The sequence below is a fragment of the Coffea eugenioides genome, chromosome 4, assembly GCF_003713205.1.
Source record: "Coffea eugenioides isolate CCC68of chromosome 4, Ceug_1.0, whole genome shotgun sequence".
Taxonomy (NCBI): domain Eukaryota; kingdom Viridiplantae; phylum Streptophyta; class Magnoliopsida; order Gentianales; family Rubiaceae; genus Coffea; species Coffea eugenioides.
In genome coordinates, this window is record NC_040038.1 from 37,127,604 (window position 1) to 37,199,692 (window position 72,089).

General features: G+C 37.4%; 3 protein-coding genes and 1 non-coding gene across 4 annotated transcripts; 2 read left to right on the plus strand and 2 right to left on the minus strand.

The window, feature by feature from the left end:
• Nucleotides 1-12,948: 12,948 nt before the first annotated feature.
• On the plus strand, nt 12,949-13,055 carry LOC113769688. Its single transcript, XR_003468236.1, has one exon. It is a non-coding gene; the product is annotated as a small nucleolar RNA R71 (small nucleolar RNA).
• Nucleotides 13,056-25,064: 12,009 nt separating this feature from the next.
• On the minus strand, nt 25,065-26,996 carry LOC113769297. Its single transcript, XM_027313759.1, has 2 exons — nt 25,449-26,996; nt 25,065-25,340 (listed from the first exon to the last, which is right to left on the minus strand). Exons 1-2 carry the CDS (start codon nt 26,994-26,996, stop codon nt 25,065-25,067), a joined length of 1,824 nt encoding a protein of 607 aa, XP_027169560.1.
• Nucleotides 26,997-27,050: 54 nt separating this feature from the next.
• Nucleotides 27,051-28,232, minus strand: LOC113769298. Its single transcript, XM_027313760.1, has 2 exons — nt 27,793-28,232; nt 27,051-27,699 (listed from the first exon to the last, which is right to left on the minus strand). The coding sequence occupies exons 1-2, from the start codon at nt 28,230-28,232 to the stop codon at nt 27,051-27,053; spliced, it is 1,089 nt and encodes a 362-aa protein (XP_027169561.1).
• A 10,332-nt stretch (nt 28,233-38,564) lies between these two features.
• On the plus strand, nt 38,565-39,881 carry LOC113769299. Its single transcript, XM_027313761.1, has one exon. It carries the CDS (start codon nt 38,565-38,567, stop codon nt 39,879-39,881), a length of 1,317 nt encoding a protein of 438 aa, XP_027169562.1.
• The last annotated feature ends 32,208 nt before the right edge of the window (nt 39,882-72,089 follow it).

The following is a 72,089-nucleotide window of genomic DNA, read 5'->3' on the forward strand; positions in this document are numbered from 1 at the left end:
ATAGCTCTTTATTGAGAATATAGATTCTTTTAAAGATAGAGAAGAATGTGTTACCTTGTGTTTTTTAAGTTTATGGACTATTTGTTTTAATAAAAGTTTAAGACAGGTGCCGAACCTGTGCAATAATAAATACCTGCTCAAACAAAATACAACTTCTGTAGACAGTGATAAACAGGGTCGAATCCACAGGGACTGGGGATATTTGTTTCTTTTAAAATTCCAATTGGAATAAGGGGGATTTTATCGGAGTTAAACTAAAAAAACAATTAAATAATTCACTGGAACAAATAATTAACTAGCACGAATATAAAAAAAAAGGGAATTAAATCAAGAATATATAAATTCTAGCCAAGGATACAACTACTCAGGCACAGTCCAATTATCCGATCATTGATGCAAGGGAGGTTCACTTAATGTATTAATAGGCTAGTTATAGTCGTTGACGAAGTCTGACGACCAATTTTTCCTTAATTTATTGATAACCAAGGTACGACTGTTGATTACCCCTAATCAGAAAATACTCCTAGGTACGACCATAGGAATTAATTTCCCAATTGCATTAACAACTAGAAAAACCTAGCCCTAATCAATATCACGCTACGAGGGTTATTTAAATTAGATTGCACGCTCCCCTGATGTGTAAACACACCAGTTGCCACTAATATTAATCAATCAAACAATTACGGATTTAATTGACTAAATTGGCACGAGATTAATAAATCACATTGAACATCGGGCCCTTGACATCCAATTAATAAATAAATCCCATGAGAATTCAAGCAGACAGCATACAAATATTAATAAATTGAGGAACGCGTGAAAACTAATTAGATCACACAGAATTTCGGGACTGCGCCGTCGAGTTGACCCTTGACTAGATTGAAGGTTTAGCCACGCCGCATAATTAAATCACCACACGAATTAAATGATTGCAACGACATTGCCTTTACTAGAAAGCAAGGAATAAAAGATGTTTCCTCGTTGGGGAATATTGTCAAACACCTGGCGTGTGTCAGAGGCCAGTCAGAAAAAGAAAGAAAACTAAAAACTGAACTAAAAACTAAAACTGGCCGCTTGCTTCTGTCCGTTCTCTACTTATAGAGAAACAAAAGGAAGTTGACTAAAGCTATCTAGTCTCTGGTCCCACCGCAATTGGGAAGCAAGCAAAAGATTACAAGGAAAAAGCTTCTCCTCGTGTGTTTCTCTCAAAAGCCCAATTGAAGAAAAGCCTTTGCTTCTTCGTGGTCCCCGCTGATGTCCCTCTTAAAAGCCAAAGGAAATTACTAATGCTCTCTCCCGTAGGACTTGAGCCAATGAAGTACACAAGGTGGGCCCTTAGCCCAATTGTCTCTTGTTCCCTTTCTTTTTGGTAGTTTTCTGCTCCATTCCTGGAATTAGACCCAAATACCAAATGTAAGTAGATATCGGCAATTAACACAATATTTGATAGGTATAACAGGGGAAATGAGTAATAAAATTACTATCAAATAATGCCCTATCAATTCCCCCCACACCTGAATCATGCTTGCCCTCAAGCATGAGAACCAGAATTGGACACCAAAATTGGACAATGGCTATTCTCCACTTACCGTATTGCCAAAATACTCAAAGAAATATATATCAAGCATCACAGGTCAAGATCACAGAAAAATCGCCCCAGTTAGCTTCCTAACCACCGACTCTTCCAATTTAAAGCAAACCAATCTAGGGAGAAAGATGATTACTCACATTCATCAGCGACCGGTCCAATTATTAACTAAAATCTCAACATTAGCCCATAAATTGGTAGCTGACTCCTTTCACATTTGACACACTTTTTATTTATTTCTTTCTCTCTCCCTATTTTTTTTTTGTTTTTATTCAAAAGGCTTAGTCTCTAGCCATTAGAGCCTTTTGACGCGAACTCCAACATTTGTCAGATGAAGGAGCCCGGTTACTCAACTCCTCTTGCTAGGTGACCAAGTACTCATAGCCATCACCACCTTTTGACGCGAGGATCAACACTTTAGGTGAAGATCTCCGGTTACTCGGTGGCGATAACTAGCGGAGCACAGCCAACGCTAACCATATAGCACAATTGACGGGTTTTTACTTTAAGTGCAAGTTTAATTCCGATTTTACACCCGTTGGACTGCAAGTATACAGGTTGCAATTTTAGTACAAGATGCGTATCGGGTCGATCCCACGAGGAGCAATTTAAACAATTACTAAGCCCCTGTTCTCTCTATTATTTAGACTTACAATTAATTTGAGCAGAGAAAGTCTAATGCTATAAACTACAAATTTGATATACAAATCTAGTTTAACAAATGCTGAATGCAAATAAAGAAATTTCACTTAAGTAAGATTCTAGGGATGTAGATTCCACTTATGGCATAAACTACACAAATGAATGGATTTACTTCCTGCTATTATTCTTGCTTAACCAGAGATTTATTTCCAAGATTACCAAGTCTCATTTCCATGATGAAATGGCTTAGAGCAATATAGATTTCCCTATTTCCATGGTGAAATACTACTACAACTCTGTTTTAATTCATGAAATACTAAGTAATCCTCTTAAGTGTATTTCTATTTTCATGAACATACAACTCAAGCTCTACTCATGTGTTTCCATTGTTATTACCAATTCTCATTGAACAATAACAACTGTAAACAAGTTATTGGTGATTAATCAATAACAAGAAATCACAGCTACACCAGTAGACAAGTTAACTCAAGATATAACAAGTGTAAATCACATTCAATTAGTATTATTTAGCCATAAGTTTCATCTACTCCCTAGATGAAGGAGTTTAGCTACTCATGAATGATTTAACAATCAAATTCACAAGTTTATTAATGCAAAACATCATAAAGTACAAGTATAAGAAAGATAAAAGAAAGCTTAGCCAATTGAAGGTGAAGCTCTCCAATTCCTGCTATGTTCTTGCACAATATAATTACAAGTGAAAACCAAATGCTTCTCTAAGAACTCTTAACTAGAGAGAAAACTTGTTGCAAGAAGGAAAACTAGCTACGTATGGTAATGCCAGGCTTCTCCCTTGTGTTTCTGCATAAAAGGTGGTAGAAATTCCATTCCTCTCACTTCATAATTTCCTCCACTTAGATTTTGTAAAAAGAAGTCAAAGATATGATGTTCCTTTTGTCCACACTCATTTGGTCTTCTCTTTTATTGCAGAAGCATGTGCCACCGATTTCTGTCCCTCAAAATAACTGTAAAAGTTGTGAGAAAGGTAAAGAAAAACGGCTGTGCCACTTGCTGAGGAGAGAGACAGATCCGAGCCTCGGATCCGAGGAGTGATAATGGATCCGAGCTCGGATTATAGGATCCGAGGCATTCCCATCATGGATCCGAGGTCGGATCGTCCTGATCTCGGATACACTCCGCCAGAAGTACAGACGAGGGGTCGGATCCCTCTTGTACACACGGATCCGAGCTCGGATCCGTGTTAAGCAATTTTTCCAGTTTTTCACTTCTTCCCTTTTTCTACATTTTTGCTCCCAATTTCTTGTGTACTTTGTCCTCTGGATGACCCTGACATTTCTTTCAACTTGTGCATGAATTTCATACATCAATTACCTTCACAATTTCACAAAATTACGTATTAATCCACTCATTTATCAATTTCTTAACTCTTAAACAATATTTAAGCAATTATCACCAAAAGAGTTCAAATATGGCTTTAATCTTCTCAAAACATACCAAAAATTCATGCCAAATTCGTACAAAATGTACGTTAAATATTCACTTATCAAATTCCCCCACACTTGAATCATTGCTTGTCCTCAAGCACTTTTACACAAAACTTACTTCAATGATTCAATAGATAAAGCAATATACGTACTTTTGTCAAATTTAATTCCTAAAAAACCTAGAAACCAATCATTATGCCATTTCTCAAATTACACTAAATACTCATAATATTTAATTAAAGAAAAATAATTATGCCCTAATTTTAACAAATTCAACTCAATCTCTCATTCTATCCTAATTCTACAAATAAGTAAATCACATAGTCAATTCTATGGCCTTCCTCATTCCAACACTCAACAATTTAGAGGGATTTATTCTCAATTCATTTTATTTAAATAGTGAAAACGTCTTTTTACGCGAAAATCAACACTTTTAGGTGAAAATTTCCGGTTACTCGACATTTCACTTATTTAAATAGCTAAGCCTACTCTTAATTCCAATACCTTTTTACGCGAATGTCGACATTTGTAAATGCCAACCCCCGGTTACTCAGTATGTGAATCATTGGAGTAAAATAATTTTTTTTTTTAACAGAATCCGTTTCTTTTTCCCTCTAAATATAAATAAAGGAAGAATTTGGCCTTTTCTTTGACTATATCAATCACTTACTTATAAAATTAAGTAAAAATGATAAATATCATTAATCTTGCAAAAATCTAAGCATAATTTTTCTTATTTAACCAAATATACTTTCTAAAACGTAAAAATCTTACTTGCATAATAATTCATTCCAAGCCAAATAAGAATTAAACTTTTCCAAAATACACATAGCATTTTATCCAATGGAAGAATTAAACACTTAAAATTTTAACATTTTGGCCATTTAATTGGAAGAATTGCAATGAAATATTGGAAATTATTTTAGAAAAATTTTGGCAGAGTTTCCCCATAAAAATAGATGAAACTCCCTGCCAACAACCTCAATTTCACAAAAATTATCCTCATGACAATATCTCCAAATATAATTCCAACATTTTTGAGCTATAAACAACTAAAATCATGCATTTCAAGACACAATCGCCCATAAGATAGAGTAATCCCTCCCCCACACTTAAAGTCTACAATGTCCTCATTGTAGAGGAAGGTAAAAGAACTGAAACTTCCCTCAAATAGGTGGTGATGCCATTTTGAAGCCCTTAATCATCACGATCATCCATTTTCTGTCCAAAATGAGACAACAAGGGTACCAAATACCATAAGTAGCACAAGATGATTCAACTAAAAAATCTACAAGTGTCTTAACAAAGGAAAAGAAAAATAAATAAAGACATAAAAGATCAAATCCGCTAAGTAGCGTCATGGCTGCTCGAAACGAGGGTCTACTGCCTCCTCGGCTCCATGAGGACCCTGTGAGGTACCAATATGGCCCTCCTCCTGATGAGGTGTCGGAGTAGGAGACCGTCGGATATGGAAATGATCCTCGATCGCACGAAGACGGCGATCATGGCGGTCGAGGCGCTCAGTCATCATCTGCTCCGTCTGGTCAATGCGCTCGACGACTCGCGTCTCCATACAGCAAATAGCATTGAGAAGCTCTTGCCACTTGGAGCGCGGTTGAGGAGGTGGTCGCGGAATCGGAGGAGGAAGAGTCTGCTGTGCCTCCGTCTCTTGAGTTTCCGCTTGTGGTTCAGTGTGAGGCGGAGGCTGAGTGGAAGTCGATGCTTCTCCTGTGTCCCGGACCAAGGCAGCTCGAAGATCCGTAGAAATACCCAAGGATTTGAGTATAGAAGTGTTTACCTCCTCGGCCGACCTAGTTACCACCGCTCTCTCGGTTCCACGAGGAACCTTGAGCTTCTCAAACACGAGGGATAGCAGTCGAGGGAATCCGAAGCAAGTCTCGCCGGCCCTCATGCGAGCTGTGGTCCGCATATAGATGATGATAATGCTGGGTAGAGGAATACCGGTCAACTGCGCACCCACACCATGCATCATCTTGTCCAAGAAGTAGAGATCACTGTTGCGGAGCTCCCGTTTTCCACTTCTTTTTGGTACCACATTGAAGGCAAAGAGGTAGAAAATCAAGTGGTACCTATGCTCGAAGGAATCGGCGTAAACTGTAAGTTTCTTTGCAGTTCCTCTCTCTCGATACTGGCCCTTTAGGCGTCCAACCGCCTCTCCCACCTGCCAAGGGTCTCGAGCCGTGAACTCCTTGGTCAATTTGACATCTTCGCCTGCATCTTTGAGTTGGACGAAGCTTCTCAGTGTATCTCGATTGAGAGTCACTCTCCTGCCTCGAACCCATGAGACGATGAGGTTGCCACTGTGGCTCTGCTTGTTCTCCACATTGGCGTAGAACTCCCGCACCAAGTTGGGGTAGTAGTACTTGGGCAACTGAAGGATGTTCTCCCATCCAAGTCGCTTGAATGCTGTCGAAATGTGATAATGCGCATCCACCTCCGGTGCCAAATGTTTTTCGATTATGATCTCCTTGTCCAGTCCGGCTTCATACCACTGTTGGTTTTCAAGCGAGGTGAATCGTGTGGTATCGTAGTCCGGCGGTGGCTCGGCACGGCTAGTAGACGCGGTCTTCCGGCGAGAGCGAGGTGGCGGCTCCGGCGAAGGAGATTCTTCCTCAGGTGACTTCTCATGCAAAGAGGGTGTGTGTTCCTCACTTGAGGAAGGAGTAGGAGTACGAATGCGAGCCCTCCTTGTGCGAGTCATAGTTCCCCTTCAAAAATAAGATGAACATTCATTAGAAATCATAGAAACTTGCTCACATATGTGAAATGAGAATTTAAGAAAATTTCGGCAGAGTTTCCCCTTAAAAAAAAAGGTTAAACTCCCTGCCAAAATGTACCCAAAATTAAACAAATAACTTCCTAACAATTCTCAAATCCAATTCCCACATTTAGAAAGGATATTCCCAATAAAGGAATCATTTCATGCATATTAAGTGCTAACAATTGAAAAGTGTATCCGTTTGCAAGAATGACACTCAAACACTTGAGAATATCTCCAATCCAATTCATAACACTCAATTTACATTCACATGAGTTCCAATTCATCCAAACAAATGCTACTTATCTCAAGTAAAAGTGGTTCAATGTGCTTAACTTGATCGGAAACACACTCTTTTACCCCATGAGCTATTGTTTGAATGATGATATATCATTTTCAATTGATATGACAGTGATTTATGCTCCTCAGAACAAGTTCATATATTTAATGAAAGCAAAATTCAAGAGTATAAATCACTAAAATGCTCAAGCCCAAAAATTGAGAAAAATTCTTAAAAAATATCACCAAATCCATAGTTTTCTCAAAAATAAGCATGAAGATATTAGTAACAATCTATTTAAGCACAATGTAGTACAATTGTATCAAGAAATTCCAACAAATATGCATTTATCATAATATTCCCAAAAACTAGAAATATGCAAAATAAGAATTATAAAATGTCAAAGAAATTCGCAAATTGTTACCTCAAATGTGTAGATTGATGGTGGAGGATGAAAATGATGCAAAAACTGACACAGAAACGAGCCAAAATACCCCCCAAATTGAAGAATTTCCGTTCGGCCAAAATCCCCTTTTCGAAGATCAAAACCCACAAAATTGATGTTTTTGCTACAAAATTGTTAAGGGTTTATATTCACAAGAGTGTTTGGGATGTTTTTGTGTTAAAAGATTAGAGGTTAAACGGATGAAATGGAAGAATAGAAAGGGGAACTAGGGTTTCGGGGAGAGAGAATGAGAGGAAAGCTGGAAAATGAGGAACCGAACCCTCGGTTCCACACATATCGCAAACCGATCCGAGGTCGGATCCGTTCTGGAAGGCCTCGGATCCGACAGAGCTCGGATCAGTCTCAACAGAAACACAGACGAGCCCTCGGATCTATCTGGGTTGGCAAAGATCCGTGCTCGGATCTATTGATCCGAGGTCGTATCTGTCTGGGTTTTTTAGGATCCGAGCTCGGATCCATATTTCTCTGCACTTTACTGCAGAAACTGCAATTTTTTTTCCTTTTCCGGCCAATTCCAAAATACACATTGGACAAACCTGTTATCAATTCTAACCTCCCACGCACATGCAATATACCTTAAACACAATATCCATCCTTTCAAAACACAACAAACACATTTACATTGAAAATCAAGGGGTGAGGTTCTTTGATCATTTTTGCATTTTTATATCAAAATGGCATTTTTGAGCATTAAATACACATCAAATGAATCCATGAACCTTTATAACCATGGTATCACCAAAACTCACTTGAATTGCACAATGTATGTATAGGCATAGAAATTTTAAGCACTTAAAACGCGATTTGGTAAGAAAAACTCCCTGCCAACATGTTCTTCAAGTGCACCTCCAAGATGGATGATAAAACTCCCTTATCTCCTACAAACAAGTGAAATACATCTAATTAATCCAATAAATCACACCAAAATGTAAGAAACACAAAAAAAAACAAATACACTATTATTATTGGGTTGCCTCCCAACAAGCGCTTTTGTTTATAGTCGTTGGCTCGACTCTCCTATAATTTCTTCAACTCTCCATTGCATTTTCTAAGGAGTAAATTACTCCTTTAGGAACCTGTTCTCCGGCCAAATACAACTTCAATCTTTGGTCATTTACTTTGAATGGGGCACCATTTTCACCCTTTATTTCCACTGCTCCATATGGGAACATGCTAACCACCTCAAATGGCCCGGACCATCGAGATTTAAGCTTTCCAGGGAATAATTTTAGCCTTGAGTTAAATAGTAACACCTTTTGCCCTTCTTCAAAGTGTTTAGGAAGAATGTGCTTATCATGCCAAAATTTCACCCTTTCTTTATAAATCTTGGCATTCTCATATGAGATTAGCCGCGATTCCTCCAATTCACTTAACTCAAGCATTCTCTTCTCACCTGCAGATTTAAAATCAAAATTAATAGCCTTAACAGCCCAATAAGCTTTATGTTCTATTTCTACAGGTAAATGACATGCTTTCCCATAAACCAGCTTATATGGAGACATTCCCAATGGAGTTTTAAATGCCGTTCTATATGCCCATAAAGCGTCTTCAAGCTTATTTGACCAATCTTTCCTCGAGCGGTTAACCGTTTTCTCTAAAATGAGCTTAATTTCCCGGTTGGCCAACTCCGCTTGGCCATTGGCTTGAGGATGATAAGGGAGTGACTTTTTATGCCTGCATCCATATTTAAGCAACAAAGTGTCAATGATTTTATTGCAAAAATGCTTACCTTCATCGCTTATTATTGCCTTTGGGACTCCGAATCTGTAAAATATGTTCCGCTTAAGGAACTTAAATACAACTTTAGCATCATTAGTTTGTGAAGGAATGGCCTCCACCCATTTGGAAACATAATCGACTGCTAAGAGAATGTACTTATTATTATATGAACTCGGAAATGGTCCCATAAAATCAATACCCCATACATCAAATAACTCAACTTCCAAGAACGTAGTCAGGGGCATTTCATTTTTTCGAGATATATTTCCAGTTCTTTGGCATGCATCACAATTTTTAACATATTCCCTAGCATCTCGGTACATAGTTGGCCAATAAAATCCTGATTGCCATACCTTTGCCACAGTTTTTGAAGTACTGAAATGACCACCTGTTTCAAGGTTATGACAATGATATAAAACATTATGTACCTCATCTTCAGGAATACATCTACGTATCATACCATCAGCACAATGTCTGTATAGCAATGGTTCCTCCCAAAAGTAACTTTTGACGTCATGTAAGAATTTCTTCTTTTGATGATAATTAAACCCCTTTTTAATCTCTCCACTGACCAAGTAGTTAGCAAAATCTGCATACCATGGAGAATTTCTAAGTGCTAGGACAAACTTATCCGGAAAATTCTCTTGAATTGGAACCTGATCTTTGATTGGGATATATTCCAAACGTGATAAATGATCTGCAACTAGATTCTCCGATCCCTTTTTGTCTTTTATCTCCACATCAAATTCCTGCAATAAAAGAATCCACCGAATTAGTCTAGGTTTTGCATCCTTCTTATGCAGCAAATATTTAAGAGCTGAATGGTCCGTATATATAATAACTTTAGATCCTACTAAATAGGATCTAAATTTGTCCAAAGCAAATATCACTGCCAATAGCTCTTTTTCTGTGGTTGCATAATTGAGTTGTGCTTCATTTAGCAACTTGCTAGCATAGTAAATGACGTGCAACCGTCCTTCTTTCTTTTGTCCCAAAACTGCTCCAACCGCATAATCACTTGCATCACACATCAATTCAAATGGTAGTGACCAATCAGGCGAAGTTATAATTGGGGCCGAAATCAATTCCTTCTTCAACCTTTCAAATGCAACCAAACAATTGTCATTAAATTGAAAAGGAGTATCTTTACATAATAAATCACATAATGGCTTTACTATTTTAGAAAAATCTTTAATAAAACGTCTATAAAAGCCAGCATGTCCTAAAAAACTCCTTATCCCCTTGACATTGCTTGGGGGTGGCAATTTTTCGATGACTTCTATTTTGGCTTTATCCACCTCAATTCCCTTGGAGGAAATCTTGTGCCCTAAGACAATTCCTTCTTTTACCATAAAATGGCATTTCTCCCAATTCAATACAAGATTTGTTTCCTCGCATCTCTGCAAAATCAATTCCAAATTATGAAGACAATGGTCAAAAGATGAACCATACACAGAAAAATCATCCATAAATATCTCCATAATTTTCTCAATATAATCAGAAAAAATAGCCATCATGCATCGTTGAAAAGTTGCAGGAGCATTGCATAAACCAAATGGCATTCTTCTAAAGGCAAAAGTGCCATAAGGACATGTAAATGTGGTCTTTTCTTGATCCTCTGGAGCTATAGCTATTTGATTATATCCTGAAAAACCATCAAGAAAACAGTAAAATTCATATCCTGCTATTCGCTCCAATAATTGATCAAGAAATGGTAGGGGAAAATGATCTTTTCTTGTTACCGTATTTAACTTACGATAATCAATACACACTCTCCACCCTACCACAAGTCTAGATGGAATCAATTCATCATTTTTACCCATGATTGTAGTTATTCCACCTTTCTTTGGTACCACATGAATTGGACTAATCCAAACACTATCGGAGATAGGAAAGACTATACCTGCATCAAGCCACTTAAGAATTTCATTTCTTACCACCTCTTTCATGTTTGGATTGAGTCTTCTTTGTGTTTCCACCACTGGTTTGCAATTGTCCTCCAATAAAATGCGATGCATGCATATAGAAGGACTTATACCTTTAATATCTGAAATTGTCCATCCAATTGCCTTCTTACGCTTCCTTAGAACTCTTAGCAACTTTGTACACTGCTCATCATCAAGATCAGCACTAACAATTACAGGCAAAGTACTATTTTCTCCAAGAAATTCATACCTTAGATGAGTTGGAAGTGGCTTAAGCTCTAACCTTGGAGGTTCAATTTCTGAAGGTTATGAAAACCCTTTTCCTTGGCCAAGACTTTCATACAATTTACCCCTTTTATAAGGTGCTTGAAAATCCAAGTACTTGGCCAATTCTTCAATTTCTTCACAAACATCTTCTTGCTTACCTAAACTCATTAAACAATGCTCAAGAGGATCTAAGTCAAGGTAGACTTGACTCATCTCTTGGGTTAGTTTATCAATTGTGCCAATAGAATAAGCATGATCGGTAAAAGAAGGGTATTTTTCCATTTCATTCGAATTAAATTCTACCTCTTCTTCACCTACTTGAAACTTAAGCTTGCCATTTTTGACATCAATAATAGTACCTGCAGTAGCTAGAAATGGTCTACCTAGAATAATTGGCATAGATATATCTTCTTCCATATCTAATACCACAAAATCCACTGGAATGATAAATTTTTGAACTTTTATCAATACATTCTCCAACACTCCCAATGGATATCTAATAGACCGATCCGCTAGTTGCAAAGTAATATTAGTGCGTTTAAGCTCATGCAAACCCAATTGTCTAGCCACCGTTAAAGGTATTAATGATACACTAGCACCAAGATCACACAATGCCTTAGAAAAATCAACGTTACCTATGGTGCAAGGTATAGAAAAACTCCCCGGATCCTTCAACTTCGGTGGTAGCTTATTTTGAATAATTGCACTACATTCCTCCGTTAATGCTATTGTTTCGCAGTCTTCCAACTTTCTTTTTCTAGTCATGATTTCCTTGAGAAATTTCGCATAAGATGGAATCTGCAAAATAGCATCGGCAAAAGGAATGTTAATGTGCAATTGTTTGAAAAGTTTAACAAATTTTTCAAAATCTTTATCAAACTTATTTTGCTTTAATCTTTGTGGAAATGGAACCGCAGGGGGTATTGGAATGGTAGTGGAAGATGATGGTTGCTTTTCTCTTGGATTCTCCCGACTATTTTCCTCCACAATCGCCTCTTGGTTCCTCTGCTTTTCTTCTTGTTTTTCATTCTCATCTTTTTCAACTTCCATCACTGGAGGATCTTCTAATTGCTTACCACTACGAAGAGTAATGGCTTTCACATGCTCCTTAGGATTGACCTCTGTTTTGCTAGGTAATTCGCCTTGATTTCGGTTATTCAACGAACTAGCAATTTGACCAATTTGGACATCTACATTCCTGTACATTGTAGTGAGTTGGTCCAACCTTTCTTCTACTCGCTCAAATCTGTCTGAAGTAACTTTTGCGAGCTTTTCCACTGCCATCTCCCAACCAGGTTTAGTTTCAGCTTGTTGTTGCCTTGATTGAAATCCCGGTGGATTGGTTGGCCTTGGTTGATTTCCTTGATCCTTCCATCCGAAGTTTGGATGATTTCTCCATCCCGGATTGTAAGTATTCGAGTAGGGGTTATTTTGAGCATTACGATTGTAATTATTGACGAATTGTACCTGTTCAGAATCGACACACTCATTAGTGTCATGTTCACCTCCACATACAGAACAGCATGCTACATGTGCATTAGATGAACTTGGACCTTGTCTACTTAGCAATTTCATCACATTATTCATTTGAGCACTCAGCATATTGAGAGTGTCCATTTCTATCATACCTGCGTGACGTCTTGTATTACCTCTCTCATTGGCCCATTGGTAGTTATTTGCTGCCATTTCTTCTATCAAATTATGAGCTTCTTGGGGTGTTTTACCCATTAAAGCTCCACCTGCAGCTGCATCGATCATAGTTTTAGTAGAAAAAACTAAACCATTATAGAAGGTTTGTATGATTAACCACTCCGGCAGTCCATGATGTGGACATTTCCGAAGCAAATCTCTAAACCTTTCCCATGCCTCATATAATGATTCACCTTCCAATTGGCTAAAACTAGTGATATCCATTCTAAGCTTAGCAGTCTTACCTGGTGAAAAATACTTATTTAAGAATGCTCTTGATAATTCATCCCATCCAGTGAAAGTATTGGGAGCATGAGAGTGTAGCCAAAGTTTGGCCTTATCTCTCAATGAAAATGGGAACAATCTTAGCCTTATAGCATCATCACTAACTCCATTCATTTTAATTGTATCACAAATTTCCAAGAATGTAGCTAAGTGTGTATTAGGATCTTCTACTGCATTACCTCCAAATTGAGATTGTTGAACCATTTGGATAAGTGATGGTTTAATCTCAAAGTTGTTAGCATTTACCGCAGGCCTTGCTATGCTCGTTTGTGAACCTTGTGTTCCCGGTATAGTAAAATCTCGCAGAACTCGCCTATTTAAGTCATTTTCCGCCATTTCTTCTTCAAATGGTAATTCTATCAAGATATCTTCTATTGGCTGCCAAACCTCTTGTTCCTCTTGATGCAGTGTATTCCTCCTTTGTCTCCGCAATGTTCTTTCAATTTCAGGATCAAAATGTGCAACTTCTCTATTTGATCGGTGCATGCACTACAAATAAAAATAAGAGAAATTTTTGCAGTTTTAATTCAACAACTTGGATAAAAACAATGAAAATGTCTAAATTAATAGAGATGACTAGGCCCTAATATTGCCGCTCCCCGGCAACGGCGCCAAAAACTTGACGGGTTTTTACTTTAAGTGCAAGTTTAATTCCGATTTTACACCCGTTGGACTGCAAGTATACAGGTCACAATTTTAGTACAAGATGCGTATCGGGTCGATCCCACGAGGAGCAATTTAAACAATTACTAAGCCCCTGTTCTCTCTATTATTTAGACTTACAATTAATTTGAGCAGAGAAAGTCTAATGCTATAAACTACAAATTTGATATACAAATCTAGTTTAACAAATGCTGAATGCAAATAAAGAAATTTCACTTAAGTAAGATTCTAGGGATGTAGATTCCACTTATGACATAAACTACACAAATGAATGGATTTACTTCCTGCTATTATTCTTGCTTAACCAGAGATTTATTTCCAAGATTACCAAGTCTCATTTCCATGATGAAATGGCTTAGAGCAATATAGATTTCCCTATTTCCATGGTGAAATACTACTACAACTCTGTTTTAATTCATGAAATACTAAGTAATCCTCTTAAGTGTATTTCTATTTTCATGAACATACAACTCAAGCTCTACTCATGTGTTTCCATTGTTATTACCAATTCTCATTGAACAATAACAACTGTAAACAAGTTATTGGTGATCAATCAATAACAAGAAATCACAGCTACACCAGTAGACAAGTTAACTCAAGATATAACAAGTGTAAATCACATTCAATTAGTATTATTTAGCCATAAGTTTCATCTACTCCCTAGATGAAGGAGTTTAGCTACTCATGAATGATTTAACAATCAAATTCACAAGTTTATTAATGCAAAACATCATAAAGTACAAGTATAAGAAAGATAAAAGAAAGCTTAGCCAATTGAAGGTGAAGCTCTCCAATTCCTGCTATGTTCTTGCACAATATAATTACAAGTGAAAACCAAATGCTTCTCTAAGAACTCTTAACTAGAGAGAAAACTTGTTGCAAGAAGGAAAACTAGCTACGTATGGTAATGCCAGGCTTCTCCCTTGTGTTTCTGCATAAAAGGCGGTAGAAATTCCATTCCTCTCACTTCATAATTTCCTCCACTTAGATTTTGTAAAAAGAAGTCAAAGATATGATGTTCCTTTTGTCCACACTCATTTGGTCTTCTCTTTTATTGCAGAAGCATGTGCCACCGATTTCTGTCCCTCAAAATAACTGTAAAAGTTATGAGAAAGGTAAAGAAAAATGGCTGTGCCACTTGCTGAGGAGAGAGACAGATCCGAGCCTCGGATCCGAGGAGTGATAATGGATCCGAGCTCGGATTATAGGATCCGAGCTCGGATTATAGGATCCGAGGCATTCCCATCATGGATCCGAGGTCGGATCCGAGGAGTGATAATGGATCCGAGCTCGGATTATAGGATCCGAGGCATTCCCATCATGGATCCGAGGTCGGATCGTCCTGACCTCGGATACACTCCGCCAGAAGTACAGACGAGGGGTCGGATCCCTCTTGTACACACGGATCCGAGCTCGGATCCGTGTTAAGCAATTTTTCCAGTTTTTCACTTCTTCCCTTTTTCTACATTTTTGCTCCCAATTTCTTGTGTACTTTGTCCTCTGGATAACCCTGACATTTCTTTCAACTTGTGCATGAATTTCATACATCAATTACCTTCACAATTTCACAAAATTACGCATTAATCCACTCATTTATCAATTTCTTAACTCTTAAACAATATTTAAGCAATTATCACCAAAAGAGTTCAAATATGGCTTTAATCTTCTCAAAACATACCAAAAATTCATGCCAAATTCGTACAAAATATACGTTAAATATTCACTTATCAACAATAACTAAAACAACGCAAAAATAACAACAGCCAGCCCCAAACTTCCAAACATGGAGAACTAAAATTAATAGCCGGACCAAATCACATGAAAAATGCCAACAGTCATTCCATATGCCTAGAAAAGTTAACTAAAAATTAGAAAAGTCAAGCACTTGCTGATATTCACCAGAGAGATATTCCTGACTTAACCCCCTTAGCTTGATACCATGTTTTTACTAAAACTCGGCAATATCAGAATTAGAGACAAAAACCAACATCCGACTTGGTATTCAAATTAGAACTGACCACTAGAGAAAGGAAGAGAAGATAAACGAAAATGAGATAACCATCAAACTAAGAGCAAAGGAAAAACACCAATCAGGGAATACTAGCACTCAAACAGAGACCCCCCCACACCTAAATGACACATTGCCCTTAATGTGATAAACCAGCAACAAAAGTAAAGAGAAGGGCAACGGTACTTCCCCAGAGTCGTCAAAACATGGGAGGGTTAGGCAGAAACTGAGGAGGGAACCCGGCTTGCTGCATAAATGCCGCTAGATTCTGCGCCATATTGTGCACGTTAACGTCAATGTGTTTCTGCCGCGTCACAAGCCTCTCGACCGTGTTTCGGAGATGGTGCCATTCCTCGGCCGTTGGGACAGGAGGGGGGGAGCGGAAGAAGAAGGACCGGGGTCACCGCCTGCCGTGGAGGCTCTGGCAAAGGATAAACGAGGAGGAGGTCTAATCGGCCCCGGGGGAACAATCTCTCACCCGTTGTCACCCTCCCGTACCAAACCCATTCGCTCCAAGTACGGGATGTCAAGGCCTCCATTTGACAAGCAACATGTAAATCATGGTTAGAGAGATCAAGCAACTGTAAGTTAACAGCCAAATGGGTGATATACGACCCAAGAATCAAGGGGCGCTTCTTCTTTGTCAAAACAGACTTGAATTGAGAAGCGAGCCAACACCCCAAGTTAATTTTAATATTATTATGCATACACCATATGAAAAAGAACTCTGGCTTAGACAATATACCCGAGCATTTCGCCTACCCGAGAAACTATACGCTAGGAAGCGCTGGATGTAGCGAGAAGCCGGGTTCTTGATGTAAGAGCTCTTGGACTGGCGAGGATCATAAGGGGCAGGGTCGACGGACAGCGCCTCCCACATACTTCGATAACGAGAGAATAAAGGCTCTATGTAGTCGCAGGCACTCTCGGCATACTCCCGAGAGGCGGCATAGGCCGTATCAATAAAGCCAAAAGCTAAATTAAAATCAGTAATCGACTGGTGGAACTCCTGACCCATCAATCGAAAGCGAATGACATCGGGGGTAGACACAGTATAACCAGTAGTAATGGTGAACTCAAAAGTGGCATAAAACTCCCTAACCAACTCAACAAAGGCCGGGAGGTCAACAATACGAGAATATGGGCGCCACCCAATGCCATTGATCAAATGGTGGACGGGGACGCTAATATCTAGAAGGCCCAAGCTGGCGGCGTCCAGATATCGGCAGGGAGTGATCTGCCGCTCACAACAAACAGCATATCGCTGCTTGTCGGCGGCCCTAGTGAAGTGCAGATTTCCCCCAAAATGTGCAGGGTCAGAGATATGGACGTCCCTCTGTCTCCCAAGGCGAGCTCTCCTCCCAGAGGAGGAAGGTTCGTGCGAGGGGTCAGAGTCGGGAATAGTGGGTTTGGGTGGTGGAGGCTGTGATTGTCTAGGTGCCCAAGACTTAGAAGAAGATCGAGGCCTCACCATGGTGACCAACAGGCAAACCAAAACAATAGAAAGCACAAAATAGGAATCCAAGAGCTAGAAAAAGACCCCAAACAAGTCCAGTATACCCAACCGACTCGCCTATTTAAGTCATTTTCCGCCATTTCTTCTTCAAATGGTAATTCTATCAAGATATCTTCTATTGGCTGCCAAACCTCTTGTTCCTCTTGATGCAGTGTATTCCTCCTTTGTCTCCGTAATGTTCTTTCAATTTCAGGATCAAAATGTGCAACTTCTCTATTTGATCGGTGCATGCACTACAAATAAAAATAAGAGAAATTTTTGCAGTTTTAATTTAACAACTTGGATAAAAACAATGAAAATGTCTAAATTAATAGAGATGACTAGGCCCTAATATTGCCGCTCCCCGGCAACGGCGCCAAAAACTTGACGGGTTTTTACTTTAAGTGCAAGTTTAATTCCGATTTTACACCCGTTGGACTGCAAGTATACAGGTCGCAATTTTAGTACAAGATGCATATCGGGTCGATCCCACGAGGAGCAATTTAAACAATTACTAAGCCCCTGTTCTCTCTATTATTTAGACTTACAATTAATTTGAGCAGAGAAAGTCTAATGCTATAAACTACAAATTTGATATACAAATCTAGTTTAACAAATGCTGAATGCAAATAAAGAAATTTCACTTAAGTAAGATTCTAGGGATGTAGATTCCACTTATGGCATAAACTACACAAATGAATGGATTTACTTCCTGCTATTATTCTTGCTTAACCAGAGATTTATTTCCAAGATTACCAAGTCTCATTTCCATGATGAAATGGCTTAGAGCAATATAGATTTCCCTATTTCCATGGTGAAATACTACTACAACTCTGTTTTAATTCATGAAATACTAAGTAATCCTCTTAAGTGTATTTCTATTTTCATGAACATACAACTCAAGCTCTACTCATGTGTTTCCATTGTTATTACCAATTCTCATTGAACAATAACAACTGTAAACAAGTTATTGGTGATCAATCAATAACAAGAAATCACAGCTACACCAGTAGACAAGTTAACTCAAGATATAACAAGTGTAAATCACATTCAATTAGTATTATTTAGCTATAAGTTTCATCTACTCCCTAGATGAAGGAGTTTAGCTACTCATGAATGATTTAACAATCAAATTCACAAGTTTATTAATGCAAAACATCATAAAGTACAAGTATAAGAAAGATAAAAGAAAGCTTAGCCAATTGAAGGTGAAGCTCTCCAATTCCTGCTATGTTCTTGCACAATATAATTACAAGTGAAAACCAAATGCTTCTCTAAGAACTCTTAACTAGAGAGAAAACTTGTTGCAAGAAGGAAAACTAGCTACGTATGGTAATGCCAGGCTTCTCCCTTGTGTTTCTGCATAAAAGGTGGTAGAAATTCCATTCCTCTCACTTCATAATTTCCTCCACTTAGATTTTGTAAAAAGAAGTCAAAGATATGATGTTCCTTTTGTCCACACTCATTTGGTCTTCTCTTTTATTGCAGAAGCATGTGCCACCGATTTCTGTCCCTCAAAATAACTGTAAAAGTTATGAGAAAGGTAAAGAAAAATGGCTGTGCCACTTGCTGAGGAGAGAGACAGATCCGAGCCTCGGATCCGAGGAGTGATAATGGATCCGAGCTCGGATTATAGGATCCGAGGCATTCCCATCATGGATCCGAGGTCGGATCCGAGGAGTGATAATGGATCCGAGCTCGGATTATAGGATCCGAGCTCAGATTATAGGATCCGAGGCATTCCCATCATGGATCCGAGGTCGGATCGTCCTGACCTCGGATACAATCCGCCAGAAGTACAGACGAGGGGTCGGATCCCTCTTGTACACACGGATCCGAGCTCGGATCCGTGTTAAGCAATTTTTCCAGTTTTTCACTTCTTCCCTTTTTCTACATTTTTGCTCCCAATTTCTTGTGTACTTTGTCCTCTGGATGACCCTGACATTTCTTTCAACTTGTGCATGAATTTCATACATCAATTACCTTCACAATTTCACAAAATTACGCATTAATCCACTCATTTATCAATTTCTTAACTCTTAAATAATATTTAAGCAATTATCACCAAAAGAGTTCAAATATGGCTTTAATCTTCTCAAAACATACCAAAAATTCATGCCAAATTCGTACAAAATGTACGTTAAATATTCACTTATCAACAATAACTAAAACAACGCAAAAATAACAACAGCCAGCCCCAAACTTCCAAACATGGAGAACTAAAATTAATAGCCGGACCAAATCACATGAAAAATGCCAACAGTCATCCCATATGCCTAGAAAAGTTAACTAAAAATTAGAAAAGTCAAGCACTTGCTGATATTCACCAGAGAGATATTCCTGACTTAACCCCCTTAGCTTGATACCATGTTTTTACTAAAACTCGGCAATATCAGAATTAGAGACAAAAACCAACATCCGACTTGGTATTCAAATTAGAACTGACCACTAGAGAAAGGAAGAGAAGATAAACGAAAATGAGATAACCATCAAACTAAGAGCAAAGGAAAAACACCAATCAGGGAATACTAGCACTCAAACAGAGACCCCCCCACACCTAAATGACACATTGCCCTTAATGTGATAAACCAGCAACAAAAGTAAAGAGAAGGGCAACGGTACTTCCCCAGAGTCGTCAAAACATGGGAGGGTTAGGCAGAAACTGAGGAGGGAACCCGGCTTGCTGCATAAATGCCGCTAGATTCTGCGCCATATTGTGCACGTTAACGTCAATGTGTTTCTGCCGCGTCACAAGCCTCTCGACCGTGTTTCGGAGATGGTGCCATTCCTCGGCCGTTGGGACAGGAGGGGGGGAGCGGAAGAAGAAGGACCGGGGTCACCGCCTGCCGTGGAGGCTCTGGCAAAGGATAAACGAGGAGGAGGTCTAATCGGCCCCGGGGGAACAATCTCTCACCCGTTGTCACCCTCCCGTACCAAACCCATTCGCTCCAAGTACGGGATGTCAAGGCCTCCATTTGACAAGCAACATGTAAATCATGGTTAGAGAGATCAAGCAACTGTAAGTTAACAGCCAAATGGGTGATATACGACCCAAGAATCAAGGGGCGCTTCTTCTTTGTCAAAACAGACTTGAATTGAGAAGCGAGCCAACACCCCAAGTTAATTTTAATATTATTATGCATACACCATATGAAAAAGAACTCTGGCTTAGACAATATACCCGAGCATTTCGCCTACCCGAGAAACTATACGCTAGGAAGCGCTGGATGTAGCGAGAAGCCGGGTTCTTGATGTAAGAGCTCTTGGACTGGCGAGGATCATAAGGGGCAGGGTCGACGGACAGCGCCTCCCACATACTTCGATAACGAGAGAATAAAGGCTCTATGTAGTCGCAGGCACTCTCGGCATACTCCCGAGAGGCGGCATAGGCCGTATCAATAAAGCCAAAAGCTAAATTAAAATCAGTAATCGACTGGTGGAACTCCTGACCCATCAATCGAAAGCGAATGACATCGGGGGTAGACACAGTATAACCAATAGTAATGGTGAACTCAAAAGTGGCATAAAACTCCCTAACCAACTCAACAAAGGCCGGGAGGTCAACAATACGAGAATATGGGCGCCACCCAATGCCATTGATCAAATGGTGGACGGGGACGCTAATATCTAGAAGGCCCAAGCTGGCGGCGTCCAGATATCGGCAGGGAGTGATCTGCCGCTCACAACAAACAGCATATCGCTGCTTGTCGGCGGCCCTAGTGAAGTGCAGATTTCCCCCAAAATGTGCAGGGTCAGAGATATGGACGTCCCTCTGTCTCCCAAGGCGAGCTCTCCTCCCAGAGGAGGAAGGTTCGTGCGAGGGGTCAGAGTCGGGAATAGTGGGTTTGGGTGGTGGAGGCTGTGATTGTCTAGGTGCCCAAGACTTAGAATAAGATCGAGGCCTCACCATGGTGACCAACAGGCAAACCAAAACAATAGAAAGCACAAAATAGGAATCCAAGAGCTAGAAAAAGACCCCAAACAAGTCCAGTATACCCAACCGAGTAGCAATTATAAGCGTCACGGGCGCCCCTGATAAGCAAATATAAGCGTCACGGGCGCCCCCAAATTTAACCAGCAATCGCAGTAATTCACCTACAATTGGACACCAAATATATGAATCAGACACACGTGGACCTAAAATCGGCGTCACTGTCTCTAAATGGACAGTCAAGAACCCACAACAATTTACTAAATTAGTAATTGAGCCAAGCAACAGGCAATTCCAGCAACAGCAGTTGAAGTTAAACAAAAATAGCGCAACGACATTGGACAGTTAATCACACATTCAATCCAACCAAAAGTGCTAGCAAAAGCAGATCAGAATGTGGACAACAGCTATAGGCAAAAGGAACCGCACCAGTACCACTGGTGTATGCACAGGGAAAATTTAGATCAACTGCCCAACAATTCAGTAAATATTAGAAAGCATCCCACATAGAGCAACAACTGAACTCAATTTTTTTTCACAATGAACCCTAGAACTTGCCCAACTCAGTTAACTATCAGAGAAACCCTCAAAACCAACCCTAAGATTACAGGAGAAATCCCACAATCATGGCGGACAAATACAGCGAATTATCCCTCCACACGAAGTAAGGGGAGGGCAAACAATTCCAGTAGGTAATGTCTAGAAATTTCTACTAGGGAGGGAAAACAATACCTCCACCTGTCAACTTTGGACAGGTGGCGACGGCGCACTGAGGAAGGAAACGCGAGAGGGCCTGTATGCGAGATGGCGACGCTGGTGGGCGCCGTGCGGCTGGGCAGGCGGGGGAGAAAGGCGCGACGTGCGGCTGTCGTGCCTGGTGGTGCTCGCAAGGCAGCGGAGAGAGGGGGAGCTGGTGGAGGTCGAGCGATGGTGGCGGACGAAACGGCAATGGAGGAGATGCGCGCGGCCGTGGGTGCGAGTAGCGGAGTAGCGGCAGTTGGCGGCGGGCTGGCCCGTGGTAGAGCTGCGAGGTGAGCGATGCCCGCGCGCGCGCGAAGACGGCGGCGCGCGATGAGTTTCTCGCGGGCTGTGGCGGCGCTCGGCGAAGGGTTTCAGTCGCAAGAGAAAGGGGAAAAGGGAAGGCGAGGCAGCGGGGAAGAAAGGAGAAGAAGAGGGGAAAAAGAAACAGGGGAGCGGCAGAGGAGAAGAAGAAAAAGAAAAAAAAGAAAGAAAGGAAAGAAAGAAAAGAAGAGAAGAAGGAAAAAGGAAAGGAAGAAAAAGAAAAAAAAAAAAGAAAAAAAGAAAGGCCGCGCTATGCTCTGCCATATATATATTTTTTTTTTTGAAATAATAATAATAAAAATAAATAAATAACAATTTTTTCCTTTGCTTTTGGGTCGTCAAACATGGCGTGGGCACGCCCAGATTAGAAAACATCCACTGACTCAGAGAGTCACCTTACGCACTTTAACGCGTGCCCTCCTCGCGTGGGCACGCCAAGATTCTATTTTCTGCCGGCGTCGCGAGATGTTGAGAATTTACTAACACGGTGCGGGCACGCCATGTTTTACAAACGTCCTCTGACCATGGGACTTGGACTGAGACGCTTAACGCGTGCCCTCCTTGCGTGGGCACGCCAAGATTACCTATCCTGATCAGAGTTAAAAAACATCAAGAGTGACTAGTACCCACGTGAGAAACGACATAATTGAATAATTAAGCACTAAAACAACAAAATTAACAATTGGGTTGCCTCCCAAAAGCGCCTTTCTTTAACGTCTTTGGCTAGACGTTGTCCAAAACTTTGCTTAAACTAAGCAAATCGAGTCCTCTAAGTGCATCATCTCCACTCGCTCAATTGGGAAACCTTCATAATATGGCATGAGACGGTGACCATTCACTACAAATTTCTTCTCTTTTTTCAAACTTTGGATCTCTACTGCACCATAATGAAAGACATTAGTCATAACAAAAGGGCCAATCCAACGAGAACGTAATTTACCTGGAAATAACTTCAATTTGGAGTGATACAGTAGAACTTTTTGCCCACAAACGAATGTCTTCCTAGAGATCTGTTGGTCATGAAAAATCTTATTTTTCTCCTTATAAATTACCGCATTCTCATAGGCTTCATTGCGAATCTCCTCCAACTCCTGTAACTGTAACTTCCTTTGAATTCCGCCCTCCTCAATATCCTTATTGCATTGCTTAACCGCCCAAAATGCTTTATGCTCGAACTCCACTGGAAGATGGCAAGGCTTACCAAATACCAACCTATAGGGAGACATCCCTATAGGTGTCTTGTAAGCGGTCCTGTATGCCCACAAAGCATCTTCCAACCTTGAACTCCAGTCTTTCCTATCAGGGCGGACCATATTTTCCAAAAATAGATTTTATTTCCCTATTCGAGACTTCAGCCTGGCCATTGGTCTGTGGATGGTAGGAAGTGGAAACCTTATGAAGTACACCATATTTCCTGAACAAAGCAGCAATTGTCTTGTTGCAAAAATGCGTCCCCCTATCACTCACAACTGCCCGTGGCATTCCAAATCGCACGAAAATGTTATACTTTATGAAACCTGCTACCACCTTTGAATCATTAGTGCGGGTGGCTTTTGCTTCCACCCACTTAGAGACATAATCCACTGCTAGTAAAATATATAAAAATCCACTAGAATTAGGAAAGGGACCCATGAAATCTATACCCAAAGTATCAAAAATCTCAATGAAAAGCATGGGCACCTGTGGCAGTTGATCCTTTCGGGATAAATTGCCTACCCTCTGACATTTATCACATGTTTTACAAAACAAGTAGGCATCCTTAAATAAGGTAGGCCAATAAAATCCACTTTCCAACACTTTTCTAGCAGTCCGTTTAGGTCCAAAATGACCCCCACATGCAAAAGAGTGACAGAAAGTCAATATAGATTGGAATTCACTTTCACTTACACATCGCCTCATTATTTGGTCAGCACCTTGTTTCCAAAGATAGGGATCATTCCAGACATAGTACTTTGCATCGCTTTTTAGTTTGTCCCTTTTCGCCTTGGGCCAACCTGCGGGCAATTTGTCAGTAACCAAATAATTCACAATAGCTGCAAACCAAGGAGGGGATGAATTAATAGAAAGTAAATGTTCTTCAGGAAAAGACTCCCTTAATGGTAATTCCTCCTCCGCTACCAGTATTCGACTTAGGTGGTCAGCTACTAGATTCTCTGCTCCTTTTTTATCTCTGATTTTCAAGTCAAATTCCTGCAGGAGCAATATCCATCTTATCAAACGGGGTTTAGCGTCCTTCTTGGTCAGTAGATACCTCAAAGCTGCATGGTCAGAATACATAATTACTTTAGCACCTAGCAAATAAGGTCTAAACTTTTCTAAAGCAAAAATAACAGCTAAGAGTTCTTTCTCCGTAGTGGAGTAATTGAGTTGAGCGCCATTTAAAGCTCTAGAGGCGTAATATATTGCGTGCGCCGCTTTCTCCACTCTCTGTCCCAAAACTGCTCCCACGGAGTGGTCGCTGGCATCACACATAACTTTGAATGGGAGATTCCAATCAGGGGGTTGGATGACAGGTGAAGAAGTGAGTAGTTTTTTCAACTTCTCGAACGCTTCTTTGCACTCCTCGTTGAATTCAAAATTGACATCCTTTTGCAAAAGCCTGAAAAGTGGTGCCCCGATCTTTGAGAAATGCTTGATAAATCTGCGATAGAAACCTGCATGTCCTAGAAAAGAACGAACTTCCCGTACAGTTACGGGGTAAGGTAAAGCAGATATCACATCTATTTTAGCTTTATCAACCTCAATTCCTCTAGACGACACTACATGTCCTAGAACTATCCCGTGCTCAACCATGAAGTGTCATTTTTCCCAATTGAGCACTGGGTTAGTCTCAATGCATCTTTTTAAAATCAATGTCAGGTTATCTAAGCAATCGTCAAAACTATCACCATAGACACTGAAGTCATCCATGAATACCTCAATTATTCTCTCCACATACTCAGAAAAAATGCTAATCATGCACCTCTGAAATGTTGCAGGGGCATTGCACAATCCAAATGGCATCATTCGATAGGCAAAAGTGCCAAAGGGGCAAGTGAAAGTTGTTTTCTCTTGATCCTCTGGTGCAATTGCTATCTAAAAATAACCAGAGAAACCATCTAAAAAACAATAATAGGCACGACAAGCTAACCTTTCAATTATTTGATCGACGAATGGAAGAGGAAAATGATCCTTCTTGGTCACCGCGTTCAATTTGCGGTAATCGATGCACTGGCGCCAACCCGTAGGCTTTCGAACTGGAACGAGGTCCCCTTCATGATTTTCTTCCACAGTTACCCCTGCTTTCTTTGGCACCACTTGGACTGGACTCACCCACGGGCTATCTGAGATAGAAAAAATGATTCCCACGTCCAGAAGGTTGATTACCTCTTTCTTGACCACTTCCATCATGATGGGGTTCAATCTCCTTTGTGGTTGTCTTATCGGCCTAGCATCCTCTTCCAGGCGAATTCGATGCATGCACACGGACGGGCTTATACCCTTTATGTCCGCAATTGTCCAACCTATAGCTTCCTTATGCTCCCTTAGAACCCGTAGCAGCTTATCCTCCTCCCTGGGTGATAATTTGGATGAGATTATCACTGGTAACGTCCATTTTTCACCTAGATAGGCATACTTTAGATGCTCGGGCAGAGGTTTTAACTCCACTTCAGGTGCCTGCACGATAGAGGGTAATAGCTTTAGGTGTGGTTCAGGCACCAATATAGGAGCGACATCATACCTTAGAGAACTTTGGCCTAGTGATTGCAAGGCTCCAACCATTCTTTGCAAACTGACATCTAACTCCATTTCACAAGTTGCTTCCAGATCCAAATGTTTGGTGATTGCTGTCTCCAATTCATCCCTGCTATTAATTTCAAACACTTCTTGCACCAAAGGGTCGATTACACTCATAGCGAAAATAGCATTAGAATGACAAGGATATCTCATGGCCTCAAATATATTAAAATGAACTATTTCTCCATCAAATTCCATCGTTAGGGTGCCCTCACTAACATCAATTTTTGTACGAGCCGTGCTCAAGAAGGGCCTCCCCAACAAAATTGGTGATGGATTTGGAGAACGTTCATTACCCATATCAAGAATATAAAAATCAGCGGGGAACACTAAATTGTTCACTTGCACTAACACATCTTCTATCACCCCATCGGGATAAGCATTAGTCCTATCAGCCAATTGAATTATAATGCCAGTTTCCTTTAAGGGACCCAAATTTAGAGAAGCATAAATAGCCTTGGGCATCACATTTATAGAGGCTCCTAGGTCTAACATGGCATTCCTAATGCTAGTGTTCCCGATTTTACAAGGGATAGTGAACATACCTAGCTCTCCACACTTGGGCGGAAGTTTTCTTTGAAGCACTGCGGATACGTTCTCTCCCACAATTATCCTTTCATCTCCCCTCAATTTCTTCCTATTGATGCATAGGTCCTTCAAGAATTTGGCATACCGGGGTACTTGCTTAATTGCGTCAAGTAAGGGGATATTTATCTCCACCTTTCTAAACATCTCCAGAATTTCCTTTTTCTTGTTATGCTTTTTAAGCCTTTCCAACCTGCTAGGAAAAGGTGGTGGGTTAGGCTTAACTGGAACCACTGGGGTACGTATTACCTTTTTATTTATGCCGGGCGTTCCTTCTTCCTCAAGCTCCTTCTCAATGCGGTCCTCATTCTTGTCCTTCGGAGCTACTGGTGCTGGTCCTTCAACCTCTTTCCCACTCCTGAGGGTCATTGCACTTACATTCTTGGGATTCACCTCAGGTTGGGATGGCAGTTTTCCCTTTCCCTAGGAGTCCAGTCGGTTGACAATTGAGGCCAATTGACTCATCTGATTTTCCAAGTTTTGCATACGCGCCTTCGTCTCTTGACTGCTGGCCTCAGTGTCCTGCTGAAATTTCATAGTGTTAGAGGCTATGATTTTAACCATGTCTTCTAAGGACATACCTGGGTTAGAGGAGGGTTGATTCTTTGTTTGATATTGTTGCTGGAAGCCCTGTTGTCTATTGGGGGTGAAATTTTGTTGCTTATTTCCCCCATAGCTCAGATTTGGATGATCCCTCCAACCCGGATTGTATGAGTTGGAATAGGGGTCATACTGTCTACGTGGCATGGGCATGTTACCAGCCATGTTTGCTTGCTCAATTCCCTCCTCTTGTAACTGTGGGCACGAGTCGGTGGTATGACCACTGTTCGTACAAATCCCACACACCTTGGCCTGCTGTACATTTCCTACAGCTATCTGTCGAACAAATGAGGTTAATTCAGATAACTGCTGTTGAATGGAAGATGAGCTTACCTCGTTGACCTTTCTCGTAGGAACATCCTCTCTTGTACCAAACTGCTGGCAGTTCTCTGCCATTCGCTCGATTAGTTCCCAAGCCTCTTGGGTAGTTTTATTCACCAGTGCACCTCCACTTGCTGCATCAATGATATTTCTATCGTTTATCAGTAGCCCCTCGTAGAAGTACTAAATCAGCAGTTGATCACTTATTTGGTATTGAGGGCATCGGGTGCGCAGCCTGGTGAACCTCTCCCAATATTCATACAAGGATTCCCCGTGAAATTGTTTGATGTCACATATTTCCTTTCGCAAACTAGCAGCTCTGGACGCAGGGAAATATTTTTCAAAAAATTTTTTCTGCATCTCTGGCCACGTGGTGATAATGCCTGCAGGTAGACAGTATAACCAGTCTTTTGCCGAATCCTTGAGAGAAAAAGGGAAGGCCTTTAACTTAATTTGTTCATCAGTTACTCCCGAAGGCTTCATACTCGAACACACCACATCAAATTCCTGCATGTGTTTGTGGGGTTCCTCACCTGACAGACCATGAAAAGTAGGCAACAAATGTATTGGACCAGGTTTTAATTCAAAAGCTGCATTCTCACTAAGGCGAGGGAAAGTTATGCAGAGAGGTTGTTGGGTCAAGTTTGGAGCGGCCAACTCCCGTATTGTTCGTGCATTTGCCATGGTGACTTCCTCCTGGTCCGAATCACTCGAGTGATCACTATGCAGATTTAACGATTCCACCTCCGGATCCAGTCCTTGAGATGCACCACTGGACTGCTCCTCTCTGAGCTGTCTAGTCTCTTTCCTAGTTTGACGTGCAGTCTTCTCTACTTCAGGGTCAAAAATTAAGTCGCCTGTACGAGAAGAACGAGGCATAAACTAAAAAAATACCAGAAAGAAAGAAAGAAAGCAAAAACAAATTAGATTTAAAAAGGAACAAATAATTAATGCCAGTCCCCGGCAACGGCGCCAAAAATTGACAGGTGCCGAACCTGTGCAATAATAAATACCTACTCAAACAAAATACAACTTCTGTAGACAGTGATAAGTAGGGTCGAATCCACAGGGACTGGGGATATTTGTTTCTTTTAAAATTCCAATTGGAATGAGGGGGATTTTATCGGAGTTAAACTAAAAAAACAATTAAATAATTCACTGGAACAAATAATTAACTAGCACGAATATAAAAAAAAGGGAATTAAATCAAGAATATATAAATTCTAGCCAAGGATACAACTATTCAGGCATAGTCCAATTATCCGATCATTGATGCAAGGGAGGTTCACTTAATGTATTAATAGGCTAGTTATAGTCGTTGACGAAGTCTAACGACCAATTTTTCCTTAATTTATTGATAACCAAGGTACGACCGTTGATTACCCCTAATCAGAAAATACTCCTAGGTACGACCATAGGAATTAATTTCCCAATTGCATTAACAACTAGAAAAACATAGCCCTAATCAATAACACGCTACGAGGGTTATTTAAATTAGATTGCACGCTCCCCTGATGTGTAAACATACCAGTTACCACTAATATTAATCAATCAAACAATTACGGATTTAATTGACTAAATTGGCACGAGATTAATAAATCACATTGAACATCGGGCCCTTGACATTCAATTAATAAATAAATCCCATGAGAATTCAAGCAGACATCATACAAATATTAATAAATTGAGGAACGCGTGAAAACTAATTAGATCTCACAGAATTTCGGGATTGCGCCGTCGAGTTGACCCTTGACTAGATTGAAGGTTTAGCCACGCCGCATAATTAAATCACCTCACGAATTAAATGATTGCAACGGCATTGCATTTACTAGAAAGCAAGGAATAAAAGATGTTTCCCCGTTGGGGAATATTGTCAAACACCTGGCGTGTGTCAGAGGCCAGTCAGAAAAAGAAAGAAAACTAAAAACTGAACTAAAAACTAAAATTGGCCGCTTGCTTCTGTCCGTTCTCTACTTATAGAGAAACAAAAGGAAGTTGACTAAAGCTATCTAGTCTCTGGTCCCACCGCAATTGGGAAGCAAGCAAAAGATTACAAGGAAAAAGCTTCTCCTCGTGTGTTTCTCTCAAAAGCCCAATTGAAGAAAAGCCTTTGCTTCTTCGTGGTCCTCGCTGATGTCCCTCTTAAAAGCCAAAGGAGATTACTAATACTCTCTCCCGTAGGACTTGAGCCAATGAAGTATACAAGGTGGGCCCTTAGCCCAATTGTCTCTTGTTCCCTTTCTTTTTGGTAGTTTTCTGCTCCATTCCTGGAATTAGACCCAAATACCAAATTTAAGTAGATATCGGCAATTAACACAATATTTGATAGGTATAACAGGGGAAATGAGTTATAAAATTACTATCAAATAATGCCTATCAGTTTACAGACTAATTTAGTGATGGAACTACCATAGTTTGGTAGTGATTTTGGACCATTTGTTTTTAGTTATTGTTGATTTTGATACAAAAAAAGAGCTAAAAAAATTTAGATGATATTAAAAGTCATCAAAAAAAAGAATTACTAGTTTAACGTTTGATTTGGATAGGTATTAACGACAACATTGATAGTTCTTCTATACTTCTAATGAAATATAAGAGAAATGAATAAGAAGGAAAATGAAATTATAAAATCCATCCTTTTTATAAACATAGCAACAAGAGAGTTTTATTAAAATATTAAGGTTTGTATTGTCATTTAAAATGGATAAGGGAAGTAGTTGTAATTTTTGAAACCTTAAGGGAGCCACATGAAATTATCAAAAACCTCAGGGGAGGTTTCTGAAATTATCCCTTAATTTTATTCATGGACAAAATAGTTCAGAATAAACTATCAATTCCAATTTGTGAGTTAAGAAAAGTTCTAAATTGAATTTTGTATTGATAGGAAAAACTACATATTATCTACTTTCATGCAAAACCAAAAAAAAGTACGCTGTAATTATTTAATTTAGAGGAGCGCATTAGCCTAATGAAATTATTTGTAAAATTGCATGTGCAACACTTGTGTCAAAGTCACAAATGTGCACACAATTACAACAAATGTATCAAAATAACGAATGATTGCACAATTACAACAAGTGCACAATTCTTCCTTTTGTGTGTCTTAAAAGTTAATCGTGCAACTAATAAATGCAATAAAATTTGGAAGCACCACAGGGATTAAGGATTTGTCTATCTAAATAAAAAAAGAAAAGAGTTTTAAGTAACTAATCATAATTAAAAAGAAGATCATGTTGAAGGTTGATTAAGTAATACTCCTTAGTCCCAACTCACTATCAATTTATTATCAGGATAAAAAAGTTGAAAAAGAATCACATCTACGATCAACAATAGCATTAAGTGGCAATAAGGTGCAAAAGCTCGTCAAACACTATAAAAACCAGAGCCAATCACAGAAGAAAGAAACAAGACTAAATGAACATGAATGGCCTTCCCCGTCCGGTTCTCAGAAAGCCTAAAATCGAAAAAACAAGCGGAGCAGGAGAAGAAAAGAGAAGCAACAATGGCAGCAATCACGGAGAAGAAGACGATGAGAGAACAATGAGGAAAGAGCAAGAGGAAGCTCTCGTCGAACACCTTACTAAAGAAGTAGAACGCCTCCGCCATCGCATCACCTATTACGCACTCAGGTTTCCACTTTTTTTCTCGCAATTTCTTCCCTTTTTTGGGTCAGTTTTTCACAGCCTTTGGAATTCTATGAATTTCTAAGTATGCATTTCTTTTCCCTGGAAATTTGGATTGTTTTGTGCTGTATCACTCAAAAAGAAGGACAATGGCAGCGGTTGGAAGCTTCAGAAATGGTGTAGGAAGCTTGTTTAGGTTTGACCTTTTTCCTTTTTTGTTTATCATCAGTTGTTTCTATGCAAATTATCGTTTAGCGCTTATTAATTTAGGTTATAAATGTGTTGAATGTGGTTTTTGATAAAGTGCAAGCGAAGCAGTAAGTATGATAAAAGATCTATTTTTATGCGAGTAGTGTGAAATGAAAGTTAAGACTTTTTTTTTTTTTTTGGAAAAAAGTTTTCTATTAGGTGTTTGAGGTGGCAATGAGCGTTGATGAAGGAAGTGTTTTGGTGGCATTGATTAATGGAGTGAAGATAAACGAATCTGGATCAAAAGTTGCACGCAGTTCTGGTTCACAACAGAAGGCAATTACCCCAACCAACGATAAAACAAATGTCAAAGTAATGGAGGAAAGATCTTACAGGGTATCTCCTAAACCAGAAGAATGACATTTTTAATTTCTTGTATTGCCTATTTATCTGCTTTATGTGATGACATGCAGAAATTGGTTTCCATGCAATTGACGTGTTCATGATAAAACAGGTAGAATTGATGCCTGTTTGCTTTTAATTACATGAGGAACATAAAGAATTGATTCCACTTGTACAAAGCAGCTCTTCATCAATCATGATTCGTTGCCAAACTGGCTCAGTTATATCTATTCAACACAAAAGAAAGTTGAGAAATCTTATGTCCTGCAAAAAATGATCAGCTATTTGCAACCAGATAGTTACCCCTCCTCTACTTATAGTTATCAAAGTCAGAATGAATGCAGATGTGGCAGGGGCATGCATCTTAACCCCTGATCTGAAAAATCCTGTGATCCGATCCAAATTAGCAAATATTCGGTCCATCAGATCATATGAGGATTGGATTACATTTGGATCAAAAGTTTATGAGGATTAGATTCGGATGTCATTTTTTGTGATTTATTGTGATGCCTCCACTTCTCCCAAAGGCGAACCAAAGGGTATCCGCGGGACGCCTGCTTAGCTTTCGCCATGACTCACTACAAATCACAATTCAAAAACTCGAAATACTGCGAATAACTTCAATATATATTCAAAGTACTCCAAAATATTTCACACTTACAATTATTTAGCTTTCAATCTTAAGTACAACCCAACGGAATATGTACTATATCCATCCACTATAATACAACTTTGAATTTTCAAAAGAAAACTATCTATTACTATTCACAAATACTCTTGGTCTCGAACCCTGTTAAAGAGAACAAAAACGTGGGATGAGCTACATAGCCCAGTGAGGTTCCAAGACACTAGCAGTTCTAATAAATCAAGTAATTGAGCATACCACATGTATGGTTCGGGGTTGCACGTTGGCTCATGAACATAAGACATTCATCATTGTACGAGTAATTTGAATGTATCACAGGTATGATACAAGATTTGCACGTTGGTACATTTGCATGAAATAGCTATCTCTATGCAAAATAAACACACATTGAAGGATACGGTGTTCCAGTGGAACCATGTCGGTCATCTGCACCTTATAACTTCCGGATCCCCTCGGTTTGTCTGGCCATCACCTTATCCCTCCAGTGGTAATACTCGAGTATATCAAAACGGTGTCCCAGGGTTCCAACCTACCCGACCGAGCCCAGTCCTGGCTCGAGTAGGTTAGTAACCAAGGGTAGGGCCCAGTTCAGCTTAGAGCTTACAACATGCACAAGTAAACAAGTAAACCGATGAACGGCGAAAATTTATCGTTTTAGTAGGTTGAGTGAGATAAAGTACACACTCACCTTAAAATGGTGGACAATTTCATATGAGCAATTATAGTAACACATAACATCTAAACAAGTAAGGAATATACCGAAATTTCATATGAACACGGAATTTATGGTAATCAAGTAGTCAAGTAATCGGGTAATCAAGTAAATTGGTAAACGGTAAGTAATTACGGTTAACGGTTAACGGTTAAGTAATCACGGTTAATTGGTAAACATTTATCATTTTAGTGGGCCGCCATTGGCCGTCTCCCACTTTTACCACTTAAGAATCGAGGAGATTCACTCCGATCGACTTATGCAGCCATAGCATAATTAATCATTAAAACACTTCACATAAATATGCAATTCAAGTATTTCATGTCGAGTAATTCAAATAGTCACATAAATATGTTCTTCAGGCATTTCATATCGAGTAGTTCAAGTAGTCACGTAAATATTCTCTTCAAGCATTTCATATCGAGTAGTTCAAGTAGTCACGTAAATATGCTCTTCAAACATTTCATATCTAGTAATTCAAGTATACCTTACTTAGATATGTATGAGTGTGGTAAATACTTAACATGTAGCACTTAACACTTAATGACTATGGGATAAGCATGTCATAGACTTATTCAAATTACGTACTCCTATATGGAACACTCACCTATTCAAAACAAGTGAGTAAGTACTCAAACAAGTGTTTAGATGTCCACTTCGAGTTCCTCTTGAAGGTCTCCTTGAGCGCCTGAGCAAATAACCATAAATTATTATACACTATCACTTAGAACCCCTACTTATCAAAGAAGGTTGTACTAGTGTACAATCTAAGGAGAATTCATGAATTGAACCTTAATTATTTATAATCGAGGCTCGGAAGTGGGTTTCAAAAACACAAGAGAAATCTGATTTTCGCCTTTGAAATCAAGTGTAAAATGGTCTAGCAATATCAGAGGAAAATGGAGAGTTTGAAACCCTCAATTTCCTTTAAGTTCGGAAATTTCAGATTCAGCAAGCAAACTTTGAAAAATCAGATCTCACTCTCTATGAGTCCAAAATTGGAAAACTTGGTACCGTTGAAAACTACTTCCAAAGTACTAAAAGTTTCTAGAAGACACTTTTCCATGATTCCAAACGGAAGGTATTCAAAATTTGTCTCAAAGTTGCTGTTTTGGCTTGCGATCCAGTTTTGGGGTTGGTTTTTGGCAAAGTTTGGAAATTCGAAAAAATTCACACAATGTGAACTAGCCTCTGAAATTTTGAAATCAATTAGAGTCATAAACAAAGTTTAAAACACAACAAGCGGAATAAGAATCGGAGTTTTGAGCACCAAGATATAGTAGCTCAAAGTTGCTGAAAAATTGAAACTTTTAGGCAATTTCCAAGTTCAAATCAAAAACTTTGGGACTTTGGTTAAGCATTGAAACGGACTCAGAATGGCACTGAATTTAGCAGTATTACACTACCATATAAGGGCTATTCCTCTGTCGAATTTCATGAAAAAATACGTACGGGAAGTCAGTTAACAAAGTCACGAAATTTTCTAAATTTTCAATGCAAAGCTGCCTTATGCTACCATTTCCCTTTTCTAAATCATTTGGCTAATGAAATATTTTCAAACATGGTTCATTTGTGTAGACAATGTCTAAGTAACATTCAAGATACATTTTCTTAGGTGATTAACACCAAAAATTTTGAAATAACAAGTCCCAAGTCAAGATTGGCCATTCGGCTAAGAGAAAAGGAAAAGTTTTCCAGATTCGAAGAGCAATTTTGGGACATCTTTTGGATATCAAAATGGTCTTAGAATATCGCCAAATTTTGTACAATTAAACCTCCATATGAGGACTACTCCTCTATCAAATTTCATTTGAAAATTCACACGGGAAGGTAGTTAACTAAAGCATCAAAGTTCAAGAAATTTCCCAAGGCAAAACTGTCTTCTAGCTCTTCTTTCCTTTTTAAACATTTTGTCCAATGCAACCAACCCAAATCTAGTTTATTTGTGAAACAAAGTCCAAGGAACATCTAATATAAAGTTTGGTAGATGTTGGATATCAAAGTTTCCAAAACAACAAGTCCCAAATCAAGCTAGGCCATTTAACTAGCCAAAAAGAGGGTTTTTACTCACTGCATCAGTTTCGAAATATGGCCACAACTCACTCAATTCAACTTGGAATTGAGCATTGTTGGTAGTGTTGAAAACTAGATTCATAAAGCTACAATTTCTCTGAAGAAATAATTTTCAAAATCTGTCCACAACTAGCTCATATTTGAGCATCAATTTGCTGCTCAAAACAGAGCTTCCAGTGAACTAGCGAAACAGGGCAGCCAAGTTCAAATGGTTGGTACGGTTCACTCGGGTGGAATCAGGACATGCATTTTTATACCATTGGAAAGCTGGGAATGTCTAGTTTCGAGTGCCACAAATGGCACTCGATTTTGACATCGGAGTAAAAAGTTATGGCTGAAACAAAAACACTGCCTGGGTAATCCGGGAACAATTTCCAGTTTTGAAGCCTTTTCGAAAATTCAACTTTTGGCCAACCAAATCAAGTAATTTTTGGTGGAAACTTTCTACACAACCTATACAACATATATACATCATAAACAAGTCAATTGAACCACTGAAAAGTGCTCAAAAGCACACGAAAATGACAGGGGCAGTTTCGGAATATTTTTGCTCATCACCTCCTTTGAGTTTCCTTTCACCAATACAACTTATTTCCACTAATTTAAGCACTAAACCGATATTAATAACATCAAAACTCATGAAATCAGTCCTCAAGTCATTGTGGGAGTTCATAGAGCCCACACACCAAAATCCATCAATCTAAAGCTACCCACATGAAATTATGAACTTATAAGCGCTAGATAACTTCCATAAACAAAGGTTTAAGAGGTTGATCGTTGTTTACCTCCTTGGATGATTTGAGCAGAAAATTTCGGTCACTCTAAGCCCAAGAAAAACCGTGAAATGAAGCTCTCCTCCAAGCTCAAGTGAATCTCCAAGTTGTTTACTAGTTGTAGTTAAATTTTGGAGTAATTTGGGTGAGAAATGAGGGAGTTGTTGAAGAAGAATTTTGGTTGTCTTCTTCCTTGGAGTGATGCACGGCTGGTAGAGAAGAAAAGAAAGGTTGTTACAGCTGCAAAAGCTTCTTGAGGAAGCTTAAGATTGTGTGGCTAAGAATACTCTAAAAGTCAACTAAGACTAGTGTGCATACGCGCGCGTTTCGTGCTCGTTTTCTCTCGGATTTATTTCACTTATGCACTAAACCTCTAATGCACTTTCATTCATACTATTATTATTCACTCTTAATAGTCTAAAAATAATGGTCTTAAGTCCCTCAATTAATCGCGCGCGTAAAAATGTGTACTTCCGATTTAAGCGCGATAAAGTGAAATCTCCAAGAAATTCTTATAACGATAGTATAACTAACTATCACTTGAGCACTTAAACATAAAAATACCTACTTCAAGACTAATGTACAAGTCTCCAATTTTTCAATCTCATTGTACTCTCAAATCGGCTATAGTCTCCAAACACGTATTCACTATTCTCACTAATCTAGCTTTCCAAAAATTAATTTTTAAAACAAGTCATTTTAAAATATATGCAAGTCGTAGTTCCATGTAAATGGATCCAAAAAGGTTGGAATAAAATATTCAGAGAAAACAGGTGAGTAAATAATTAATTAAGCCAGTAAAATAAAATAAGAATAAGAAAAATTGCGGGTCCTCACATTTATTGATATGTGATCTGATCTGCATAGTTCTTTTTTTATGTTTTTTTAGAATTTTTTATACATTAAATGTACTAATTAGTAATAGTTTAATATCTTGTTTCTTATCTTTATATCTATATTCTCTTTGAAAATAGGTTTCTTTGCATATGGTTTTAAGTTTTTAAACATATTGTCATATAATTTATGAATAAAAATTGTAGAAGAAATACTAAATCTTATTAGTTTAAATCAAAATAAGAAAAAAAAATATGAAAGTTACTTTATATTGAAACAAAAAAAGTTAATATTTCCCATTGAACGAACAACCTATGAAAATTACGATGTTCTGCACTAAGCCACCGTCTACGTTGGGTTGGGTTGATTTTACGGGAGGCGAAGCCAAAAGAGCCCAAGAAATGACACTAGAAAAAGAGACGGAGGCGTCTAATTTTGTGTTTCCTAAAAGCAAGGCAACATTAAAGGCTGACCAAAAAAAAAAACTACACTTGCTTTTGCGAGTTTCCAAAGTGGTGAAAAATTATTTATCTTTGTGCAACAAACATATTATTTTTTTTCTTTTGAAAAGTCCAGCAAAGATTAGTTGTAGACGTATATTCTATTTATTCTTATGTCTCATTTGTGTATATTTATAATATTCTGACTCAGTAGCAGAGAGTGGGGGCAATTTAGACGATTAAGACAAATTTTTTGTTAAAAAATTTTAATAACCAGTATGATAGTTGTGTGAATTTTGTTAAAATTATATAATATTTTACAATAATAACAACTAGATGACAAAAAAATTTTGTATGGTAGATAACAAAAATTTTTACATTTATTTTTATGTACTAAAAGTTTTGAATCCTAAATTGCCAACTAGTATTTGACTTCATTTGAAACATGCGATTGTTTATAAACTTAAGTGATAGCAGTAGACTTCAGGAACTCAGAAGGGCAAAATACTTTGGGCCCGGGGCCGGGGGGGGAGGGTTGCAATTTTAGGATAGGATTAAAAAATTAAAATTTTTTTAGTCAATTTTAAAAATTCTTCAAAGTTCAGGGGAAAACCTTTCTTGTTGTCGCTTTGGACTTGATTATGACTAGACTTTAGCCAAATCTTTTAAATTTTATCTGCATATAACCGAGTACTCCCTCCGTCCCAAAATTTGGGTCGCTTTTTGGGAAACACACTTTTTATGTACAGTAGCATAATGGGACACACTTATCTGATTATTCCAATCGTGCCCTTTGTTGTCCGTGGAGTAAAATAACAAGCTGTTGGGTGTTGGGGACCACTTGCCATTAAGACATTTGACTAAAAGGCAAAGACAAGTTAAAGTAAAGCAAACATCCGTTTCCAACTCTAGCTATTCCTCTGTATGCTTGGGTTTCATAAAATCAACAAGATCAGTTACAGAAGATTGACAATGGAAAAAGGTAAGATTTCTACAATTCCGTCTATCACTTTGTTGGTGCTTTTTTTTTATTTTCATTTTGTTTTATGATCTTTTGATCAATTTGAAGTAGATAATCTTGAGACTTAGCATAATTTAGCTAATCTTTTATTTGGCGCCATTTGTTGTTTTTCCCTTTTTTTCTTGAAATTTGGCGGTTCATTGAAAATTTGTAGATGCATTTTTTTAAGCTTTTTGTTTCTCACGTTTCTTATAAATAGATTTTGGAAGCTGATAATTCTGATGCCTTTATTCTCTATATAATGAGATTATAGAGAGATTCGTCTATTGCACAAATTCTGTTTGATAATATTCCCCAATGAACATGGATAATCATAGTTTTCAAAATTATGAAATCTCTAGGAAAAAGTTGACAAATCAGCAAAGGCAAGCCATATTTGAAGCATTATTGCAATATAGTTATGGTGGACAACTAGAAAGAGGATTAACCAAAGTTATTGCAACACAGTTCAAAATCAGCACGAGGACAGTACAAAGAATTTGGGAAAGAGCAAAGTCTTCAATCATTAATGGAGGCTCGGTTGACATCTCTCGCAGGTTTCCTAAGAGGGCAGGACGCAAAAGGGTAGAGATAGACTTCAGCACTATCATGGAAATACCTCTACGGTGTCGAACAAATATTCGTTCTCTATCAACCAAAATGAAAGTTGCCAAGTCCACTCTTCATCGACGAATAAAAGAAGGTGTTATCAAAGCACATTCAAATGCATTAAAGCCTCACCTTACTGATGACAATAAATTGGTAAGACTCAAATTTTGTTTGTCAATGCTTCAACAAGAGAGTCTTAATGATGCACCTGTTTTCGAAAACATGTGCAATATGGTTCATATCGATGAAAAGTGGTTCTACATGACTAAGGAGTCTGAGAAATACTACCTACATCCTGAAGAAGAACACCCTATGAGGACTTGTAGGAGTAAAAAGTTTATTGTTAAGGTTATGTTTCTAGCTGCAGTTGCTCGACCTCGCTTTGATTGTTCTAGAAACAAGCACTTTGATGGGAAAATTGGAATATTTCCTTTTGCCTTCAAAGAACCAGCTAAAAGGAATAGCAAAAATCGTGTTGCTGGTACTCTAGAAACAAAGCCTATCCTATCAGTGACCAAGGAAGTGTATAGAAGGTGCTTAATTGATAATGTTTTGCCTGCAATTCGTGCTAAATGGCCACAAAGTGATGTTATCAGCCCTATCTTCATCCAACAAGATAATGCAAAACCACATATTGATCCAATGGATGTTGAGTTCATAGAAGCTGCCACAAGAGAAGGTTTTGATATTCGTTTATCATTTCAACCACCTAATAGCCCTGATATGAATGTTCTTGATCTTGGGTATTTTAGAGCCATTCAATCACTCCAGCATCAAGAAGCACCTAACTCTATTGACGAACTAATTTCTGCTGTTGAAAAGTCTTTCGATGAATTATCATCTGAAAGTCTCAACAATGTGTTCTTAACCTTACAACTATGTATGCTTGAGGTGATGAAGAATTGTGGAGGGAATAATTACAAAGTTCCACATATTGGGAAGCAACGGTTGATAAGAGATGGAAATCTTCCTTTGCAAATTGGATGTGATAAGGAGCTTATTGACAAAATCATCCATTATCTGCAAGCATGAATGTACTGGTATTGGTTAGAATTTCCATATTATTTAAACTTTGCTAACTTCTAAATTATGATAAAGGTAGTGATAATGCTATCTAACTTATGATTGATTTCTTTTTCTCTATTTTGTTCTGAAGGTATATCAAGTCATGGATCAAGTTTCTGGACTTGGATTATGCTAACGCTTTTTGTGCAGAACAAGGGACTTGACTTTTGCTATTAATGCTTTTGTACAAAACAGGAGACTTGACTTTTGCTAGACTTTTGCTACTAATGCTTTTGTACAAAACAGGGGACTTGACTTTTGCTAGACTTTTGGTACTAATGCTTTTGTACGACTTGGCTTTTGCTAGACTTTGCTACTAATGCTTTTGTGCAAAACAGGGGGCTTGACTTTTGGTCCTAAGTTATTTTTGAGGGTTGCTTATAAGATTTGGTTGTCACTCGAATCCATTTTAGGGGCATAGATTTTGTATTTTGTTGATTTGTATAGACAACCATGAACTCTTGGAAGCAATGAGCAGTAAATGTTATTTTAGTCTTGGTGCTTTCAAATTAATGCCTTGCTTGGATGTTTAGGATTTCAACGTAATACGCATTAGTTGATCATTTTATTTTTTCTTTGATATTTTTTTCACTCTATTTATTTGTTAGTTTGATACTAGAGGCAAATTTAAGAGCAAGAACACAAGTTATAGGACAAATTTTACCTTTTCTTTTTTCACCTTTACATTAAAAAAATTAAATAGTGATAAACAAAAGGGTAAGGAATGCATCTAGCATTCTTTATTTGTTTATCCAAAAAAAAACTTGATTTGTATTATTGTAAGAAATTTGTTCTTTTGTTAAAAAAAAAAGATAGAAAGACAAGAAACAAAACTTTCATTGCATCTGCAAACACTTGTGTAGCTTGAAAAGAGTAAAGAAAGAAAAAAAATGAAAAACAAGCAAAAAGAAGAAAAAAGGAAAAAAAAAAACAAAGATTTGAAGTGCAGGAAAAGAAATGGAAATGAAAACAAAAAAAAAAAAAAAGCAAGGAAAAAGAAGAAAAAAGAAATACAGTAACAAAGATTTGAAGTCCAAGAAAAGTAACGGAAATAAAAAAAAACGCAAGGAGCTAAATGTGTTATGGCAGGGCCCATCATAATTGTTTAGTGCAATTTTGACTTTTCAATAGAAGGGTATAACTGGAAAGTAATTTTAAAAGTAGTTTGACTTTTTTAAAGTGACTCAAATTTTGGGACAAGTAAAAAGTGGAAATATGACATTAACAATGGGACGGAGGGAGTATTATTTATCAGTTATTGTTAAAATTTTAAACTCTATTTGGATAATATTTGGAAAGAATGAACTTAAACTATAGTTACAGTTACATTAAAATCAGTCCATGGATTAATATCAAGGGTTTAAGTTTGACTGGTTGTTTGCATCAGATCTCAGATTCTCTATATTTGTGTACACTAGATATAGATCCTTTCTTTGTTTCCTTTGGAAATAGACAACTGGTTAGTAAAACAAACTTTTGGTCAATTTTTGAAGGGAAAATTTGGAAAAACACAATAGGAAAAATTAGTATTCATTAGCTAGGTGTAAATTTTCAAAAAATTGTTAGGTAGATTAAAGGTTATAGTTCATAAATAATAAATTTAGTTTGTAAAAACATGTGAAGTGACCGTAATTGCATATACCAAGACTTGTATGTGTACGTGCACTTGCACCATATGTGCACACGTGAGTATACATATGTGCACATATGTCGATTTAAATGTGAATATTCGAATGTGTATATATATTTAAGAAATTGTCAATTTTTATTTATAAGGACGTTACAATTCAATGAAATATACATTACTATGAAAAGAATTCAGTCATTTAACAATAAATTTATTACCTATGTTAATTGGTAAATAATAACCCATACCCCGTTCCAAAATTCACCTGATGTTACACTCATCTTTTGAATTTTTAATTTTTCTGTTCCCATTTTCTAAATTTTCCCAATTTTGAAAAGTTATTAGCATAGTTTGTTTTTCTCATGAAGTACATTGGTTGAGGTACATAAGGATTGCAAAATTTTCCTTCAAAGAGGTACATTTCATATCTAATAGGATCTGTACTAGTAGAAAACGAAACATTATGAGCACCTAACAAAAAATTTGTAGACCAACATCCTTCCGTGATGACTCCCTCGTGTGTAACTCACTCAACCAAGAAAAGACTTGAGCACAATCCAAACAAGGGCAAGAAAGATACTTCCGTACTTTCGACAATTATTAAACTTTTGTGTATCTTAATTATGTATACCCCGCCCTCGCAGTGAATCAACTATATTTGTAGTTAAACCATACCTACTCTCGTGGTTATGATATTAATTACAAGCTCATTTCTTCAATGAAATTATATGAAACAAGTCACTAAAGCCACAAAGGTGCACCTCTACTCTCGTGAGTGTACTACCTAGGTTTATCACTTCTTTGAACTAGTGTTAAATTCCAATTTTCATTGCAAACTTAACACCTTAAGATAATCACAATTAATGGTCAGTTAATCATGATTAGATAAGCAAAAGTGATAAATAATTTGTTCAAAATAATATCACCAAGTAGCCAAGTAAACATCACAAACAGGATATGGCAAGTTCAACCATAACTCTAGGCATAAACTTAACTAAACATGAAGAAAATAAAAGAAAGATCCATACTTGTATTATAACTAAACATAAGATGCAATACAAGAAATAAAGTGATAGGAGAAATGTCACCCATGTCACTTGAACTCCATGCTCTCCATCTTCATCCTCAACTTCATCTAAGTTTAGCTACAAATACAAGAAGGAAACACTACCCTAACTAATGAACTAAGAAAAACTAGTGAAAGCTACATTTCTGGTGAGTTTCTCTAGCCTTCCAAAGTTATCTTGAATCTTGCAAGTCCATAGCTATATGTAGATGAATGTGGTCAAGAAATGAGGCTTGAAACATCCCTTTTACAGCTGCTAATTGGTTGTCACACGTTCATCAATAGTTGTGAATTATTGGAGGAGGAAATAAGTTGAACAAGTGGAGAGCAGCCATTTCTCACCAGAATCTGGCCACTTCAACTGCTATTTTCAGCTCGGTGGACTGAGATATGATCAAAATACCAGTAACTGGTCATAGCTCTATTGTCAGCTTTTGACAGCAGACTTTGACTTCTATATTTCTACTTTTTGACTAGGAATACGGCTGAACTGGACTTTGATATCTCCATACCAAATATAGATCTATCTCTTAGCTTCAAAATCGTTCAGGAATCATCTTAATCCAATGTGTGTAGCTCAAGATATAGCCGAAATACCACAGGTTGCCAAAGCTGACTTTTCTTACATTCTTTTGTTCTTAATTGCATTTCCTCTTTTGTACTTCATATTCTATTTTTATCACTTAAAACCATCATCAATCATCCAATTATCTTCTCAATGCACTCAATTTGTTGATTGAATTGTTAAACCTACAAAACATGAAGTTTTTACCATAAAAATCCATAAAAATGCAATTTTCACACTTTAAACCACAAAATACGCATTTTCACTAGAAACTTAGTTAATTAGCTATAAAACTAAATAAAACACACCAAAACTAACTAATAAAACACACTTAAAATACGTAAAATATCTACTTGTCAAATACCCCCACACTTGAACCATTGCTTGTCCTCAAGCAATTAGAAATACAAACCAACAATGATTCCAAATTTTGAACATAAACATATGTGCACCATTCAACTTCATTTCCTCAAAAACAAGGTAAATAACCATTATGTAATCATCCATTAATCCTCGAGTACTCATAATATCAAGTAAAGGAGAGCCAATTATACCGCTATTGTAACAAATTCAAGTCAATTTCTCATCCTTGCCCAATTTCACAAGCAAGTAACTCATATAGTCAATAAAATACACCCTAAACCCATGATCATCTTCTTATTTTGCTTAAAGAGGGATTTATTGATATAACATAGCTAAATATATACTTAAGTTGTGAAAGTGCCTTTTGACGCGACGATCGACATTTTTAGATAAAGATCGCCGGTTACTCAACACTTCATATACTCAAATTGCCTTGCATACTCTTAATTCAAGTACCATTTGACGCGAAAGTCGACATTTGTAGATGAAGACTCCCGGTTACTAAGCACAAGAATCATTGGAGTAGGACAACTCTTATTTTTTTTTTTTTCTTTTCTTCTTTTTTTTCTTTTTTTTTATTTTCATTTTGTTTTCTCTTTTTTTTTTTAGTAAATATAATAATTAGTCCCTCAAAAGAATAATCATGAGAAGAGTATTGCAATTATTGACCATATTTATCACTTAACTTATAAAATCAAATAAAGAGAAGAAATTTTATCAAATATGCAAAATGTGGGCATAATTTTCTCCACTTTATAAGATATATTTTCCTATAAATGCACAAATTATAATCACATAATAATCATTTTCAAGTAAATTGAGAAAAGAAGTTTCCAAATAACATATATTTACGTCAAAAGTAGAAGGAATTTGAACTACTAAAGGTATGGAACTTGTTACCCATTTGGATAAAATTGAAAAAAATTGAAACTTTTGGGGCATTTTTGCAATTTTGCAACCAACAAGTCAATCACATTCAATGTATATGATCTCAATTCTCCCCCCCCCCCACACTTAACATGCACATTGTCCTCAATGTGTAAAAAGGAAAATCAAAATAAAGAAAGTAATACTCCTCTATTGATGTGATTGAAGTGCGCAAAGTAAAAAGTTCACGAGCCATTGTCCGGTTATCTCCACAACTTCATTAGTTCCATTAGTGATGTAAACCTAAAAATGGAAAATGAGAAATAAAGGTGATAACAAAGGCATTAACAAACATATAACAGCGATCCGTAACTCCTAAGCCTTTGTGGTGGTGACGTTCCTATAAAAAATACACAATCAACTACTCAAGGTACAAGGGAATACATGAGGAAAAGAAGAAGAAGAGAATCAAGGAACCTGCATTTTTCTTTAAAAACATCCTTAAAAACGCGACTGCAGAAAAAGCGCCTATGAACTCGTGTTTTGGAGTCGCGTTTTCTGCTTTAATGATGCAGAATAGAATACGTGACTTAAACGAATACGTGACTTTGAGTCGCGTATTGAAGTTGCGTTTTCTTTGTTGTTGGTGCAGAATTGAATATGCGGCTCATGAATACGCGACTTCAAGTCGCGTATTTTTGAGCTCGTGTTTTCAATTTCTACAGTTTTCTGCAGAAATGTTGTAACTTTCCAAAAATATAACTTTTACCCCAAATGCTCAAAATGCATTCTAGACCATTTTTTTACCAAAATTATCAATGCGCGCACATGTAACATGATCAAAACATGCATTTTATCCCTTTCTAACGAATAAAAAACAACGTTTACTCAAATCGAGGGGTTGAATTCCTTGATCAAATTTCGCCTTTTTCACCTCATTTGGTCACTTTTGCTTCTATTTCCCAAAACTACAAAAGAAAAACAACAAAATAACTTAAAAACATAATTGAAATATAAAATCACACCAAAATAACATAATATACTAAAACATTGGGTTGCCTCCCAACAAGCGCTTTTGTTTATAGTCGTTGACTCGACTATTGAATCTCATTTTTCAAGGAGGCTTAGTTAATGAATAATCCACCAATTTAGATCGTGGTGGATCATTAAAAGGTGGCTTAATAGCAAAAGTCACATAATTAAATGATAAGAGAGATGGAAGTGACTTACTTATCTCAAGTGTTTCATAGATATTATCTTGAATGTGTATCACTTGAGAACTCACCAAAGGAACGTCCGCATGGCTTTCTTGGGCTATAATACCTTTAAAACCTATACTCTCAATATATACACTCCTCACAAGGGGTGTATTGAGTCATTAAATCTCACCTCTTGAGATTCAAAGTTAGTTTCAAAGGTACTATCATGTGAAATGGACTCTTTTTCATTGAAACTCATATTAGATGCATCATTTTCACCAAAATATAATCCATTTTCACATACAACACTCCCACCATTCATGATAGGATCATTTTGCATATCATTAGAAGAAATAACTTCACAAAATGCATGCAATTGCTCTTGTATACTACCAAAGTGAGAAGTTAATTCATCTATCCTTTCCTCGATCCTAGCAAAATGGTCGGAAGTCGCATTAGCTAGTTTTTCTAAAGCTAACTCCTAAGATGGCCTAGAATCATTAGCTAATGGTTCACTTTCTAATTCCTAAGGTAAAGGTGCATTAGCTAACCTTTCTATTGCCATTTCCCAAGATGATTTAGATTCAAATTGGACATATTCGGGTTGGTAATCATAAAAACATGGAGAATTGCTATATGCACATTGATTATCCCAACCATAAGCATAAGAACTGCTCAAATTAGCACCATATTGATCAAAATAAGGATTGTAATGCCCTAATTCATCATAATAATCCACATTTTATGCTTGTCTACGTGTATAGGTAGCATGATAATCTCCACACAAGTCACAAATCATATGATTCGAATTAAAAGTATTAACATTCCTCTTTTGCTCAATTTCATGCATAATAGTGTCCATTTGAATTTGTAATGTTATAACATCAAGTTTAGCCCTTAAGCACTTTAAACCATCTTCAAACGACATACCTTCGGTAATTTTTTGGTTACCTTGATTCAAGGAGCTTTGCACATAGTAACCATCCATTGTCGATCTTTCTTCTCTCATGCATGGTCTCCTCATGTTTTCTACTCTCCTTGAGCCCCTAAACATGCTTTCAAAATAACTAAAAAAAAGTTTAGTCAAAGAGAATAGATGACTCTAAACACATAAAAAAAAGCATACACAAAGACTCAAAAAGACACTAAAAACAAAAATTAAGACACTAGACACTACAGATACAAGAAAAACAAGTAAAAAATGTCTAAATTAATAAAGTTGCTCTTAACACCAATATTGACAAATCTTCCTCAGCAATGGTGCCAAAAACTTGACGTGCGCGGGGTATACATATCAATTTAGTTCATCCACATTCAAGTTTTACATTTATAAACTCCTAAATACCCCACACTCGATTTGTCGCAAGTATACAAATCGTGAGCGAGTATAGGGTATTAAGGGTCGATTCCACAGAGAAGATTGCAACTACCGGTGATTTTCGAACTCCTTTATTATTTAGACTATAAACATGAAGTAAAAGTAATAAAATTAACACTAGAAAACTCCTTGAGGTATGGAATTCCTTACTACTCTTGCAAATAAAGTTACCGGTTAAGTCAATGCTATTATCTTGGCTAGTTATGGCGTAATTTCCTCATGTATGTGAAACCTACTCTCGTAGTAAATCAACTATACTTGTAGCTAAACCATACCTACTCTCATGGTTATGATATTAATTACAAGCTCATTTCTTCTATGAAATTACATGAAACAAGTCACTAAAGCCACAAAGGTGCACCTCTACTCTCGTGAGTGTACTACCTAGGTTTATAACTTCTTTGAACTAGTGTTAAATTCTAATTTTCATTGCAAACTTAACACCTTAAGATAATCACAATTAATGGCCAGTTAATCATGATTAGATAAGCAAAAGTGATAAATAATTTGTTCAAAATAATATCACCAAGTAGCCAAGTAAACATCACAAACAGGATATGGCAAGTTCAACCATAACTCTAGGCATAAACTTAACTAAACATGAAGAAAATAAAAGAAAGATCCATACTTGTATTATAACTAAACATAAGATGCAATACAAGAAATAAAGTGATAGGAGAAATGTCACCCATGTCACTTGAACTCCATGCTCTCCATCTTCATCCTCAACTTCATCTAAGTTTAGCTACAAATACAAGAAGAAAACACTACCCTAACTAATGAACTATGAAAAACTAGTGAAAGCTACATTTCTGGTGAGTTTCTCTAGCCTTCCAAAGTTATCTTGAATCTTGCAAGTCCATAGCTATATATAGATGAATGTAGTCAAGAAATGAGACTTGAAACATCCCTTTTACAGCTGCTAATTGGTTGTCACACGTTCATCAATAGCTGTGAATTATTGGAGGAGGAAACAAGTTGTACAAGTGGAGAGCAGCCATTTCTCACCAGAATCTGGCCACTTCAACTACTATTTTCTCTATAATGTAGGCCGAAATGGCTCTTCTTCAAAACATGGAAGCTGTAGTCCTCTGAATTAGCTTTCCAATGCTTCAAGAATCATCTGATTTGGAGCTCGGTGGACTGAGATATGATCAAAATACCAGTAACTGGTCAGAGCTCTATTGTCAGCTTTCGACTGCAGACTTTGACTTCTGTATTTCAACTTTTTGACTAGGAATACGGCTGAACTGGACTTTGATGTCTTCATACCAAATGTAGATCTATCTCTTAGCTTCAAAATGGTTTAGGAATCATCTTAATCCAATGTGTGTAACTCAAGATATAGCCGAAATACCACAAGTTACCAAAGCTGACTTTTCTTGCATTCTTTTGTTCTTAATTGCATTTCCTCTTTTGTACTTCATATTCTATTTTTATCACTTAAAACCATCATCAATCATCCGATTATCTTCTCAATGCACTCAATTTGTTGATTGAATTGTTAAACCTACAAAACATGAAGTTTTTATCATAAAAATGCAATTTTCACACTTTAAACCACAAAATACGCATTTTCACTAGAAACTTAGTTAATTAGCTATAAAACTAAATAAAACACACCAAAACTAACTAATAAAACACACTTAAAATACGTAAAATATCTACTTGTCAATATCTAATAGGATCTGTACTAGTAGAAAACTAAACATTATGAGCACCTAACAAAAAATTTGCAAACCAACATCTTTCCGTGATGACTTCCTCGTGTGTAACTCACTCAACCAAGAAAAGACTTGAGCACAATCCAAACAAGTACAAGAAAGATCCTTCCTTACTTTCGACAATTATTAAACTTTTGTGTATCTTAATTATGATATTTTTCATCGTAGAACAGCGTCGTTGCTGGTATATATGAAGGGATCATTTCAGAAACCTCTCTTGAGGTTTCTGACAATTTCACTGTCCTCCTTTGAAATTTTGGAAATATCACTTACCTCTCCTATATGCCATTTTGTGCCCAATGCTTATCTCATGGATGGTCAAATGACTTTATTATCCTTACAATTTGGGAAATATTATGTATTTATATGGAGAGAAACAATTGAGTCCCTTGTACTAAATTAATCATGATTTGGAATATAAAAAAATTTGAAATCTTGAATCTTGAATGTTGAATTTTATAATGATAATTGTTAACATTTTAAAATTTATTTTCTATATTTTAGTAGTTCTTGTAATTTCTTCCCCCAAAAAAGATTAAAATTCTGTTGAGATATCATTATTTCATAAATTTTTTATAAGAATAAGTAGATGAATATGAAAATACACAAAAAAGAGGGTAAAATATTAAAAATATGTTTCCAATTAGATTTTATTAAGTTGTGGTTAAGATGTAACTACACGTAATCTATTCTTTCCTTTCTTTTTCAAAATATTTGGTGTTTCTTTTCTTTTCTTTGTATACGTAATCCAAACAAGATGGTTAGAATTAATTTTCTCTATTTTGATTTATTTGCTTTTCCATTAAAATCATATCCTTTTTATTAATCCAAACATTACTTCAAAGTTTTTTTATTAAAAATGATGAAAATTTCTTATTAATCATATGAAATAATGGACCCCGTAAGTCAAAGAAATAATTAAAAAATCATAACATATTTTTAGCATATTCTATATATTTTAATCATTAGCAATCCATTGAGATGTTTTTTCTTGAAGAGGCCATATTTTGCCTTGTTTAATTCTTGTTCAAAATATTTCAAATTCTAATACTAAGAGTTTAAGAATTTTACGTGTAAATCTTGATTCCAAATTAACAAGTTTTCCTCTCCAATACTTTGATTTTGCTATTTTATGTAGTTCTATGCAAAACAGTCATTGTTACTAAATTCTATTGTTCTCATGCTAGAGTTTAGTCTTTATTTGCTATTTTTAACTAATATTCCCTCTTGATTCTAAGTCAACCAACTGGTAATAAGTTAAAGAGTACTTTGGGTATGAAATATTCTTCTCACTCTTAAAATCATTTTTTTATTGTTGATTTTTTTTTAATGAATTGGGCTAATTTGTTACCAGAATATTAGTTTTAAGGGAGGTCAATAATACTTTTAAAACCTTAGGGGAGTGCAGTGAAACTGTCAAAAATCCCAAGGAGGTTTCTAAAATTATCACATATATAATTATCTCTACTTAGTAATTATCTTAGTCTATTCTGCTTTGAATTCTTGTCTGTTTATTCCATGACCAAACGTATTAGCAAACTGAAATTCTTGCAATTTTGCTTGTATGATTACATATATGGATTCCGTAGCCTATTAATAAACTGGAATTTTTGCAATTTTGCCAGCACAATGGTTTAACTAAATACAATAAATAAGTTTCCCATTATGGTTTTATTATTGGAAAGCCATACTCTGTTTAATGCTTTTCTAATTTTCAGAAACAATCAGCCACTAGCTTTCTGGAAAATGAAAATCATGAAAGATCATTTAGTTCTTGATGAGAAACAATCATTTTGCTTCACATTTTATACTTTTACTGGAACTCTCTATCGTGGCAAAACATGAGAAAAGACAAGGAAAATGAGAGACCGAATTGCTAGTATGTTTTCAAGCACGCAAAACTTGTAGGACCAATTGACGAACTAGACAATTTTTAGTTACACAACGAAAAAATCTTGCAACATTTGATGTTTTTGCATTCAATCGTGGGGAAAAAAATGAAAGAAAGCAAAAACATCAAAATTGACAAGTTGATCATCTTCAATGTCTTTAATGTGTGTGATCTCATTAATTTCAAAGACTATTCAACTAAAAAATTTTCCCTCATATTCACTAAATGTGGGGATGATGTAGAGTCAAAAAGAGAAAAAGAAAGAAAGAAGATCAGTTTAAAAAGATAATAAAAAAGTGGCATTGGTAATAATAAGTTTAGTTAATTCTTCAAAAGCAATAAATGACCCTTTAAATGTGAAAGAAAAGAAAATGAAAATCAGGAATTGCTGCTTGGAACTTTTATTTCTTGTTTTTCTTATTTCGGAGAAGTTTTGTGCCCATGATGATGAATGAGTAAAATGACCATAAAGAATACCAATCGTGTTGGAGGATCATTTTGGTGTCGAATCTGACAATTAACTCTCATGCAGGAAAATTTTGAACATCTATGCTCACGCTTAGACTACTTGTTATTATTTTTTAACTTTTATCCCTTATATTTTCAGCTATTCCAACCTAGCACCTCAAACTTTTATTAACACATCAAAAATTTCTTCCTCACCCCTGTAGCTTTTATCGGTAATGGAAATGCATAAAAATAAAGTCACTTACTCATTCTATTTTTTTTTCTTTTTAATAGAATTAAAAGGTATGATGCTTATTTTTGACACTGAGAAGGGAGAGTATTATGATGTGTAGCCATGTATCATATTTATGCTTCCATTAATTAAAAATATGTGAGACTATAATAGTTCTAGGTTAAATAGTAGCTTTAGGGTGTAAACTATTAGTACTTATAAGAGAGGTCAAAAAATTACATGCTAAATTGCTGTATGGTAGAAATTCATTAATCACTTTCACTATCATTATCATAAACTAGCTAATAGTAATGGATTTTTTTTTAAACTTATAAAGTGTTTGGTAACTAAAATTTTTAGGTATAGGTTTTACATTTTCTTTTTAATAAAAAAAATAAGTTACATGAGTGAGTAAACATTAACTCTCTACTAAAAAATACTTAATCACAAAACCCATAGTTTAGGCCTATCATTACCCATTAACTCATTCCCAAATGATAAGTGTCATTATGATTAAATTTGAAACCGATTCCTTAGTATGAAACTATTTATCAAATGCCTCCGAAGTTTCACTACTCAGCATGTGTATTATGAAAAATTTGCTCTCTTCCGAGGAATTGCAAGACTTAGTTGCAACAAATTGAACCGTGTTGATTATCTGAAAACTTTATACACTTTCACAATAATCAGTAATTAGCTTCCAAAACTTAGGAGTAATATTTGCACCAATCCCAGCAGAAAATAGACAATATTACAAGTCTGTACAAGTCTCCGTTGGAGAAACTTTACTGTAAACAGTAATTGAATTAGCGATTTGTTCTGTAAAGGTTATGAAGCTGAATATGGTGAATAAGTAGTCAACACAACAATTACCTGGAAATAATGATTCACTCTGTAAAGATAAATGTAGGATGTTGTTTGGAAGACTACCTTGTCTCACTCTTGTAATTAGTGAGATGTAGGTCAAAGATAGTATGAGAAAATAGAACATTCTTTTCTTGCTATTGTTGATGCTAATTTCCTTATGAATTAATTTATTCGTGTCTGGAGACGATAATTCCTGGAATCGTCTTTTATTTGCTTATTAGCCAGGAATTCACAAGCCTTAGAAACTTTTATTTGCTTTATATAGTTCTCGTAAAATGAGAGTGCAGTTTTGTTATTAGACAGCATAAAATGAATTCTTGAATGCATTAATCTTCATTCTTCATCAATAATTCTTGAAAGAAAACGATTCTAGTACAAAACAAGTTGTAACTTGTATGAGTATTAGATGATGACTCTACCAAAAAGGAAAGAAACTATTATTTGTTCTGTTAAATGCATTTCTTGATAATTTTTTTTTAAAATAAATGTAGTAGTCTTATTAATTAGAACCGAAAATTACAATAGTGATCGGATCTTACCCCAACATAAACCTTACACCATCCTTAACTTCCTAACTGAAGGCAATCCTAGCCTATCTAGCCGAATTTCACCACGAGCCAACTGTGGAATCAAGCGTATATGATCATAAACCCTAATCTGCTGCTCAGGGTGAGCAACTCCCACATTAGATAAAATATCAGCAACTTTGTTGCCTCCCTGTTGCAATGAACTATTCGAGGGGACTCATCTAGCAACTGCCAAATCTGCCACACCTCCCTCCGAATATGCCAAGGACACTGAAATTGCTTCCGCAGAATCCCCACCAAGACCAAGGAATCTAACTGGACGCCCACATTATCAAACCCCCTCTAAGCACATTCGCGAAGCCCAAGCAAAAGGGCCATAGTCTCCGCATGTAAACTGGAGGTATTTCCCCAGAAAAGCTGAAAAAGCAAATAGAGGACTGCCTGACGAATCACGCAAGACTCCACTACCACCGCTCGGACCTGGGTTGCCCTTTGAGCAACCGTCTGTATTCAGCGTTAGCATCCCGACCTCCGGCACTGTCCAACGTATCAACTGGAATCCAAACGTGCGCGCTGGCTGAGAGGACCAATCAGATAACTGCTGAAACGTATGGACCCCAACCTTGCCCTTAAACTGAATCTCCACCAGCATCTTAACTTCACTGAATATGGCCTGAACAATAGCTGCCGACTGCATTGGTTTGCCTTAAAAAATGGCTTTATTCCTAGCCTTCCAGATGTGCCAGCAAATGAGACTAGGGAGAGTTGTGAACAAAAAACGCCTCCTCTCCGATTTCTACTCAACAAACCACCACGCACCTGTTCAAGTGTACAGTAAGGACCCTGTACCAGACACTCCACACACCCCCCCCCCAAAATATCCCTAGATCTCCATGGCAACCTACCCCAACGCAAACACATGTTCAATAGATTCGCACGATGGGCTCCGACAACAAGACACTTCGACGGCATTTGAAAACCAAGCTGACATAGCGCATCCGCCACTGGCAACCTTCCCATCAATAGTCATAACATGAAGAAGGACACCTTCAACGGTATCCGATGGTGCCAGACGCGTGATAGAACAGCAGAAGTGTTGCGGGCTTGACGAACCTCACCAAAAGCCGACGCTAGCATGAATTTCCCAGAATTTGTCGGCATCCACACAAACTCATCTGCACGACCACCTTCAGGTATCGGTTGCTGTAAGATTGAGGGGATGATCTCCAGTGGTAAGGCCCGAGATAGCAATTGGATATCCCATTTTCCATTTGCGACAAAGTCCCCAAAAGTGAGGTCCGGGATGACTGTCGATCTGAGAAATAAAGCACCACTGCCTACCCAATTGTCGTACCAGAAGTGACAGGAGCCCCCATGAACTTGCCATAACATTGACAGTTCTACCTGCCGACTAACATTCCACATTCGTCTCCAAATAGCCAAAGCAGATATACTGAATGGCACTTGACAAGGATACTTTTTCCTACAGTATTTAGCTTGCATATAAGTCGCCCAAAGCTAAGCTCCCGTCTGAAACCTCCACCATAACTTGCACGAGAAAGCTTTGTAGACATCCCGAAGTCTTCGAATCCTGCCCCACCCTCTTCCACCGGATAGCACAGCTGAGACCATCGTATCCAATGGAACTTTGATTTCTCAGCCATTGATCCCCATAGAAAATTTGCACAAACCTTTTCTATCATCGTGAATACCGAGCTAGGCACCACAATAGCCGAAAGCAAGTCGACGGGAACAGACGCAAGGACATGTTTGATAAGGATCAATTTCCCGCTTGGAGAGAGAAGGCTTGACTTCCACGACAACGCCTTTCCCAAGATAGCTTGTCTTATTGCCCCAAAATACGACGATCTACATCGGCCTAAGTACAGGGGGAATCCCAAGTAGCGAATTGGGAAAGACTGCCTGGGCAAACTGCGTGATCTGCTCAATCATCATTCGTCGAGACGGAGGCAGTGACGGATGAACCAAATACCCACTCTTTTGAGCGTTAACCAACTGCCTCGAGGATTGATGATACAACTCCAACACCCGCATAATGCACTTCAGTGAATTAGACGAGCCATTCGCAAAGATGATTACATCATCAGCAAAAGCCAAATGAGTGATAGGAAGACACCCGTGTGGAACTCGAAACCCCACGAAACCGGATTGTAGCGCAAGGTTATTCAAATCCAGTGACAGCACCTCAGCCCCTATGACAAATAATGCCGGGGACAAAGGATCCCCCTGCCGATTTAAAAAAACCATGCGAGGTACCATTGACAATGACTAAAAATCACACATTAGAAAGCAAGCGCCAAACCCTGTCTATGAATTGCTCTCCAAATCCAAACCTCCGTAACACACTAACAATATGAAGCCAGGACACCTTATCGCAAGCCTTAGACATGTCTAATTTTAGCGCGACATTACCCTCTCTCGAAGGCTTGCCAATACCCGACAGCACTTCTTGGGCCAACAGATAGTTTTCCGTGATATTCCGACCCTTAACAAAATCTGTCTGCTAGGGAGAGATAATCTTTGGCAAAATAGATGACAACTTGTCGGCCAAAATTCTGGATAGCAGCTTATTAAAAAAATTGCAAAGACTAATCGGCCTAAACATCGAGAAATCCTGGGGATTTGGCACTTTAGGGATAAGCACAATGGAAGTGGAGGTAATAAATTTAGGCAACTCCGCCCCATAGAAAAAACTCAGCACAACATTATAGACATCTTGAGCAATGACATCCCAAGAGAATGTGAAGAACTTACCCATGAATCCATCCAGTCCCGCAGCACTCTCCCCGTCCATTGCAAAAACCACTCGTCGAACCTCCTCCATGGATGAGACTTCCTCCAAGGTCTTATTCTCCTCCTCCGTTATCAAAGAGGGAATCAAGTGCAGCATATCTGGTGCAAGGCTAGTAGGTTAAGAAAATAGGTCCGAAAAGAACGCAATCGCCTCGTTTGCTATGTCCTCATCCTTCTCCACCCAAGAACCCTACGAATCTTTAATTCGATGGATGGTGCTCTGAACCCTTTTTTTCTTCACCACCACATGAAAAATCTTGAAATTCCGAGCCCCAATATGGAGCCACCTCATTCAGGCCTTTTGACTCTAAAATTGCTCCTCAATGAGCAGCGCCTAGCTTAGGTCCGCCTGAGGCTTATGAAGTCCATCTTGCACCACCTCAGAGGCGTTGCCCTCCATCTCTATTTCAGCCCTTCGAACAGCAGCCTCTGCCACCCGAACCGTATCAAAGATAGCCAAAAGTGTGCTTGTTCCACTCTTGGATAGCCCTTCTTGTCACCATTAGTTTTAAGCACAAGACACGCAATGGGGCTTCATTCACTGGTCTATCCCAAGCTCCTCTAATTACTTCCAACAAGTCTGCCTTAGACGTCCAAACATTCAAGAACCGAAACGGCCTCGGTTTGTTGTCTAAGCGAGTAGCAAAAGATATCCGTATAGGTGCATGATCTGACGGATGTCTTGCTAAATGCTCAACCGATACAATGGAAGAGACCTCAGCGCACTCCCCATTGATTAGCACTCTATCCAATCACTTCCAAATTTTAGCTCTGCCTCTCCTATTGTTGCACCACGTAAAGTTGGCTCTCGAAAAACCCGCGTCAAAAACACCAGCCGTCTCCATAAAAGACATAAGCTCTACCCCCTCCTAAACACCAATCGGCCGCCCTCCACGCTTTTCATGGGGGGCCATAATGACATTAAAATCCCCTCCAATACACCATGGAAGGGATCTAGGCTTATCAGCAAGAAGATTTCGCCATAGTTCTCTTCACTTGTCCGAAGAACATTTGGCATGACCAAATGAGAAGATGACAGGACCAGGAAGCAAGGGATGCTGAATAGATAGGGAAATATGCTGACTTGAATTACCTACAACTGAACAACTGAAAGGAGTGCAATAACAAACCCAAATATCGTCCGATAAATTTGTAATAACTAAATCAAATGCTAGATGCATACGAATGAAGTCAATCTTAGACATCAGTTTTGGGCTCACAAAAAACAGCAAACTTAACACCATACATCCGTATTAATTTTATCAATCTTCTAAGATTTGGGGATTTGGAAACCCCTCGAATATTCTAGAAAATTGCGTTAATCATAAGGCAAAACTTGAAAGGAGTTATAGGTTGGTGTTGCAGACCGCAGCTGTCTATCAGAAGGGAAACGCGCACGGACACATTTCCCTTGCCCTTTCTTGATTCCTTGCACACCATTAGTGACCGTATCTATGTTTAAAGCCTGGACCGACGGCTCCGCTATATCTTCCTGTCTCACAATCATCCAGGGAGATAAGTTGCCCGTCACGAGAGGCAGTTCAACATACACCTCCGCAATCTCCCCTTCCTTCGCTGCGAAGCATGTCCATCACTCCTGTCCAGGCTGGTATCCGGGAGTTGAGCAGGCTGCCCATCACCAATTTCCCGCTGTTCGGGCTGCAAAAGCTGCTGCCCGTTTCCCTGATCTGGCTCCTTGTGAAGCTCAAGGTTTAGACTCTCATCTGCAGCACCCATCTTTTTTTTTTTGTCAAAACGATAGGATGATCTCATTGCTTTGAAGGTAAAAAAATTACAAGTACGAGCAACGGCTCGATCGAAACTCTACAAGCTAGTGTTCAATGACACTGAGGAAGCTGTCGCTCCTCATCCACAATAATGCTTAATGCATCAACACTCAGTTTTTTACTAACTATCATATTTTCTTCCCTATACAAAACAAAAGAGCACATGCACCCATCACCCCACACACCAGGACGTCTGACCCATCACCTGCACTCGCAGCGCTGCCCATGGCAACAGGCTGCCCAGTTCCCTGTTGCGCACCAGCAGGTTGAGCTGCACACTCCGCCGCCCCAATCTGCTGCACTTTCTTCGCGGATCGCTACCCCTCGAGCGTAAGCTCTTGACCCATCCCTGCTTCCTCCGTCGCAGATAACAAAATTGGAGCTGCATGGGTTTCCTTAGCAAAGATCTCCACCTGCGTCTTAGCGTCTACGACAGCTTGGGGAGCATGCGATGCCACCGTATGTAGTTTGGGTACCCGACGAGCGGCAAATTCCTCAGCGTTCCTTTTGCAATCACCAACAGAATGTCTCAACTGCCAACACACTGAGCAATATGAAGGTAAATCTTCTATGACGATCTGCTGCCAAAATCCAATCTCACCCTCCACTGCCACCCATACCTGCGAGCAGATAGGCTTCACCAAATCCACTTCCACACATACCCTGGCCACACTTGGCCGTGTGCCTGCCGACGTTGCTGCATCCAAGAACAATGGCTTCCCAACTGGAGAAAGGATGGAAAATAACCAGTGTTTATCAAAATAGTGTATCGGCAAAGCTGGTAAGGTCACCCAAACTGGAGCCAGAGATGATTCCTTCTGAACATGGAAGTCCCTTCTCCAGCGAAACACACGCATCGAAAATCTACCTAAGTGCCCAATCCCTTGTGTCCATAGTCTATTGAAATCTGTCTCAGTCGTGCACTTGATAAGCACATGGCGATAGTCCATCAGACCAACCGAAACATGGTCTCTCAAGTCCAGTGAAGCAAAGAACTTCCGGATGTCCTCCAATGTTGGCTGACCATGCGAAAACTTCCCCACCAAAGCCCATCGAAAAGGTGCTGCCAACCTGTCCGCATCCTCCTTGGAAAATATGATGGTAGCCTCACCCTTGTATGTTGTCGCAGGCCGTAACTGTATTGGTGACGATGAAGACTGGGAGAACAACTGTGAGAAGGACTTCCTTGTGGAAGGGGATGTTCCTTGCCCCTCAGCCGAAGGTTGAAGGGCCGCCATGCAAGGCACCAACGGCAAGGAGAGAAAGCTCGGTCTCTTGGAGAGAAAACCCTAGCGAAAAAATCGGTCTAGAATTTGCTCCTCTGCATTTCTTGATAAATTCTTGTAATATTAGCAATTTTGTTTTGCTAAACTTTTTATGGTCACATTTATTAAGTAAAAATGAGTCGAAAAAGTGGTGATTTTCAGTTTCATGCAATGGATATTTATATAGATCTTTCAGTTGCAGAAAGACACAATAACATTGCAAATGCACACAACAAAACTTCTAAATAGTGAAACAAAGATTGCTTATTTGTTTTATGTAGTTATCGTAGAATGATAGTGAATTTTGCTATTAGGTAGTGTAAATTGGTTTCTTAAACACTTTCAATTTTATTTTCCATCATAATTTACCAAAAAAAAAGATTTCTAATACTTATTTCGATTCGTTAACTCACAACCACGTATTAATTATTGGTAATGTATGTATTAATTTACTTTTTTTTTCATAGAGGGTTTTGGAGTTGTTTGGAGAAAAATGATCTCTTCAACAATTTTTCTACTAATGAGATGTGTTATTTGTAGTTTTCGTATGTAGAATCTTACTTAGCTAATTGTTTTCCTTGCTTCTGTGTTCCTTCTGGTCGATATACACTATTAAGGTTACACAGTTTCCTCACTACCAAGAATAACATTAACTGTTGTTTAAAAAAAAGGAGTCTATCACTTTCTTAACTTCCCATCCAAACTTTGTTGTTTCAAATTGCCATCTAGAAAGGAATATGTCAAACGAGATTATTTAGATTTTTAATTAAACATCGTGAAGCTGCCATAATTAGATGAATATATCTATTAGGTCTTCATCATTTGTGCAAATTAGATGATTATCCTATCTCAAAAGTTGGTATATTTAATTTGATTTATTTGTACAAAGTATAATAGGCAAAACAAATTATATGAGTAGATTTAAGTAAGTAATGATATTTGTAAACAATTTCATGAAGAAAATCAACTGAGATGGCAAATTTAGCAGAAGTCATCTATTTGGAAATTGATGAGTTTAGATACTAGACAAAAATTTAGAAAGTAATTCAGATCAACTAAAGAAAGGAAAGAAATTAGATCAAAATTCTTTTTTTTTTGCACTTCTAAAAGTTAGCTTAGCCATTTTCTATGTTATTTGCCAAATTTTGATCTCAAGTTCTCAATCACTCTACTCTGCCTTGTCAACCAATGGCAATGACATTCTTCAAAAAATTATTAATAATTTGTTAGAAGAATTTTTTTTCATTCAAAATCTAAATACCTCTTTATCTTAAAATATTTTTTCCTTGGATATTGTTAGTATCTTCCCAATTGACCAATAAATGCATATGGAAAGGGTATGATCTTGTTTCTCATTATCTTATTTTAACAACTATGTTCAATCTATAGGATATTTCAAAAACCTTCCTATGATTTTTTATAGTATCACTTAGCACTCTTGAGATTTTAAAAATATCACTTACCTCCCTATCTTTTATTATTTGTGTAACAAAATATTAAAAATATCATATATTTTATATAAAAATCCTAATTTACTCTTTTGTAGCTCCTTTTGCTCATAAAAGAAACAAAATAATAAATACTCCTATGCCACACTGTGTATTCTTAAAATCTTCACCACCTTCAAAACCATCCCTACTATTGTCACAACAACAACAAAACTATGACTCTAAAGATAAAAATTTTAAAAAATATTGTAAAGGGATACACTAGGATTAATCTAAATTTATCCACCTAAAACCAACTTCTTATGAACTCTTCTTTTAACCAACCTTTTCCTAACCCTAATGACCTAAGGCTTCAATTTGAACAAGATCACTACAAATATCAAATCAAAATCACCAAATCAATGTAACAAATCTATTATATCACAAGAAAATAGACTAATTTTGCCATAATTACTTTAAATATCACATAATCATTAAAAAAAATGAACCAAGGGTAAGTTGTAGAAAAGTGAAGACAAGAAAATGACTTTTCTTTAATTTTTGGAGGTCCATATATTTGATATGTGAAATTGTGAATTAAGTTCTAATAAAGGTCTAGTGTAGTTATTGTGATTCAATACTAGTGGAGGTAAGTAATATTTTTGGGACATCAATTGTGCCAAGTGATATTATGAAAAACTTTAGAGGTTGGTAAAATGGATTTATCTTTCATATACTGACAATATATACATTGTCAGTTTTTGATGAACAACAATTATGTAAATTTTGAATTTGAAATTCAACTTCTGCACGTGTCATCGATTCAACAGTAATAGTGTATACACTATCAATATGTATAAGATTTACTCTTATAAAATTGTGCCTTAATCTATTAAAGGTTATTTTTATTATTCATTCTTTTGATTAGCATTTAATTGTTTATTGACTCACAAAAATATTTTCTTGGTAGGATTATAGGAAGAAAATTCATCTAGAGATATCAATCGAATATATAAGGCCATCAAAATATCCACTGTATGGTCACACGGATAAAAAGAATGTTGGTTTTGATGTAGAATCTGGTTAGGAATTTAAACTCGAATAATTGTTTAGTCATCTTTGCGATGCTTTTTTGGGATTACTTTTGATTTTTGACCTCCAAAAATGTGAGAAAAAATACGATTAATTGCATCATTCTATGATTAATTGTCCCAACATACGAGATTGTAAGTTTTGAGGAATCTAATTGTGTCATACTTTTGACAAATCTAAATATATGAGATCTTCTTTATTTACGAAGTAACTATGATCAATTGTGTAAATTTCATTGAATATGGAATTGAATTTTTAGACGGTTAGTTTTCTTATAATTCCTTGAATCTAGCACTATTGTATTTTTGCGCATCATAATAAGCCCCCATGCACATTTGTTGTAATTACAAATGTATCCCTTATACTTTTAGAAGTTATGTTGGAATTTGGATTCAACAATAGATATCCCGACTTTGAATTAGAAAAGCATCTCCATCATCTTCACGTGTGCAATGCTTGAGTAAAAGTTTAGAGGACGTCATGTTAATATCAGACAATTTCAGAGATGGAGTCATCATAATTTATCTTATTTATTTTCCATCAATTGCTATGCATAATAATCAATTTTTTGAAAAGAAGCAATGAATAATTTAAATAAAAAAGAATATGATTCAAATACTCATTTAAAAACTCTCTTTTTGTTTATAAACCAAACTATTTGGTCAGAACTATCACACTACAACAAAAATGGCCTTTAGCGGCATTTAAAGGTGTCAGTATAGATAATCTAACCTGACACTTTATCTATCCTCACACCTAGGGCGAGTGTTGTCCCTTCCAATGTGGGGATAGCCTCAAATCTTTAGCAGCATTCAAATGTGTCAGGAAAACAATGCTGCTATAGCATTACCTCTGCCAACAAAAACTTTTTTTTGTGATAATCAAAAGTGTCGATATAGCATTAGAACATCAGTAGCAGATTACTAGTATATCCAGTTTATGAAGGCATCTTGAGTTGTCTTAATATATGGCTTTAAGGACACGTAGTCATGTGAATTTACACTGCTTTGGACGACATGCCCATTTGTCATTAGTGTTTTTCGAAGCTAAGCTATGGTGACACTTTTAATTGCCAGGAGTTTTTTCCCAATTTTTTTTTATATGGAAGCAACCTGCAATTAGTCCTCCCTACTGTACATTCCATCAACCAGAATCCCAAAGGACTTGTAAAATTATCCCAAAGAGCAGAATGCATATAGCAATTTAAAAGAAGAAGTCGATACTTAAACATAATTCATCCGATTAAAAGTCGATAACAAATACAAACATAGCAAGTACTAAAATCGCAAACAAGTGCTCAAAGCAAGTACTAAAATCCCAATAAAGTACCAAAAGATTCTCATTTACAATAACTTGAAAGACTTTCTTATGCACAAACTAAAAGACTCTCATCCCTAACAAGTTGAAAGAAGTAGAAGTAGCTTCCAAACTTTCCATTTTGTTGAGAGTCCTCAGTCATAACCATGAAGTTCCCATCATTCTTCAGCTGGTTCCACCTGTGCACAAAGACCAAGGGGATCATTAGATCATCATAGCAAAGTCATTAAAATTCCAGAAAATCCGCAATGTATTTAAGTAGTGCATATCTCACCAAATGACAAGGCCAAGCAACTGGTGCACCAAGTGCATCTTGAATTGTTTGTTGCAAATCATACGGTCTAATCAATTGCTCACGTGGACTCATTGCAACTTGTATCTGTATTTCACACCAGTTTGGCCCAAGAGCTTGTCCCCTGACCTCATCCAATGGATTCAAACTCCGTAAATATCCCTTTGCCACGATTTTTGTTGGGTCAAACAAATTTTTTAGTGAAACCATATTCCCTACCTAGTAAAGATCCAACAAGTACAAGAATCAAACTCATGCCAAATTCCAGATTACAAATGTAAAAGTTTAAAAGTTGTAAATACTTACTCGAATAGGTCGCGCGGCTCGCGATGGAGTATGGCTTATTGTTAGATGATGATGAAGGATGTCTCGGGCTGTCAATTGGAGAGCCCCTTCCATGTTGAACTAAAACTATTTTCTTCAAGCTGGCTATTTCATCATCTTGTTGCTGAAGCTTTTCCTCCAAACGGACCAATGTTGACTGTTATTGAACACTTATACGGTAACATGTGTTACGACTAGGAATGTCTTCCCATAAGTCCGTTGGATTCACACCGTCACTAAACAAGCGAACATGACCATGTTTGTCTTGGCCAACCACCTGGGCAAATATATCATCGCGACCAACTGGATCTTGCGAATCCGATGGAAGTTGATTTTTCAGCTCATTCATTTTCTCCTACATTATAAAGGAAAACACTTGTTATTGCAAAAGCTTGTCTGAAAACAAAGGATTAATTTATAGGCTTGTGTTCTCGGATCCTTACCAAATTCTCAGCAATTATGGTACTTGATGGAGTTCCATCGGCATGGGTATAAAACTTATTGAACATTTCTACTCTAGTAAGAGGTCTTCTCAACTGTTTGGCCTATAAGAAATTGAATTTTTTCAATTATAGTTTTAGCATTTAGCATATAATTAAAAAACAAGCTAACATAATGAAACATGTACGAGTAAAAAAAATTAGCAACTAAAAAAAGGATGAGGTATCACCAAGTGGTTCCGAAGATGAGCAAATGACTTTTTTCCGGTTGTGTGGTTCATCTTCTTCTCCCCTCTAGCTTTCTTGTTCCTCTCACTTAGTTTCTAAATTTCAAAATCAAAAGCAAGATTACAGCATTGAATAAACACAACTTTATGAAAAATGTTGTAGCTGATTTGTACCTTTGCTTCTTCACTTTTCCAATAAGCCCAAAGTTTGATCCATTGCTCTTCCCGTGCCCTTATGTCCTTTTGAAACCGAGCTTCAGCATTTGGCACGGCAGGATCAAAATATGTAGCCTTTAAATCTGCCTTCCAGCTTCTCCATTTTTTGCTAATAGATCTTAAGGTCCAAGTTTCCAGTCCCATAGGCAAAGCAAACCTTTCCTGAAACGTAGTTAGGAACAAGAAAATCAACATAACTTCACAGTAATTTTTGTAGAAAGCATACATAATACAAAAGCTACCATTACCTTTATCACTTCTAACATGTCCATTTTAAGTTTCCTTGGCATCTTAAGCCAACTTTCAACATCTATTGGACAATACATACCATTCCTAGCCAAACTGCCCAAGAATTCAGAGAAAGAGGTTTTCTCACTTATTGGGATCCCATTGTCATCGAGTTTAATCTCAATCCGTGGAAGGTCCTTCGGCCGACCCCAAATTTCTTTCATAAATGTAGGGCCTCGGGTTTTTTGATGCACTTCACTTGAATCATTTGTAGTTTCTTTTCCTGTATAAAATAAGAAAAAGGTGCAAGTTATGAACATAAAAAATGCACTTCTGGAATTGGTTCAAAACAGTTAGTAATACCTGCATCGTCCGAGTTGCATGGTGTCATTGGAATGTGAATCTCGAGAATCTTGATTTGGATTTTCTTCAGTTGGTTCATGCCTTGTTCCAAGTGGAGATTGTTGAATTGGAGAGTTCTGGCACTGCTCATGCGACTGTGAACCTCCATCAGCTTGTTGAGTAACTTGGTCACCTGATTGGCGCATTATTCCCAATGTAGAATTCTGAATTGGAGATTGAGGTGCCCGAGCAGCTTCTCCTTGAACTTGTTCAATTACATTTTCATGGCTTGTTCCAAGTGGAGGTTGCTGCCTTGTTTCATGACATGAGGGAGGTTGTTCAATTGGTTCATCTCTCAATCCATTTGCAGCGCGCTTACATTTCCGACCTCTACGGGCCATACCTGCATAATTCACCATTTATTTGATACAAGGTCCATCAATCTTGAAGGTGAAAGCCATCAATCAAAGTTTCCAGTTCCAGCCTAAACCAAAATCAGTAACACATATGCATTTTCTATTTAACAGGAAGATTAGCTACAAGGCTCAACTTTAATTAATTTTGACTTGTTCGTATGTAATTACAAACATCTTTCAGTTCCCTTTTCCGTGTAGTTTCTGCAAGCTTGGAAAATGCAAAAGCTAGAAGATCAACATACTGAATGACCGTTGACTTACAGTCAATTCCATCAAAACTTGATTTTCATGTACCAAGGTGAAACATTAGATATAGACGTGTACACACTTTATATATCATGTAAAACATAATTTTTTTGATTTTATGGTTTAAAACTCTACCTATAGCAGCACATCAATCTTCATTAATGGATAAAGTATACAAGCTAAAATTAATGAACAAGTTATCTTGACTTAGGCTTACACTGCAAGCCGAGCCTACGAATCCAAGCCTATAGCAGATTACAGAATCCAAGCCTATGAATCCAAGCCTATAGCAGACACTATATACTAGTTCAAACAAAATCAAGCAGAAACCCCCTACTGGCTCAAATCAAGCACAAACCCCTTACTGGCTCAAATCAAGCATTCCAGTACATAATCATTTGCTGGTGGAAAACAAAACCAACAGAATAGGCATTTTAGAACCCCAGTTCTACCAAGTACTAGCAAAGACACTTATAATTTTCAACAATCATACTAGAATCTAGAGCTATCATTTTCATTTGTGACTACAAATTTCCTCATAATCAATCAGCACCAAAGTTTAGAAGTCCATCATTCACACGAAAAAAAAAGAAAACTTTGCAGATTTACTCTGTAAATCTGTAATACAGAGCAACTGACAATACACAACAGTACGTCTTCAATTCGACAGCAAGCACAAGCCACATTGTCCTAACCTGACAGACTACTGCCAAGGCTCTGGAATATTTCACAACCGCTAGGCACATTGTCCTCTACTATGAAGATGTTGTCAGAAACCACACAATAAGAGCATCTCTACCAGGGCTTTCGACCTATGCAATTAGAAATGTGCTTCTCAAGCCCTTAGGAGTTGGTCATAAATGTGCTTCTCAAGCCCTTAGCAGATGTCTACCATGCAATGCAAAATTAGACAGAAAATACTGAAATTACCTCAAACTGTGGCTTGAATCCCTAACTTCTCGGTTTCCCCAAGCTTCAAGCACTGAACTCCAACTTTCACCCAAGCTTTGAAGCCCCAATTTATGATTTCTTGCCACCAAGCCAATGCAACAGCCGAATTAGGGATTTTTCTGGTGCAAGCTCAACAAAGTTACCCAAATGGGTGCGATTTCGTGGATGGGTTTACCCAAACTGGTGGTGCGAGCTTGAAACAGAGAGAGAGGACAAAGACAGAGGACAACGGGAGGGAGAAGATGGTTGAAATAAAGGCGATACTACTGATGCCAAAGTAAATTAGTCAAGACTCTTGAATTTTTTACTTTGCCACGCTACTAATGAAAATTTATGTGTGCTTGGGCAAAATTTGGTTAAAGCTAAAAATTTTGTTAAAGCTATATACAATACTATAATATAACAACTAAAAATCAAGTAGCTAAAAATTTTGTGTGTTGTATATAACAACTAAAAATTTTCTTAAAGCTAAATACAATATAATTTAACAACTAAAAATGTAAGAACTAAAAATTTTGTGTGTGGTATAAAACAACTAAAAATTTTGCAAAAGCTACATACAATATAATATAGCAACTAAAAATATAACAACTTAAAATTTTGTTAACGCTCTATACAATTTTGATAAAGCTATATACAACAAAATATAACAACTAAAATTTGAATATTAGCTATACACAACATGATATAATAACTTAAAATTTTGTTAAAATTATATACAATATATTATAACAACTAGAAATATAACAACTAAAAATGTTCTAAAAAATATAACAACCTTAAATGTCCTATAAATATTTTTGAATAGAAGTTGTCTACTACAAATAGAAGTTGTCGACTACATGAACGGAATGCTTGATAAATGTTAGGATTAGAATTGATTGAACATATATATATATATGTATTCAATGTTTTATAGATTTGATCGTGTCTCTAGTCTTGTTCAATGGTAATTCTAAAATACAATTAAATCGAAGAACCTTAAATCAAAGACAATAACGAGCTAAGATTAATGATCGGTTTGATAGACTCGATCAGTTTGATCGTATCTAGTTCGATCGGTTCGAAAATTTATAAATGATCACTAAGCAAACTGTCTTACACTTGGATCGGGTTGATCGATTTAATCGAATCCATCGGTTCGGTCTGTTCGATCGTGTCTTCAGTCTTATTCAATTGTTAATCCCAAAATTCAATTAAACCAGTTTCTCGACCAAATATTCAAAATTCAATTAAGCAAATTGAACGATCGGTTCGATCGATTTGATCGTGTCTCTAGTCTTGTTCAATGGTAATCCTAAAATTCAATTAAACCGATGAACCTTAAATCAAAGAGTAGTGATGAAGTAACAGAATATGCAATAGCGAGCTAAGATTAATGATCGGTTTGATAGACTCGATCAGTTTGATCGTATCTAGCTCGATCGGTTCGAAAATTTATAAATGATCGCTAAGCAAACTGTCTTACACTTGGATCGGGTTGATCGATTTGATCGAATCCATCGATTCGATCTGTTCGATCGTGTCTTCAGTCTTATTCAATTGTTAATCCCAAAATTCAATTAAACCAGTTTCTCGACCAAAGATTCAAAATTCAATTAAACAAATTGAACAATCGGTTCGATCGATTTGATCGTGTCTCTAGCCTTGTTCAATGGTAATCCTAAAATACAATTAAACCGAAGAACCTTAAATCAAAGAGTAGTGATGAAGTATACAGAATATGCAATAACGAGTCAAGTTCGGTATGATCGGTTTGATAGACTCGATCGGGTTTGATCGTGTCTAGTTTGATCGGTTCGATCGATTTGATCATGTCTTCACTACATTCACCAAAACCCAGTATTGTTCACTAAATTTTTATTAATTTAAAAACATTATTTCAGTTAAATTCAAATTTTTTTAATACATTCACAAATAAAACATGATTAAACCTGTTCTGGGTTTGAAAACATTGGTATATTTGTTTTTATTATTGTCGGTTTGAATTGTTGTTTTTTGAAAAACTAATTTTTCCATTGTTTTAAAAAATTATTTAAGAAATTTAGAGATAAAAGTTTCAAACGGATTCAGTCAATTAGCTACTGTTAAAAAAAAAATTACACCAATTGTCACCCCTTTAACTTTATATATTGTATAGATAGATGTATAGATGTTGCTCTCCTAAAATGGCCAAGGAAATAAGCTAATCCAAAAAAGCTTCATTATCAAGCTCTTGAAATTATATAAGTGATATTCCGTTCTTAAATTATCTCAAAATTTAGTTGGCATGGTATTGGCCACTACGAAGTGTTTTGGACAAAATTTAGTTGTTGCGTATAATAATCAAACGAACCAAAACTCAAAAGCTTCCTTCAAGACAGCCCGTACATGGGAAACAATGTCCAGGTCCAAATTCTAACATCTAACTTTCAAAGAACAATAGAAGACCAACAAACCACATCTTGACCACTCCTTGAATTGCAAATTGAAATAAATGACAGCCACTAGTAGACCCCTAGCAATTCAAACAGAGAAGAATAGGGCCAGCAAGCTTAGCAACTATAAAAGATACTAAATCAGATTATATTGGCTCAAATCAACTTCAATCCCGAGTCCATCCTCACGAACCCAACTGATTTCCTCATTTTCATTCTCAACAACAGGATTGCCTACATCACTTTGCAAATATGTCTCAACATCCATGGTTGTCCCCATGTTATATCCAGCTCTTGCAGTGGTAGAGATAACAACTTGTCAATCCTTATCAGTTGGATCCTCCACATAAAAAACCTGTGATGCTTGTGAAGCGAGTATAAATGGCTCAACATGAGGCCTCACATTTGCAAAATTGACTACAGTAAACTCGTCGGCATCTTGTTTCATTCTCGAACCATTCGATATCCAATCACATTCGAAAAACACCACCCGACGACCTCCGTAAATTAATTGAATTATATTTTTCAAGACGCCAAAGTAAACTAGTTCACTCAAAACTGGATTTTGATCCCTTACACTTGCAAAACTGGATGTTATTGCATTGACTGTAACACCACTATTCTACGTTTTTCTTTTCTTTTCAACTTCGTTGGTGTGAAACCGAAATCCATTCACAACGTACTTGTCATGTTGGATTCCAACAACATCTGGACCTTTAGCAAGGAACCTCAAGTCTCTCAATACCGAAACATTTTGAGGAAGTTCTAACTTGTCAATCTGAAAAAAAAAGAAGATGAAACTATATTTCAATATGAAGAATTTGAATATTACTTAATAAATTATTCAGAATTTTACTTACATGTTCAGCAAACCAACAAGCAAAATTTTCGCTGTGCAACCGCTCTTTTAGATGTTGTGCAACTTGAGGATGGGCTTCTTCTATCAACCTACGATGCTGCCTAGAAGCACCAGAGGTCAATATTGTAATCATACATTCAATTCTACAAAAAAATTTTAATGCATCAAGTTCTAGTTGAACTTACTCTATGTAAGGTGTGACAGCATCACAGTTAAATAAAATATACTGATGCGCTTTACTCAAGATATGAGCATCAAAGATTGTTGGCTTGCCCCTCCCCAAAAGATGTCCTGATTCGGAGAATATATCTAAACCATCTTCAATTTCCTTACGTACTTCTTCATTTCTGCTTGGATGATTGAATTTTGTTTCAACATAGTCCGCAAGATACAATGAGCAAAGTTAATGCATTCTTCTGCCAAGTAGCCTTGAGCAATCGAACCTTCAGGCCTACTTTTATTTCGAACATAAGATTTTAATGTTCCTAGGTACCTAAAGTATCATCATTCCAAACTCTCTAATTAGTTCCAAAAATCAAAGAAAGCAAAAAAGGAATAAACATTTTGGGCATAATTAGAATTACAAGTAGTACCTCTCAACAGGATACATCCAACGATAATATATCGGCCCACCTAATTTCACTTCAGTTGCCAAATGAACAACTAAATGCACCATGACATCGAAGAAGGTTGGTGGAAAGCATTTCTGTGACGCCCCACTTCTCCCTAAGGCGAACCAAAGGGTATCCGCGGGACGCCTGCCCAGCTCTCGCCAGGACTCACTACAATCCATCATTCAAAAGCCCGAAATACTTTAAGTAACTTCAATACATAATTAAAGTACTTCAAATATCTCACACTTACAATTGTATAGCTTTCCAAGCTTAAATACAACCCAACGGAAAAGGGGTACAATAGCCATCCGTTATAATATAACTTAAAATCTTCAAAAGAAAACAATCTAGTACTACTCACGAGTACCCTTGGTCTCGAACCCTGTAAAAGAAAACCACAACGTGGGATGAGCTACACAGCCCAGTGAGGTTCCAAGACACTCTAACAATTCAAATAAATCAAGTAAGTTGGGCATATCATATGCATGGTTCAAGGTTACACAATGGCATGTTATCATGAGGTGATGATCACTGTACGGGTAATTTGAGACATGTATCATGGTATAAGACATTTATCATGAGACAGTTATCATGGTTCTAGACATTGGCATGTATAGTTCACGAGTAATTGGAGCTTATTACCGGTGCGAGTAATTCAGCATATTACAGGTAGGGAGCATTAACATGAAACAGGTACCATGATATGAGTACATTGAACAGGTAACAGATAGGGAGCATACCGCAGGCATGGCTCAGGATTTCATGTTGACATTTTAGCATGAAACAATTATCATGATACAAGGTAAACATATACTGTAGGATACGGTGTTCCAGTGGAACTCTGTCGGTCATCTGCACCTTATGACTTCCGGATCCCCTCGGTTTGACTGGCCATCACCTTATCCCTCCAGTGGTAATACTCGAGTATACCGAAACGGTGTCCCAAGGTTCCAACCTACCCGACCGAGCCCAGTCCTGGCTCGAGTAGGTTAGTAACCATGAGTAGGGCCAGTTCAGCTTAAAGCTTACAACATGCACAGGTAACCAAGTAATTCGACAAAAGGTAAAATTCATCATTTGGGTAGGTCGAGTGAGATAAAGTACACACTCGCCTAACAATAATGGACAGCTTCATGTAACATGTGATTCATAATAATCAAGTAACCAAGTGGATACTTAGCACATAAGCACGTAAGCAATACAAGTTGATTCCATGGGAGCATGTAATTCACGGATATCGAATAATCATGTAGATTGGAAATCATGTGAGCAAATAGTCAAGTAATCAGGTAGTAATGTCGGTTGGTAAACGGTTCACTGTTAACGGTTGACGGTTCACGGTTAACGGTTAACGGTTAACGGTTAAGTAGTGACGGTTAATTGACAGGCATTTGTCATATGAATAGGCCATCATTGGCCGTTATCCGATTTTTGGCATGTGAGAGTCGATGAGATTCACTCCAACGACGTATGCAACCTTAGCATACTAAGTCATGTTATTCGATCATTTCCAAGCATGGATTATTCATCTCAAAAGAGAACGAGTGCGATAAAGTACACACTCGACTCCATTTTTTTTAAAACCGAGTAGGCTAAGCAAGCAATCTAGCAAGTTAAGCATGTATCGAGTTCATATGGTCATTTGATATGGTTAATCATTTAACCAATTCATGTAGATATACAATGCAAGTATACATTCCTTAAATAGGCATGAGTATGGTAAATACTCAACACATAGCACTTAACACTTAATAATCATGAAATAAGCATGTCCTAGACTTATTCAATTACGTATTCCTATATGAAACACTCACCTAGTCAAAACAAGCGAGTAGTTCTCAAACAAACGTTTGGGCGTCCACTTCGAGTTTCTCTTGAAGGTTTTCTTGAGCGCCTGAGCAATTAACCATCAACTATTATACACTATCACTTAGAACCCCTACTTATCAAAGAAGGTTGTACAATCTAAAGAGAATTCATGAATTGGGTCTTAATTATTCATAATCGAGGCTCAAGAGTGAAGTTTTAAACTCTAAAGAGAAAGACTAGCATTTTTCATGAAATCAAGTTCAAAATGTTCAATCGATATCGAGAAAAGAAGGCAAGTTTCAAAAATCTTATTTTCTAAGAATTTGACAAATTTCAGCT

Bases quoted from the DNA above. Each gene is read 5' to 3' on its own strand.
- LOC113769299 (XM_027313761.1), top strand. From the start codon at position 38,565: ATGGATAATCATAGTTTTCAAAATTATGAAATCTCTAGGAAAAAGTTG.
- LOC113769297 (XM_027313759.1), bottom strand. From the start codon at position 26,996: ATGACCCTCAGGAGTGGGAAAGAGGTTGAAGGACCAGCACCAGTAGCT. The intron at 25,341-25,448 runs GTGACCAAGAAG...GGTTATTTTTAG, and splicing joins ATTACCGCAAATTGAACGCG to ATAGCAATTGCACCAGAGGA.
- LOC113769298 (XM_027313760.1), bottom strand. From the start codon at position 28,232: ATGGCAAATGCACGAACAATACGGGAGTTGGCCGCTCCAAACTTGACC. The intron at 27,700-27,792 runs GTTCACCAGGCT...GATAAACGATAG, and splicing joins TTGTATGAATATTGGGAGAG to AAATATCATTGATGCAGCAA.